Below are 70,695 nucleotides of genomic sequence, written 5' to 3'. Positions count from 1 at the left end.
TGGTATACAGACAGACAGCTGCTAAGTCTGTTCCGAAGCCTGCTAAGCTGCGTTAACTCCTAGCCCACCAGCTCACTAGGAAATCATCTTACCTCACTGACAACATGCCTGGCCATAGTTAGCCCTTTTGACTTTCAATTTATTCCAGCCATTTCCTAGACATTTCTCTCCCCAGTTTGGTGGCCTACATTTCACAGTCCAGGGGACTCTATTAGGAAAAGTCGCCAATTGCTACAAAGAGATTTATGGATGCCTGCCAGGTTTGACTACTGCAACATTTTTCTTTGGGAAAGGAGCACCACAGACCTCGCCAAAATGCTAATTCTGTGGAAAACAGCATTGTGAAGCATCATATATTCCAATAATTCTTTCTGAAACCTGCATCATATTTCTCTTGAGTCACGTTGATGTGTGCCCCTTTCTGTAATTAATTTTTAGTTGTTTTTATTTCTCCTTCACACTCGTTCTCACTTCCCATGTGCAATCACTGTAATGCACCTTTCGAGGCTGACCTCACATCTCCAGGAAGAAAACTCAGAGTTCAGTTGGCATTAACTTATTATATCCCTCCCACCTTCTACTGCTTATCATTATTGTAGCAATTGCTTTCTCTGGGTGCAGGCATCTGTTCAGCACTGCTAAAAGATAGCTAACTTGGCAACTGATTAACTCTTTCGCTTCTAAGCTACCACTTTGGATTCATTAAATAAAAGGCACAAACAAGAACCGTAGGCTCAAAACAGACCTCAAAAACTCAGTTTGTTAGTGCAGATAGTTCTTCAATTCTTAGTTCTTCTTTCTTTTGACCACAAATATTTAATTATCTGTTACAGAGGAGGTTGGTGCAATCTCAGAGCCATGTTGCAGGCAGAAATTCTTTTTGCTCATCATTGGTAAGAAAAGTACAACGGCTTACAAGAGAGATGATGCTGTGTTGCTTGAATGATCTACCTAGAGGCATAGGGAGAAGAGTGTTTGTAGTCTTCAGTGTCTTGGGGCTATAACTGAGAAGGAACAACAAAAGGTTCTTCAAGAATGCAATGCTAAGGGTACCAGTTTGGCAGCCCTTTGGGTTTAATATGTTTATTGAAGATTAATGAGAACGATGCAGGGCACAGATAGTATTTGTCCCCATCATGTTGATACATAACTTACCTACGTGAGCTACCAAGAGCCCTTCTGACCTGTGCACAGATGGATGCAGGTATGCTGGACTTCTGGACAAGATGAGGTGGAAAACCAGCCCTTCTTGCTTATGAACAGTATCCAGTGCCAATGGGATTGATTAATTGGTGATTCCAGCCTCCTCCAGGAACTAACTTAAAAGATGGCAGCAGTTTCTCTTGGTTATAGGTTGCTTCTGTTGTTTATTTCTGGGTTTTGAGTGGTCTTAAACTTCTTAAATGTAAATGCATTGGTAACTTACAATGATGGGGTTTGGTGTGATCACAGAATCATTAAGGTTGGAAAAGATCTCTAAGCTCATCTAGTCCAAGTATCCACCTACCACCAGTATTTCCCAACTATGTATGTTTGTGTCACATCTCCGCTTTTCTTGAACACCTCCAGGGATGGTCACCCCACCATGTCCCTGGGCAGCCTGTGTCAGCGCCCAACCACTCTTTTGGGTAAGTTTTTCCCGTTATCCAAACTGAACATCCTCTGGTGTAACTTGAGGCTACTCCCTCTCATCCTGTCACTAGTTATACGGGAGAAGAGGCCGACAATATGATGTTTAAAGCCACAGAGACTGAAGGTAGCAAAGAGTAAGTGAAGTATCTTGCTAAGTCGTAAGTCCCCATGCTCCGGACACGTTTGACGTCCCGTCGGTATCCGAATGGCATTTACTGGGTTCTGGCCTGGTCATTTGAGAGGAACCATCTTCCCTATTGCAATACGACGTCTCCAGCCAACAGGAGCCCCGAGCCGCGCCGCGCTCCCCACACGCGTGCTCGCAAGGGGCGGGCCGCTGCCGCCCGGGGCGGTGCCAGCGCGAGGCATGCGGCGTCCGCCTCTGCGCTGCAGGAGCGGCGCGGCTGTGGGGCCATGAGCCTGTGGGCGCCGAGCTTCTGCCCGCCTCCTCCTCCTTCTTCTCCTCCTCCTCGCCCGGCTGCCGCGGCGGGCCCAGACGGGCCCTTTGTTCCTTAGGGCAGCGACTCCCCACCCCGCTGGCCGACCGCTGTCGGCGCGACCGTTGTGCGCCGCGTGGCGTTGCGCGAGTCGGCAGCGGCGGGAGGAGGAGGAGGAGCAGCGGCCGCCGCGCAGGATGCGATGGGGAACTGCTGGGCGCAGGGCTGCTGCGGGCTGCTCCTCCGCAGGGAAGCGGGCCGGCTTCAGCGAGGCGGAGGGTAAGCAAGCAGCGCGGCTGCCCCTCAGCCCTCCCCGGGGCGGGGAGGTATTGGGCCCGCCCGGCTCCGCCCTCCTCCTCCGCGGCGGGAGCGCGGCTCGCCGGGGCCAGCCCGGGCAGGGCGAGGCGGGCGGCCCCGGCGGTACCCGCTGGGCTGGGCTGGGCTGGGTGCGGGGTTATCTGCCCCAGGGCGCTCCCCCATAGGGAAAAGCATAGACTGGGTTCCGGGACGCAGCTGCCGAAATGAGCGCCTTGCGGGAAAAGGGAGCAGGCGACGTCTTCGGGAGGATGACCTTGTGTTCCGTGAGCCCTGCTGTGGCCCTGGGCTGGCACGGGAGACGGCGGCACGGCAATGCAGATAAACTTTCCGATTTTGTGTCGGTGCGGAGCCTATGCTTTGTTTTCCAACCAGTGATTCGCAGGAAGGCCGCGTGCACACCCGGAAGGCTGCGCGCCCTGCCCGCCGCTCCCGCTCCTTCCTGCCGGTGTTCGGTAGTTCGGTGTCGCCTGCTTTTGGCCGATGAGGATGAACTCAAGTACTGCGAGGTCTTGCCGACCTGAGCGCCTTACACGTATCAGGCTGGAGGCCTGTAATTTCTGCCCGGCTCCGCGGGCTGATCAGCTTGTTCCGAAGGCCTCCTGGGAATCATTTCCCGAGGAATAGGGGTGAGAGAGGGGCTGGGCACTGGAGGATACCTGCTTGGCTTCTTGGTGCTCCCACTGAGAACGTGCAGATAGGTAAAGTGCTGTACCGTGTCACTGAAGTATCCATTTATTGTGCCGGAGTCTGAGAAAAACATAGCATAGGATCTTGCCTCACCCGTGGTTTTTGCTGGCTCTCTGATTATAGCTGTTCTGACATTCAGGGTTAGTGGTAGCAAGTCTTCTGCAAAGTGTTCTCATGCTTTGAACTGATGGTTTTGATTTTGAGGCTTGATGGATTTGTGTTGGTTTTCTTTGTGTTTGTTTCTCCTGCCCAGCTGCTGTTAACTGACCCTTTGGCACTGGATAGGAGGCAAAGTCCACAAAGGCACAATATTATCTTGGCCATAATAGCAATTCCTGGATATACCTTTCTCTTTTATCTTTCCCTGTGCTCTAAAATGATTATTACTTTTTTTTTCTTTTTCCTCTTACATTCTTTTATTTCATGCTCATTTGCAACACTTTGATTTTTTATTTGTGTGTGTGTGTGTTTTGTTTTGGTTTTTGAATGTTCATTGGTGCTTGCGGTGTCACCTCCTCCGGTGTTTAGTTTGGGCTCATGTCTGATTGAATTTATTAAGATCATTACACAGAATTGTTTTAGGGACTTGTTAGCTTCCTGTTGTGCTCAAACTTCTCATATGCACCAGTTGGTTTTCTGCATACTCATACTGAGGTTACCAGCTTTCTTGACAGTGCGTTTTGATGTCTTCCGCATAGTTATCAGTTTGCTGCCAGCTTGGTTTTCATAGTGGCTGGGAGGAATGTCAGTGTTCAGTGTTATGAGAAATGCCATTCTCTTAAGCTGGGGGTTGGATTGAGGAGATCTTTGAGGGTGTGTTCCTACAAACAAGAAGGTTGTTTGCTATGATGGCTTAGCTATTCTGATGTGCACATATTCCTTTTCTTTGTCTGAGGTCAGACTGTTCTTACCAGTGAAGTAAATATTACTGTCTGCTGTTGTAATGTTAAATGTATATTCCTTCAGGTCATGCCTGTAGTGAGAGGTTTTAGGAATAGTTGGAAAAATGGAATTGTAGTACAGAAAACAGACTTTTCTAGGTGGTGAAGTGAGCAACCTGTTTGGATTTCCTTTTGAATCCTGGAACTGGACTATTGTATACAGGAATAAGCTTACAAGAAAACAATCTGTGCTACCTCTTGTAGACAGGTGGCATATGTCTCAATAGACCTTTGTTTTCTGGATGTGCTGGCAGTACAGTATCGTATAGTATATAGTACAGAATAGTATCAGAGTGTTAAGCAGCCCAGGTATTTCCCATAAGTGTACGGTGGGAGGGACAGGGTATTAGACTAAAAATAAAACTGTAAAATGTGTGTTATGCATTTTTCTACGTTTGAAAGAGACAGACTTCTGCAGATCCAAATTCTGCTACCAAAATCTGCAGATCTGACTTCTTCTGGGGCAGCATGATGTAGCTTAACAAGTTAATGGTGATTATTGTAGTCAGATTTTTTTCTCCTCCAGAAATAGAACTTCATCATTCTTAGGCTCTAAGAAGTAAATTCTGAATTAAGCAGTAAACTATACAGTTTTTAGCAGGTGTTTTCAAGGCCTGCAAGATTCTAATTTGTGTTTGAATACTTGGGGATTTGTGTGATTTGTTGCAATGATTCTAGAGTTCACATTGTACACATATAGAAAGAAATGATATCTGAAGATCTTCAGTATAATACAGTTCACCTTTCTGTAAAAACAGAAACTTTCAATTGGAGACTTTTGTTTTGTTTTGGCATTAGGGAGTGTCCTTAGGCTTCTTCTGAAATAGTTTTACTTGAAGTATCTGCAGCCATAATTAGAAAGTAGGTCACTGCTGTTTTATCACTGTGCTCGACCGTAAGGGTTCTTAAAACTGTAAGGCTAAAAAGAATAAACAACCTAGAGACAGCATATGTTGTTTTTTTTCTTTTTCATTAGGATAGGGAGATATTATACAGCAAAATGTAGCAAAATCAAAACAATCCATTTTATCCAAAGTGTGGAGGGGATAAAAAAATCCAAACTCATGCTGCATTTTTAATGCACAAAATGTTAATGTTTAATAAAAATATTTTCTCATGCATTCAAAAATAAATAAATAAATAAAAAAGTAAAGGTGAACAAGGCCCGTAGATGTTAAGTGGATTAAAGTTGTTTTCTTCAATTTGTTTAGAACTTGAAGGTTGATTTAACAGTCTTTATAGGTCCAGTGGCCTACTGGCTGCCTGCTTGCAGCCACCAAACCTATGTGTTTCTCAAGTCTGTTTTAGAAAATAAGAGTTTAAATGAGAATAATAAAAGCTGTAGGCTTTTTAGTATTACTGTTTTATTTCAGTTGAAGCTGGTATGCATGGGGATGAAGTTAGTGTTTTCCATTTCTGTCTTCCATGACCTCAATCTCCGGTAGGTGCTCTGAGATTTCAGGGCCCAGACTCTTGTACACAACTAGGTCTTAGGTTATCGAGCCCTATTCAGCAAGGAATATATAGCAGGAAATGTAGATCATCCTTGAAATGTTACTACCATTGATACATTTGTAATTATGCATAGCAGGCTTGCACTGCGTTGTTTGATTTCCATTGGTTTACTGTTACATTCTTGGATCTAATCGGACTGCAGCTGGTCTGTTTGAAAAGTTGATCTTTTTTTATTAGCTTCTGTTGTTGTAAACTGGAACTGTGTTTTTGTTAAAGAATACAAGTTCCTAAAACAATTTTGTGTAATGGTCTTAGTAAATTCAATTCTTAATGTCATTGAATACTGCACGCTAAAATGTTTCACCTAAGGTAATTTCACTGTTATATCTTAAGTGCTCATAACACACGTCCGAGCTATAAAGAAGTTTCAGTGTATGAATTAAAATGCCCATTTTATCTCCTGATTTCATAGCAACAAGTCAACTGAAAGTGATTCTTTAGTGCCAGCTGTGCTTTGTGAGGTTACAGTTGTGTGTGCAAGGAAAGATTGACCAGGAGTCTGCACTGAAAAGGGCAGCCCAGGTTGTTGTGAGGTGTGTCCTGACTGATTTCCAAATGAAAATACAATGGGGATGAAATGTTACGATTAAAATAATCCAGGCTTTGGCTGGTATATTGCTTTTAGTAAAGTGGAAGTATGTGTTCATTGCAAGTACAGAACAATCTGTCATACAAGTATAGAAATGCTTGGGGCCCTGGATTTACTCCTGGTATTGATGAGCACTTGTAACTGGGAACTTTTCTTTTAAAAAGGTTAGGTGAAGTTGATGTTTTACTGAATCACCAGTGTGAATGTACTTTTGAGTGACAGCCAAACCTCTTTCCTTGGATAAAATTTATTCAGATAACTCCATACTGTATTGGTGTTGTCCTTTTTAGAAAGGACAACATTAAGATCATAAAGAATTAAGGAGGAGATTAATCCCCATATAAAATTACAGATTCCAGATAGCTATTTTTCTAGCTGAGGAGTATTGTCTTTACCCCAGAGAGGTGTTTTTTTTTTCTCAGGGGTTCTTAGTTATTCTTTTGATAATTTATAATGCTTCTTTGAATATGAGGGAAGAAGGTCAACCTTCTAGCTGTGTCAAGCTGTCAAAATGGGATGTATTATTTGACGCTGACATCATACGATTATGCTAGTAAAGAATTAAACTCCATGATGAGCAGTGGAGATATGGAAATTGTCTAGAGTAATGTTTTTCAAGAGAAGTGTATTAAAGAATGTGCCTAACGCTTGTTGATGGCAAGTTCAGCATGCTGATAAGTGGTGCCTCCCATTTGAGGGTGTTCGTGTTTTCTCCAGTTCTGTACAAGGTGTACTTCTGTCTCTATACTCTGGTAGCAATGGAGAGCACAGCTTAATAAGTAAACATAATTATATGAAGTTTATATATTTGTTTCATACTGAAAGTGTTTGAAAAGCTATTTAAAATTGTGTGGCATTTTCTTTTTACTGTGGTTGAAAAGAAGACTATTCTGTAGAGTAACACTAGACTTATTTTTCTAGGTCAAAGTACTTTAGAACATGTTCAACAGGAGAGCACTTCACTATAGAGGTGAGCATTTATACTTAAATCAGGTCAGATTCTGTTTTGTTTTGGGTTGATTTTGGAAGGTAGTTGTCTAATTCTTGTTTTGTGATGTTGTGGGTTTTTTGTTTGTTTTATTTTTCTGGAGTAAATAACTGGAAAGAGCTTAATTTTAGTGATACCTTTGATGCTTCTTGCAGTTCAGGTACACTGAAACATTCCACGTTATTCCAGACTGAACTGATGCTACACTGGATGGCAAGGTTGTGGTTCTTATGATACTTGGGAACATTAACACATAATCACACTTATTACTCTATTGTTTTTTAAGAGTCATCTGTTATCATCTGACATGAATTAACTCCAGTCACCTGATAGCCAGCGCTGGATAGTTCTAAAGTCTATTTCTTCCTTCATCACTTCTATGCTGGGATGCTATGCTGTTTTTGTTTTGTTTTTTTTTCCTGCTGGTGTTTGTGTGGAGTATTTTATTCTTGACTGCAGAATCACAAATCTGGTTCTTAACAACAACAACAAAAAAAGCTGAAACATAGATTTACAGTTAGATGCATATCAGCCCTTTCTTTTTGCACTAAAAAGATCATTTACAGCCACTGAATATCTCCCCTTTTCATAAAAGACAGTGTGAAGTTTATTTGTATAATTTGAGATTGTTAGAATAAGCTGGTTTACTTTTCAGGCCATAAGAAATACTTGGAAAAGTTCTAAACCTTTCTGAGATTCCCATTACTGAGAATACTAGTAATTAATCACTGCTTTGGTTTTGAGCTGTGTAAAGTGGAGGAGATCCATTTTTAGCACACAGCTTCCAGTTGTGTGAGAGCATTCCTGCATCAGCAGTATGATATGGGAAAGAAGGTTCTGTCCCTTCCTCAGGTTCTTAAACATATCCTACTTGTAGCAATTAGTCAGCAATTAGAACAGCCAGGAGTCTTACTGACATCCACATTTGATGTATTGATCTCATGTATGATTACTATCCTGAAAACTGTAGGAAGATTTTCCATTTGCTTTGTTTTGTGTGATAGTTCAACTTCAAGCCACTTTGAGTGCTGCATATGTTCTAGATTGCTTGGGGACTTCTTGGCTTCCTATCATAAAGCATTGCATTGCTTTTTTGGCCTTAAGTTTCTTGTGTGAAAAGCTGGGGCATGTGTTTTGTTTGCTTTTAGAATCCTGTGTAGAAAATAACCCCGTGTTTTCTGTAAATTAAATACAACTTCATGTACTTTATTTTTAATTTTTTAATTTTTTTTTTAAGAATCACAGTTGCCATGCAAGGGGGAAGTTAGTTCTGTACCTCTCACATTTTGTGTTTGTTAAACTGAATGTGTGCTTTGGTCTCTCTAATAGCCATACTAAGATAGAAGCTTGCAATAATTCTTCAAAAAGAAAATCCTTTTACAAAAAGCATTACAATTGCAGTATTATCACTGGAGCATTATTTTCACAAGGCTCATTAAATATGTGATTACATGTACTTCAAGTGTTCACTTACTTATTATCCTGGATTGTAAAGATTGTTTATGTTTTCTCTGCAGTTTGAGAACCTTGTGGAAAGTGATGAGGTAGGTGCATGGATCATAATGTGATGTGTGTCAGTACAATACACTCGCTTGAAATGATTGCAAAGCATCTGTCTCCTACTTGATGCTGCGTTGGTCTGCTCAGCCTGAAATTGCTGGAGTTATTTACTTAAGAGTGTTGCTTGCTCTGGGAATATCTAATGCTTTCTGAGAAATAGAAAACTGTAATAGGAAAAATCTGGCTGGGGGAATGTGGGAGGTAGCACTTTGTAAGTGTACAAATATTAGCAGGACAAAAACTAAAGAAAAAGCAAAAAAATCTTGAAAAAGAATTTGTTCCTGTTATAGGCCTTGTATGTGAACACTGTCTTGTGAACACTGTCTGAGTCTTAAATGGGCACAAATTGCTTTGCTGAGGGGCATTTTGGTAGCACTGAGATGTGACAGAACTGACTGAAGGATATGTAAAACCATAGAAGTTGGCCTTAAAACTGTAGTTTTAATGTAGGTTGATAACGGTGGGGAGAATGTATTTTCAGTACTTTGACTTGTATTTGGAAACATGATAACTAATAGTTTGATTCCTGATATACTGAAGTACGCTACTGGAATGTTTATTTCTGGTTGGAAGCACTTCTTATTTGTTTTACTTAGTCATCTATTTTGGTTGATTGCAAAGCAAATTATTTTAAAATTCCGAATTAAAGTAGTACATAAGGGGGTGTATTTTTCGTCCAGGTGTAAGAACTGACATATAGGGAGAAACTGATTTCATATCATGTGTCTTCTGTTCTCTTACACGTGATTGACTAATGGGATTTTCAAAAATTGAGGCAGCTTTTTTTTTTTTCCACTTCTCACAGGGGGAAAGCCCAGGAAGCAGTCACAGGTAAGTTGCTAAGACTCCAGGACCTCTCTCTCTCTACTCTCCTATTAAACTTTAAACAATTTTGTGGGGCTTTCCATGAAACCCTTTTTTTTTTCTTTGTAATTGGATATGCAGACAGAATATGTTAAACCTTAATGCTTAACCATGTTAAAACATTTGAAATGATGGCAAATATGTGAAGACAGAACATTGTGGGGTGTCTTTATTCTTGTTCCTCAGATCTGCCCTTTAAGTTACATGCCGTAACTTCCGTTAATTTTAGTTGAATGTGTTAGTATTTATGCAAGCTGTAGAAACTTATAGGTCTGCTGTACAGGAAATGTGTGAAAACATTGAACTGTTTCAGTTGCATAATTCTAGATGTTTTGTATTTCTTATGTTTGATAGTTCTCAGTGTAATTTGCTGTCAGGTGTCCCAGAAAAACGGTGTAGCAAACCTTACAACTACTATAATGCTGGTTTGTTATATACGTAAAAGTAGGCAACAAGTGGAAAAGGAACAAATCAGAATTAGGCAACCTGAATAAATGAGGGGAAAAAAAAAGGCAAGATTTACACAGCAGTGAAATTTTAACCACTTGATTCCAGTAATTCTGTTAGCAGATGTTTTGAGATTATACTTGTAGAGATAGAAAAAATGCTTTCTAAGTTGGGGACACCGTTGTTTCCTCTAAACTGGAACTTTGGAACTCTGCTCGGGAGGAACAGGCCTAATACACAGCTTGTTGAATTTGGATTAAAGGGACTGTCAAAAAAGGCTGTATGGATATGTTTAAATTACTTTTGCAACTTAGGGTTATCATGAGTAAACAATAATTAGTCTTTTTGTGTTTCTGTCTTGCTTTTAGACCTTTGACTGAGGAAGAAATTGCTGATTTGAAAGACAGGCATTATGACTCCATTGCTGAAAAGCAGAGAGCTGTTGATGTGAAACTTCAGTCAGAGGTAAGCGGTTAAAAGAACTGGGATGATGTGGGTGTCTTGTTGTTTTCTTGTTTGGGTTGCTTGCTTGTGTTGTTATCTTTTTGTTTTTAGGTAGTTAAAATCAACCATGAGCACGAGATTTCATTCATGTGAATGAAACAGTTGATTTTTGTATATCGCTTCTCGTTTTTTCAGTCAGTGCCAAGGAGTTCACTCTGCACCTAAGTTTGCATCACAAATTTTCTTCGTAATAACTTCAGAGCCAAATGGACAGCTGGCTCAAAAGAAAAGACTGTTCACATTTAACAGATCTTATGAGCTGAGATCTGTTAAATGTGAACATCCTTTAATCTGTATGAAAGGTAAAATGGGGAGTATATTTGATTTAGTTTTTCTTGTGCTCAGTTTTTTCTAAAGCTTTTCTTAAGGAAAGGACAATTTGTCAGTTTTACTTGAGTGTTTTGAAGCATTTAATGGAATATAATGTAGAATACAACATAGAAGTGGAGAATGATTTTTAAAAAAAGTAGTAATTAAATCTGCAGCCGGAGTTCTACATCTTTCACTGGACAGTTCATAATAGGATGCAGCCACACATTCACAGCGATTCACAAGTAATGATGTTTATTCAGTAAGATACTGTTTAGTTATCTGAATTTCTTGGGGTGTTTGTGGGCGGGAAGCTGTTAGATTTAGTTAATGGGGAAAAATGTTTTAACTTATAGTCAAATTTATTTTATCTTTGTTTTCTAGTACCTCTTCTTTTGATTTATTGAACTTATGATTTTATTCATAGGAAGATAGATAGGTTCTGCTTTTGTTAACCATTACTATTTTGTTCATATACAGTTAGCCTTACAAGAGGAGAAGTTAAGAATAGAAGAGGAGGCTTTATATGCTGCACAACGTGAAGCAGCCAGGGCAGCAAAGCAGAAAAAGCTCTTGGAGGTGAGGGGAAAAGGACCCCAATATATATCAGAGCTTCTCTTCTGTTTTTATGTGTGCAGATTTTCCTCATATCCTTTACATCACAGGAAATGTAATGACAAAATTGTTCCAGCTTGTAAATTCCAGTAGAGAAAGTATGATTTGAATCTGACTGGGAAAGATGAAAATCATTAGAATTGTTTGAAACAGCTTATTATTCTGAATATAGATGTTTTTTTAAATCTAGAATTGGCTTAACAGACTTCTTAACATTATATAGAAGTTACTGATCTTTAATGTGATCTGAAACAGTTTTCTAACTAAAAATCTTGAAGTTAAGCACTAATTATGACATCATTTAGGTTTAAGAAATGAACTTATACATTTATTTGCACTAAATTGTTCCCTGTCTCTGTGGCTTATGCTAACCATTAGTGTTCAAGTCATCTGAATTCACTGTTGACCCTGCTTTGAGCAGGAGGTTGGGTTTGGATGACCTTCTGAGGTCCCTTCCACCCTGAATTGTTTATGGTTTTGTGATTTGTATGTGTAGTAGCCAAACTCCAGTAACAAGTACTTAGCAGTGGTATTTATTTAATGTATCAGTGCCTGCCTTTAGATGTCTGTCTGGTAACTGGAGCTTGGTCAAGCAAAACAAAAGCTACGTCTAGATTTCCTGCATTTCAGAAAGCAGTTACTGTTTTGTGTCCTGATAGCATTTATTAATGATTGTTTTCATATTCCAGTTCAAAAACATGTATCAGTACACTTAATATTTTCTGCATCTTAAAATACGTATTAAAGGAGGTGTTCTCACAGAGACTTCATGTTGCCAGAAATGTGTATGTTTAACAGAACCTTTTTCAAAGCTTTCAGTATCTGTCTACATACAATGCTTCTGACTGAAGTTGTAGCATGTTCAAGGCAACTGCTGCTAGACATGTGATATTTGTTCAATCAGAAGTGAATTTGTAAGTGTTCAGAATTATAGTAATGGAAAAAGTCTGAAATCTGTAGAAGGTAAAGGCAAGATGTTTAAATCCAGTGTTTTGTCTATATTCCAAAGTGAATAGATTGAAAGTTACTATTTGAAGACTGATAGCGATGACTCAGTTTTCATCTAATATTTATATTACTAAATATAGCTCAGATCTCATTTTACATTTCTCTTTCTATCCTCTTGCCATTTAGGGTGGGTGGCTAATTCTTTCTGACGCTTTCCCTGTCCCTGTCTCATTTGTTTTTTTTTGTTCCTTCTATATAAAGTCAGGAAAAGTGACCTCTTTTGTGCTTGAGCCTTTAGTTCATCTTTGTAGATATTCTGTGTGAAAAATACTGCTTTACTCATCTCAGTATTTTTCACAGGCACCTCTTTTAGACAGAACCTGTGACAGAATGCATTTATGGAGATTTTTGTTCTTGTGAAATTAGTGCCATTTATTCCCTTCAAAAATAAAACCCATCCAAAATCCTGAAACATTTCTAAGGTAGTGGGGTTTTATATATATATATATAAATGAACTATGTGTGTGTGTATATATGTGTATGTGTGTGTGTGTATATATATATATATATATAATGAACTAAACTTAAACCTTTCTTTATCAGCTAGGAGTCATTTTTTTAATATATAATTGATGTCTTTGTTATTCATTGTCTAATAAATCAGAAAAAAAAATTCTTTTCAAAGAAAAGATGGCTTTGCTTTAAGTCTAATATTGCTTACTGATATTTCCCTGAATGTCAGGGTACTTTACAGCAGTGAATTTTAATATATGTGTGTGTTGATCCTGTATACTTGTATGTGACCCATCAAAATGGACAGATAATCTAAGTTACGTATTACATAGTTATATGCAACAACAGACTTTTAAAATTCATATATCAGTAATAGTTTTCTCTTTTTTATATACCAACTATGTTGGTGCCAAACTCATGGCCTTTTCTCCCTGTTCACTTAAATCTTCTGATCTTTAACCACCAATGTTAAATTCCTATTTCTTCTGCACTTCCCATTTCCTTACTGGTTTCAACCTGATTATTTTGATACTTACTTTAACACATGTGATAGAAGGTACCAACAAACAAAGCCATCGTCATCTTGGGATTGAAAATCATAGCTGTTCAAATATTTTGCAGGACTGTTAATCCACCTGAGAGTAACTGTTGGATGAAGTTTAAATCAAGTTTTTTTAATTGTCAACTTTACTTACACTCTGCTTTTCTTTGCAGGGGCAGATCCATTAAGGCTGAGAATAGGGTTTTTTTTTCAGAAAACATTGTAGCTAGTTAAGTCATATTTGTCTATGAAACTAGCTTGTTTTATTTTGTTTTGTTTTATTTTGTTTGTTATTGTTGTTGTTTTGATCCTAGGTTTTGCCATAGTCCATGTGAGTAATACTGTAATACTACTTGCTGATTTTCCTTTTGTTCCTTAGTTGTGGTCCACAGTTTTCATGATTATTTTTTCCAGGCAGGGGAATAAAAAAAAACTTGAGACAAAGTTATGTTCTTAAAATTCCAGAACTTAAGAAGCACTAGAACCCTACTTCTGTGGCATCTATTCTTCCTCTTACAATTACAAAATGAATGTGTTTATCAACTTGTATCTTGCATTTTTTCATTCTGTTTCCACCTAGTGATACCATGAAAGCTCAAAGACTCTAATATTACTTCTGGCCAAGCAAGGCAGTAAATCTGTAACTAAAATAAATGAAGCTTTTTGTGCTGATCCACGCAACTGAAGGAGAGAGCAGTATTGTTTTGTACAGGAGTAAAAACTCCTATAGGAAGACTTTTTAAATGGTTGGCTCATTTTTGCACAAAGCAAAATGAAAAGTAATCCAATTGTTAGTTATGCGTTGAAAATACCTAAAGAAGAGAGCACGGTACAGAAGAGACAAATGTAATCATCAGTCAAGTAGTGTTTGCATGTTTCGAGGTAAACTGATGGTTATTGATCATTGGTCATCAAAATAGAGAGGTACCTTTTATAAATGGAGAGATTTCTGAAGTTAAAAAAACAAAAAACTACTTGCATGTAATAGACTCTCAGTATCTTAATATTTGATCATTGTTTGAATGAAAGTCAGTCTTTCCTTTGGCTGTACTTGGACTGCTCCAAGAGCCAGGACAATCACCCTGTAGTGCTGCAGTTAAGGGAATGAGTTTTGAGTACATTTGAGAGACTGCATTCAGCATTTTCAACAATTTACTTCTTTCAATAGCAGCGTAGACAGCAGAGGATAACACAGAGAACACATGCTGTTAATAATGGAGACTATCAAAGGTAAGATATGAAGTGTTAGTAATAGCTGAACTGTGTTTTTACTCTAACGTATCTCTATCTTACAGAAGTTTTTCAAGACTTGTAAACTACATTAAGTCAGAATTCTTTTCACTTATTGCAGTTTTGTTCACACCAAGTACTTACTGAATTCAAACAGGTTCCTGTTAATCTGTGAACACTGAGGGTAGATTGCATTTGCTGTAAGTGTCACTGTAGTTACTAGACTGACTCATAAGAAATCAAACCTACTCTCAGCTAACGTCTACCTATCTATATATTGTATATCACAGGATCACAGCAATTTTTATATATATACATATGCATGCATATTTATGCACCTGTATATAAAATGCTTTTTTATATAACAAAAATATTTAGTTGTCAAATGCTTTATTAAGAACTGTTTGAAATGCCCTGTGAAAGTAGAAATTAATGTGATGGGAAATTGAATGGCTTATATATTCTGCTTATTTCTTGAATGTTGTTCCTTTAATTCTCCTCACAAGTTACAATGACATCTACTGTCAAAGGATGCTTGAATTTAGTAAAAGCTCTAAAAGCAAACTTTTTTTTTAATGGAAGAGAAGGAGGAATAGAAGGGATTTTGATTAGATACAGAGAATACAGTAAGAAAAGGAGCTGTGAAAAATGAGTTTTATTGGGTGAGTTGGAGCTAGTCACGTTTTGGAAATGATGTGCTGGTGTTAGAGCATTTGAATACATTAAAGTAAAAATAAGAAATTACAGAAGAATTATCCATAATGACAGAATGAGAGGGGGAAGGTTGTTTTTTTGACATAATTCGTGTTTAGCTGAAATTACAACTAAGAATTGAACAGAAGCTCAGGCTCAGGATGTGATCAAATGGAATGGAAAGCCATTCCATGATCATTTTGTAAAGATTTTAGTTAAGGATTTATGTGCTTTGTAGCTTAGAAGGGACCGTGAATAGTTTCTTTACACATTTTAAATGGGAGGTTGTTGTGTTTTAACATCTCTTTTATGGTGTTGTTAGAGGTTTATAAAACTAAAAATAAAACATACTCTGTTCTTACAGCTCTGTGACAGAGGAAGATTTTGATTCTTTCTTAAGAAATACGAAATTCCAGTATGAAGCTTTTCGAAGTAGCAGTAAGTCTTCCTTTTATAATGTATGTCTTTAAATGTTAAGTAACTCTGAGGAGCACAGACGTGATACTTTTTTTCCCCACATAGTTTATATATGTATTATTTTTGGAGAGAGAGGGGAAAAAAATAGAAAGCGAATTCTTTTCCTCTTTAATCTGTAGTGGTTTAAGGCCTCAAAAAATATAGGAAATGCAGTTTGAGCTACAGCCATTCCAGTTCTCATGTCCCTGCAAGTTCTGCAGGGACATGCTCTGTGCATGGGTTCTACATTACTAAGGCTTTACAACCACATGCATGGAGGCAACATCCATGCTGTGAGCTTCTTGTAAAACCCGAGTGATTTAAGGATGCAAATGTTTATGCACAGGATTTTTTTAAATTGTTTATTAGTGAAATAATTAGGTTAACTATTAGGTTAATAATAATTAAAGGTTAACTTCTTTTTCCAATTAAGTTTAACAGGATTTGGCTGCCTATATTTAAAAATCCCACTAGTAGTTTATGGGAGAATAAATTTATAAGCTGTTATATTCAGAAATCTAATGATGGTATGTGATAGTCACTAAGAAGTAAGTCTTTCTACAAAATCAACCTACAACTATCTGAATTCTTCCATAATTCAAATTGGACAGTGTGACTAAGTGTCATCCCATAATATCTTAGTGCTGTTGAGTGTTACTAAGCGACTCTTATGTACTCTTGGAAGTGATGGTTGAAACTCTTTTTTGAATGGGATTTAAAGGCCACAGTGTAGAATGGGAACTTTATTTGAAAAGTTGTTTTCCATGTTAAATCTCAAATTCAAGTGTTTATGGATAAATTTTTTTTTACGCAGGACTTTCATCTGATGCTACAGTGCTGACACCAAACACAGAGAGCAGCTGTGACTTAATGACCAAAACAAAATCAACAAGTGGAAATGATGACAGCACTTCATTAGATTTAGAGTGGGAAGATGAAGAAGGTAAATCTCATTTTTGAAAGGGAAGATGATTTAAAAGCTTACTTCTAATGACATTTCTCTCAATGTGTAATGATTAAACCCTACATAATTTTTAGTTAGAGAACTGCTTTTTTTATAGATGTGGTTGTCTGTCTAATAATGACTTATCTGAATCTTTTAGTCAATCTATCTTCTGTTAAATGGAACTGTAGGTTAAGCCCTTACCAAAACTAACTGTGAAGAAATGCTGCCCTCTTGTGAGCCAGTAGCAACAGAAACAGTTTGTTCTATATAGTTTTTTAACTATAGAAATTGATCAAGCATATTTCATTCAGGAAAGCATTGTGATAGGATTTTTTTCTTATGGTTGATTTGTGTTTGTTTTTTTAAAGATCACTTTTATGGTAACCTCTATGGTTCTACTGGAAACTTTCTTGGATCTGGATTCCATATGAGTATCCCAACTATCCTCATTGCTGCTGTTGTAGATCTTTCCTATTCTTTATAGGGAATATGCAAAAGCCCTTGTCTTTCTTTCAAAGTTATTCAAGATTTTGGGACAGTGCCTTTTGAAAAGTTCACTACAAATAAGCTAGGATTTGATTTAAGAATTCATAACTTTTTTTTATTGACAGTGTGTATAATTCAAATGTTTGGCACTATCAAGAGCACTAAAATGTCAAAACAGGCTTTTGAACTAGAAAGATTTAACTTTCTCCAATTATCACAGAAATGCACAACCTATTTTTTTTAGTGTGGTCAGAGGAACTGAAGTTAGAACAGTATCATGTATGTTGGTGTATACTGGATTTTACATTAAGAGGTACCAGCAGGTAGCACCAGCAGGCTTGCACTTTGACCAGTTAGTGACTTAGCCACAAGTATTCAATCTATTCTTGCACTTCTTAAAAGCTGAGAAGTGCCAAAAACTGCCAAAGTGCAGAAATATTGCATTTTTTTTCTAATTTCTACCAGCTTGTGTGCTACAAAGGGGAAGCATTATTAAGAGTTATTCATTGTGACAATTGTGCATCTCTTCCCATTCCCCTTAAATCTTGAGCAGAAGAGACATTAAGATAATCCATGTAACACGACTTGTTTTAGTGATTGCAAAGTAAGTGTGATCATTTGAAAGAAGTACTAGTCAATACCGCAGAGACTTTGAGTAGCCTTAACAAATTCTTTGTGGACTTGATCTAGCTGTAAGTGTATTAAAACCATCTCTCTGAATGGGGCCGACTGCTTGTTTATGACGAGCAATTTAGTTACTCTACTGTCTACTGGAAAAATCTACTGTAGGGACTGTACCACTCTGACAAGTGTCTTTGTGGCTGGGTTGAGTGACCTGAGGTACTACTTCATGGATTAGTCGTGCATTTCAAGTGTTAGCAGGGGCTACAGTAAAGGGTTGTACAGGGACTTCTCAGATAGTTGAGAGGAACCAGTATTTTGAAAGGGGTTTTCCTTTTAACTAGGAAAACTAAGAACAGGAAATAAATGATGTCATTCAGCTCTAAAGTTGCCAAATTAGGAGGATTCTTAGAGGAAAAGTATAGGTCCTGAACTAGGTGTGATTATGTTCTACTAAGGGTACAATGATTGTCTGCTTCTAATGGTAGTACTGATACAGGATTGTGAGTTGGAGCTGTTTGAGCACAGAGGCATAGTTTTTGACCTACAGTGTTATAGGACTACAAAGAATTTACACAGAAAGATGAAGGGTGTAAGGAAAATAAGGCAATAGGAACTGTCGTGGATTAAATATGGTTTTATTTTGGTAGGATAATTTTGCTTTTATTCTTTGACATCTTGTACAGCTAAAAGGTGAGGAACTTGTATTACTAATGAAGGACAAATTTACCTCCTAAACGTTTTTTTTAATTCCTGTGGTTTCCCCTCGCTCCCAAAACTTGTTCCATTTGCAACAAGTGAAACTTTATAATTAATTCATCAGCTGGCTACTCCAAATTTGAATGGTGAATTTATTTTGGAGTGTAAGAGAAATCCAGTGTCACATGGTATATAGTCTCTTCACCCTCCTCTCTAGTGACAGAGGATGATTTTGATACACCACAAAAGTCTGTAAGCACTGACAAAATAAATAGCAGCTCTGATGCACAATTTCCTGACCAATGTTTTGTTGTATTTTGTGTGAAATTAAGCATACCTTTCCAGTAAAAATGTATTCAAAATCTGTTTTTTAGCTTCTGTTTGAAATGTGATACTTCATCTGTTTGTTGATGAATTCTAAGAGTATTACAGGATTTCCCAGGTATATAGGTTTTCTGAAAATGGCACAGTTCCAGAGTCTTATTACTTTTATGTGCTCATAATGGAGTGCAGTAGGTTTCATATAGGAAGAAATGAATACTGTTTCTGAATTGTTTCACAGTATTTTCTGGCTTCCTCTGAAGTTTAGAAGCCAAGCTGGCTACAATGTGAAGAGCCACACCTTGGAGGGGAATGCGAAAAACTAAAAAAGCCCTGTGATACTTAGGAATGAATACCAGAGTCTGAATCTCTATGTGATTCTTGTTTCTTCTTGTAAGAGAAACATAAGGATACTTGCCTCAGTTTTGTCCTCATAAACATGTCTTAAATTGCAGGCATGAACAGAATGATTCCAATGAGAGAACGCTCGAAAACAGAAGAAGACATACTCCGGGCAGCACTGAGATTTAATAGCAAGAAGACAGGAAGTCATCCAGCTTCAGCCTCCGATGATTCCAATGGATTAGAGTGGGAGAATGACTTTGTTAGTGCTGAAATGGATGATAATGGCAATTCAGAATATGCTGGATTTGTAAATCCTGTGTTAGATTTGTCTACATCAGATGTAAGGACATCTGATTCTGATCTACAGGACAGGTAGTGAAACTGTGGCCCTTGTTTATGACCAAGTGTTTAAAAGTGAAATAGAATGTACAAAAACATATTGCTCTTTTATAACACTGTTCCCTTTTTCTTATAAATTGTTCAGCAAGGAATGGGAAAGACTTGCTATCTGAATTAATTCAGAATTAAGTGCAATTTTATCATCTACCTTTTAAACTTTTGTGAAAACTGGGATGATTCTATTGTGTATATGTCTGGATATCTGGATTTAATATAAAATTATCTGCACTAATTTAAGCTTCATAGCTTGGCATATCTATATTTTAACTAGCTTTTTTTCTGGATGATGTTTCTACTGATTTTTTTTTTTTTAAAGCTCATAATTGGCCTGAGACTTACCTGAGAAAGTCTTATATAATTTGTCTAATACTTGAATATAGAAAAATATTTTTAACAAACTGTCCTTATTTCCATTATGTGCTCTTTGATGTGGTGTTTAGCAATTTGGAGGGTGTAATTAGCCAGTTTTTAAAAAAAAATTCACATGGTGAATTGCAGTTTTCTGAGCCTGTCTTATATTCTTTCTAGCTTTGTGTGTTCCATTCACCATTTCCTTTACTTTTTTTAAATTATTATTATTTTATACTAAGCATACAACTAACTTCAATAAACATGGTATGAATCATCAGGTTAGGTAAAATATTGTCCTGTATAACAATGCCAGGCATAGTCAGTGTGTGCCTAGACAGGGGGGAAGTGTGCAACAATTATTTGTTTTAAACTGGAATAACCCATTATCTGCTGGGTAGCTGGACCAAAGTTTTGATTTCCACTCCCTTGTCACCCCATTCTCTTAAAGGTCAACATCAGCTACTACATGGTTCTTAAAACTCTTAAGTTCTGGATGACTTGTAATAGCCTAATGTGAACAATAGTGGGAAAGCAACATTCTCTGAGTGAACTGGGAGACCAAATTTCTCTACAAAATAGCATAGTTAAGTGCTCTAGCTTTCCTGTGCCTCTAAACTAAATGGCTAATACTGATAACACGGGCTGAAGTTTCAGCAGATGTTCAGTTATTGCAGATCTAGTGCATTGTGTGGCCTTGCCCTTGTTTTTAATATAATTTATTCTTTAAGGGTTGGGGGGGACGGACACAAGCAATCCTTACTGATGAGAACATGCAAAACAATTGTAAATCTCAAGCTTTTCCCAGTGTTTCAGTAAAGCCACTCTATTTTACTGTTACTTTGTCTAGCTGTCTGGTTTCTTTCCCCCTGAAGAAAAGAGAGTGGTGTCTAACTTCACCATTGTGCAATAAAAGCAGCATCCTGTTACATAGGAAAAGCTACATCACTGGGACAACTGAATTTGCTGGTATGAGTTGCAGAACTGTTTTAGGTTATCTGAGCCTGTGTGTGATGTTAGGATTGCTACAACGTGGTCCTCTTCTTGACAACTTAAAAAATCCTGCACACTTGGACTAAATATGTACATATCAACACTAGGATAAAAATCTTTTGTTGATAGCATTCCATTTCTTAATTTAAACTGTAGCTATGTTGTTGAAAATATTTTAATGTAATTATCTGCATTTGCAATGCCTGTAATATGCTTTAAAAATTTGTACACATCAAATGTATATTTTTGGTTTGGCATAGGCTACTACTGTATAACTTCTGATGTTTATTCATGTAATATATTCTTACTGTAATGAAGGCAACTTTCTCACCATGTAAATAACACTTTTTTTAACCTGCTGAAACTGTAACTTATCCTTTCCTGATTAGTGAATGTGAGATTGACTCGTCCTGACTATGCTTCAATGAAGTAAGCTGCATTCCTGCTTGTAGAATGAGCAGGCACATAGTAAAGAAAGAAGTCATATCTCCAACTGAAGGTCTGTACTGTGATGTGTGTGTTCTGTAGACATGGTTACTAGCATTCTGCTTTTCAGAGTTAAGTGAGTCAGAGTGACTTCAAAAATTACACTCAATGTTTATGGAAATGTAAGAAGTGGAAAGATGATGTATACAGCTTACATGAAATAACAGTACTGTAAAATACATATCTCTGTACAAACTTAAAACTTATTAAAATTTTCAGTCAATCTTACATATAAGTGTTTTCTGTTGTTCTTTTTGTGGCCACTATCTCATTGATTGAAAATGAATTGTTACCCAAAATTTTCTCTGCATCATGAAGGATTCTGTTTCACATTTAAAATTATTATGCATCAAGTAACTTAAGGTTTTAACAAAGCTGTGTCTTGAGCTACTGAATTCTGTACCCTCCTGTCTTTGGGACCTGCTGCTATGGAAAGGAAGCTCTAACAAGTCACAACAATAGAGGATCTAAGGAGTGTGGAGCCCTACTGTTAAAAAGAAGCAACTCTGCAGTGCCGTGCTTCAAAGTAAGGATATGCTTGTATAATGTGAACAACATCCCTGTTCTCTGTGTCTGTCCTAGCTAGTAATATCATTTGAGCTGACTTGCTGCCTGTGTCTGTATAGGGGCAATAGTGTATTTTTTAATTGGAAATGATTTACTACTAAGGAAAAATTTTATTAAGTTGTTCATCTTAAGTATATTTTATATAAGTTAAATAAGTATATATTTTTTAAAGTTGTGCTGTTATCAAATGTGAAATCTGTGTGATTGTCCCTGCAGTATTAGATTAAGTGTAGTGTGTCAGAGCAGTCTTCTGGTATTCTGTAATCGTGAACACTGTTAGCAGTACTAAGTGGGGAAAAAGAAATATGAAAAATAAATGAAAAAAAGAAAATAACAACCCTGTATTAATGCATATACTATTTCTGCCACTTATGTTAGTAATATGTGATTAATGGAAGCTTCTGAATTCCCACTGAATACCTGGGAGACATAAAATGAGTGTCTTCAGGATATCACCTGAATTCTGTGGAGGGGGAGTTGTATTATTTCTGCATGTCTTCAGCTGACAGCTTTATGTAGCCTCCTAGGTACTTTGCCAGCTTGCTTTGATATCATATTGGGGGTGTCTACCTTTCCTGCATTTCTCTTTTGCCTGAACTTGAACAGTGGACTTCAGCGTAGAGCTGAAAAATAGTAAGAAGTAAACATCGTGCTGTTGCTTATTTGTTTTGAATCCCCTTAATCCGAACTGTTCTGTCCAAAGCTCTTTCCATAAACTCATGTATGAACAGTAAATTTCATTCAAGTCAGTGGGATAAAATTGTCACTTGTGCAGTCACTTTTAAGATTCAGTCTTATTGCCTTAAAGTGATGATCTAGTTGGTGACCAATTAAACAATTTGCAAAGTACTGTTAGAATCACCTCAAACTGAGGGATCAAACTTCGGGGAGAGTGTATGCTGAGAACGATGTGGAGTTATCTAGCTGCCCTTTGTAAATGAAAATGGTCATTCTCACTATCTTTCTTTTACTTTATACCATCTCCTAAAATGAAACAGACCTGGCCACATTATCATAAAAACTGTTGTAGGCTATCAGAGTATATCTTGCTAATGAACGCAAACTTTATTAGTGTCTACAAACCATGTGTATTATGAAAATAGATTATAAATACTTTTTGTCCATTAATCTAAAAAAAAAAAAGTCACCTATTTTGCTGGACGTGTATCATGATCATGTTTAAAACTGGCTACTTTTCAGATTTTTCCTTATACAGCGCCTTTTGGTGTGCTATTGATTCTTTTCCCATAATGTTTCTTGATTTTATAGTGAGGTAACTAGAAATTATGCATCATTTGTCAAGCATAGCTACTTGTCTCCTAGTTAATGTGTTTTTCATCTTGTATGTTATCATTGTCTCCTCCCACAGTGTGGTACATGCAGAATTCACCAGTGTTTCCTTTTGCAATCACTTTGATAAGTTGAAGCTGCTGACTTTGGCATATTAATAAAGCATGGGTAATAATCTTTCATTTAAAAATGAGCATTAAATCTGCTCTTAGGTTACATGCAGTCATTTGAAGTAGCACAGCCACTTCCTAAACTGTGCAGCTGAATCTCCTTCGCTAAGCATTAATCTGAAGGAGTATGGCCAAACATAATTGGACAGGAGGGTTAAAAGTTAAAAGTTAACAGGAGGGTGAAAAGTTCATTGAAACAGTTTGCAAATTTTGTGCTGCATAACAGTGAGTGGAAATTGACATAGAAACGTATCCAAGATGGGGAGAAAAAAAAAGCATTCTGTCAAAATCCAGTCTCATCGTGCCTGCCTTTGATTTTATGCAAGACATCTTCATTTTAGATGTGAAGTTATATTTAATAATAGCTTGATGTAACAGTGTCATGAGAACTTCAAATTTCATGGAAGTTGTCTGTATTTATTGAGAATGTGCCTCTGATACTTTCTTTTGTTAGCAGACATGCATTAATAATTAGTGTGTGGTAGAGGCATTCATGAGGTGAGTTTGTGTCTGAAGCACAACTCATCTCTTCCAATATTTTTAGTTGACTGCTGCTACAGAATCAATGCATGTAATTTATCCACAGTACTGGTTTGTGTGTTTGTTTTCTGGGAAATTATAATATTCTTACTGTTCTGGGGAAGTCATAATAGAACAGAGCCTTGACATTCCTTAGGATCATCAGTGCTGTGAGAGACTGTGCTGGTTATTGACAGTGTAGCTCAAGAAGAAGGCACCTGTGCAATGGTTCCTCTGATTTTCACTTTTAATATGAGCATCTTTGTATTTTACAGGTATGTAAATACTAAATTTGAGACTGTTTTTAGTGGTGATACAAGTTTAGAATGGCTCCAGTGGAGGCTACTCAAGATACATACCAGAGGACTGTAACCAGTCTTCACAACTGCCTCTAAATGCCTTGTCTGGAGACCTTTGAATTCCACGGAAATGTTTGATAAACCAAGCTACAGGAAGGTAGGTGCTAAAACACTGGTACCTGGGCATCTAGTCTCATTGCTCGCACTCGGTAATGTACTTGATTTTACATTTTCCAAGCCTTCTGCATATGATATTATTCATTCATTTTCTATTCCTCAGGACAATATTTTCTCCTGGTTTCTGGAGACGTGCAATGGACTGTGCTACTCCAAACTTATGGCTAGCTGCACAACCCTTCTGTTCAGGGTGAATGCAAAACTTTGAGTTGCAGCACTGGCCCTCTGCAGAACAGACAGAAGAGTTTCCTGAGGTCAGTAGGTGGTAAGCACATCTGTTTATATATTGTGCTTGAAAAGTTGTGATTGGGGTTGTCTATTTTCTGTTGTTACCTACATGAAAAAAAAAACCAACATAAGCAGTGAATACAATCAGTGCTGTAGTCTGATGTCCTGTGTGGCAGGGCTGGTGAATAGGAGTTGTGTAACACTGCTTAGCAGTAGTACTAGCAACCTAGTTTTGAGGACCCAAGCAGTACAAAATAAGAGCTCTCATGTCACCATGCAACCATTTAAGAGTATTAATAAGAACAAAGCTGTTTCTTGGGAATGCAGAACACTCCCTCTTCCCGCAGACACTTGCCAAATTAATGAACTTAAGAAATGTCATGCGTTTCATATGAGAGGTACAAATAAAAACTACTAAGCATAAGAGCTTCTTGCAGACTGTTTTCATCTTGTTCCTTTTCTGAATGGTTTTTGTTTGTAACTTATTTGCCACTTTCTAATTAGAGAGTAGGAAGATTCAAATCGAAGCATATGGAAGCCAAGCAGCTGGTAGCTCAAGGAAACCTGCACTCAATAGCACCAGGTCTGGTGACCTGGTGATTCCTGCTGGGGTTGGTTTTGTTAAGCTGAGGTGCTGGGCACTTGATAGAGCATTGGTGCCGAGAGGTGACAGCTGAATTTTACGTTGTATGTTCACCCCTGACAGGAAGAAGTGAGTATTAGAAGCTAGTTCAACATGTAGAAAAATATGTCAATGAGATGTTTTTTGACAAGGATGAAACTAATCGACAAATGAAATCTCTACATAAACTTGTGTTTGGTCTCATTGCCTCTCCTACAAACTTCTCTCACTTGTGATTGTTTCCACTAACGTCAGATTATGTTGTGTAATTCAACTGTTTTACCTTCAGTTGTAATCCTGGTTTTCTCATATTGTCATATTTACTGTTGAAATGCATTCCTAGTGTTCGAGAAGTTAAACAATTGGCAACGCCTTAGATATAAGTGCAACCCTAGGACTCCTCAGGCAGATTGAGTCTGAGGACATGAGCAGTATGTAGCAGAGGTTTACTCTGTAATGGATTACCGAGCTTAGTGGTATAGATGGAAGCGTGCATGGCAGCAGAGTGTTCTGCTGAACATTTAGGATGATTTAGTCATTCAGTAGATGTTAATGCTTTAGAGTAAGATAGGTAACTCCTAAGAGTGCTCTGTTCTGAGCCTTTTCAGTGTGTCTTTCAAGCAGTCTAAAAAAAACTTGGCAAAAAGGAAGTGCTAATGGAATGCTGAGCACCAAACAAAAACTGAACTACAACAATATGAGAAAATAAAATTGTAAGAGAATAGAGTAGGTGGGGTGTGCAGAGAAAGGGAAGAGGGAGAAAACACACTGGAAGCATTTTATTTAACTCTGGAGCAACATCACTTTTAGAATATCGCTGGTGGATTGTCCTGGAAGTCATTTCATTCACATAAATCTTTTTTGCTTTATATCTATAGAAGACAACAAATCCTTACTGAACAACCAAATGCTTTATTACAAAACCTAGCTGGATCTTTACAGAACATAGTATGTTTATTTACATTCACAAAAACAGCTCTACTTAAAAATGTTAGAAAAGTCTGTGCAAAGTTAGTAAAAACATTAACTTCATGTTATGCTTACAGAGTGTTTCTAAGATGCAAAATCTGGGAAGCTACAACCTTGAAAATACTGTTCAGAATTTAATGTTAAAAGTAAAGCACAAAGTATAACAAATGCAGTGAGACATGATACCTTCCTTAGCTAATGGATGCTGGGGCTAAAACATTGTGCTTGCATAAAATATACCTTCTAGGCATGCTGTCACAGTTTTGAATTCAGTAAGCTGCCATGGACTTAAGTGGCCCTTAAATGTCTCTCACATGTTTATGTGATGAACAGAGAGTATGTATGCCCTGATAAACACAGTGTTAGATACACCATTTCTGTTCAACAAAGTAATGTCTTGGTGTGAGAAGCTGGAAAAATGTTTGGCTCAAAGCTTGTCCAGTGGCACCCATCCGAGAGTAATACATCAATTGATAGCATTTGGCCTTTTGCTGCCTTAATTTTCATCCAGGTACATATATGTGGTCAAACCATCTCCTCCAATAATTGGATCGAGCCACCTGGTGTGTCTGTATGAGAAATAGTGAGTCAGGGGTGTAATGTACAGCAGCGTGAACCACTGGGAGCAGTGGGTTGAGATGTCTGCCTTCAGCTTTTGAAGTTGTGTATGTTTCATATGTTCAAAAGCTCATCCAGCCTCCTCCTTGCTGCTAGCATGATTCATTTTCATCAATCTCTATGGGGCTTTTGCCCTGGGAAGGAGATAAAGAGGGGAAAATGCCTTTCTCAGGTATGGGTTGCAGCGATGGCAGACACCTTTCTTGTAAGATTGGCACTTTAGCCAAGTGTAAGTGGGTCTCAAAATAATCCATGGCCTCTCCTTCTTGAATCTCTGCTAAAACCTGGTAGTCCCCAAAACGAATGATGCACTTCCATGGCAGGTCAATTTTGTTCAAGTAACCCAGTTCTGTTTGGTCCACAGTCAGCTTTGTTTTCTTGCTCATGTTCTTTATCTCAAAACAAAATTCTGAGCTGTTAAGTTTTCTGTAGAACTGCAGTGAAAACTGGATCCGAGAAACACGAGTATCCACTAAGTTGTAATGGCAGACATTAGAATCACGGCCAAACTTGGCCATTTCATCTGCCCTGACCTGCTCTCGCTTACAGAAGTTCAAACAACGAAACATCATCTTGTCTTGTTGGCAGGGATGGTAAAATGTCATGTGAAGGCATGTTGCTGTTTCTTCAGTTTCGTCTTCTTCAAAAGAGGTCATGGTGAAACGAGTCTTCAAAAATACAGGAAATAGTAAAGTCACAGTATGAAATTGCTGAAGAAACAAATAAGTTGTCCTATCTGAAATTATTGCATAGTAGCTCTATGTAATTCCTAGCAAATAGATTGAATGTAAATCTAAGTAAAGCACGGAAAAAAAAAGAAGTGGGAGTTGACCACACCCTGTCTGTGATAACCATAATTTCCTGCCACTTTGAAAACTTTGTGGGGACTACAACCAAGTGACAGATTGCTCTGTACTAGCCCCTTCCCAGCAGTTAATCTGCCATCTGCTGCGAAGGATGTGTAGTGTGCCAGATCTCAGAAGAGTACACATGAGTGTAAATTGCTCGAACAATTAGTTCATCATGAGGATCTCACAGGTAGGCTTATCTCTGGAGAACACGTGGTGCTTTCTAAGCCCATACAGCCAGTCTTACTGTCACCTCAAAGGAGTGTTAGTAGCATAACCTGTGTCTGTGCATGCTCTTTTACAATGTATTCCTTTGACTAGACATCAGCCAACCTGTACAAATGCTGCACTGATATACTACTGAATAAAGTAGTATTTTCTCTCTCTAAAGAGTTTGCCTCTTTTATGAAACCAAATACAATGGTTAAGAAATGATTGTGGCAGTTTGTAAAATAAACACAATATCAGAATCTCAGAGACATAGGAGAAGAATTTTTACCCATTCTGGAAATTTTCCTGTTGCCTGCTGGAAAGTCCCAGCTCTCTACAGAAGTACCTGACTAGGTGCCAAAACAAATAAGTAAGCTTTTGGGGTTGGTTGGGTTTTTTGGTGGTTTTTTGTTTGTTTGTTTGGTTGGTTTGGTTTTTTTGGAAAAGCTTTTGAAATGCAGCACAGTTACTTGCTTATGAACTACATTCTGATTAAAAATCTGAGTTACCACGGTGCTTCCAAATATAAACCTATGAAGCATTTCAGGAACCATTGGGGTCTGGTCCTTTATAAGTGCAAACCCAGCATTTTCCTGCACTGGAACTTAGTCTGAAGAAGGAAAAGGTTCCCACTTCAAGTGCTTAGTCTAAGAACGAGTTCTGTTGCTATCCAGAGAAACTTGATGTTAAATAGGATTATTTGTAAGCTGCCATTTAACTGATGCTCTGATGTTCTTATTCCCACACCAGCTCCAAACTATCTCACCAGCTCTATTCTCTGAATCACGCTGGATAAATCTTATGATGTAAGCTGTTGTTTTATGGGTAGCTGAATCATCACTGTGTAATCTGACTTCTGATTTGTAAGGGTATACTATACCACTGTAAATACGTTCCAGGCACAACATGTGGTTTATCAGTATGCCATTGTCTACTGGAATCGCTTCCTTCCCAGAACTTTAGCACAATAACAGCAGCGGTTCTGACACAGAAGTGTAGCTACCACAGCTTGCTTAGCAAAGTAGGCTACAAAAGTGTTTCTGCCAAGCAGGTCAAGTAGGTCTCAAAACTCGCTTGAAAACCAACTCAAACATATGATTCATGCTTTTGACAAAGATATAAAGACACCATGGTAGCAGGTTACTCCTTTGACACCTGTGAGATATGCTTCCATGGCGTCAGCATCCATCCCTTGTTCCAGCCATAAGCCTCAGCCCCAAGGAGCTGGGCACAGCTCTGTGAGCAGGAGAGTGAACTGTTGCTTTCTGTGCTCTGTTCTACCCTTGGCACTGTTTTGCTCCGGTAAGAGGATGTGAAATGTTACATGAGGTCAGTTTTTGGTAACAGAAACCACATCATTTCACTGAGTTCACAAGTCAGTCTACAGAAACAGTTCTCTGCCTTAAGTCTTGGGCTGAGTTTGATGGCAGATTACTGCTGAAGGAGTTTATTAGATTGTATGGCACAGCAGAAAGATTTTGAAAGATACTATTCGGAGAAGGAAACTTACCATAGTTAAAAGCAAAGATTTATCCTGCAACCATAAGGTAGCCCTCTGTAGCGCTGTTGTCTGTGCTTTCATGTAAGTCAGTCAAGCTTTTACCTCTTTCCTTTCTCACGGTATCATCTCCTTCAGTGTACATCACTATCCCATTTTTAGAGACAGAAGAGTGACACTGAGAATTAAGAAAAAGGATGCCTAACCTGAGAAACTGTAGTACTCCAACTTGAGTGTTTTAACTGGTTGTTCAAGGGTCATAGGTCTACCTTCAAGCTGGAGTTCAGGGTGCACTGCCTGTTTGTTTCTGCAGACTAGAACATTGTTTCAGCATGCATACTAAGAAAAAAAATGTACGTTCATTTTGTGTTGTGCCTTTTGTTTTAAATAACCACTGATGTTAGAGTGCTGTGGAAGGTTTTCAAGGATGGTATTTAATCATAGCTACCCTTTCTGCCTCCAGGAACTCAGGCTGCAGTCACTAGCAAATATTCTAGCAGCAGCAAGGGACAAGGCAGGAGGCCAGAGGGCAGCAGGTTGCTTTAGAGCCTTCACTCATCCCTGGACAGGTTTGTCCTGTGTGGTTGGTGTCTCAGGTGCCTAATGCAGAAAATAGTCCATTATCACCAAACTAATATGTATTGCACAGGTGTGTACAGAAAGCAGCCATCTTCCAAGAGCTCTTAACTTTGGGGTGCACAGTGTCTGCAGCCTTAGTCTTGTCAAAACAATATTTGCTGTAGTTCCATGGGAATACACTGGAAGTGCAGCTCACTCTCAGTCCCACACAGATCACCTGAGCAGGATCTGTGCTGCCCCACAGCCTTCCAGCCACCAAACACAGCTACTGTGAGGAGAGGCACATCCCAAATTTTACATGCAATGCAGCCAGCATAGCTGCAAGATGCTGAAGGAAACCCAAGCTGAACCTATCGCCTGATGCACCCGCAGAGCTGCATGGCAGCGGTTACAGGCGGAAACCATGCTGGCCTTCATTAAGAAGACCTTCATTCTTCAGAAGAAGGAGGGGCACTTCACTTTGACCACTGCTCGGGGCCCTGGCAGGGGCCTGGCCCTTCCAGGCCTACCGAGCTTGCAGGTACCCTAGGCCTGAAATGGGAGCAGAGAGGGGAGGTGCCTGTGGCGGAGCTGCTCTGCACACGAGTGCTGGGGTTGTTTTTCCGAAAAGCACAGGGAACTCAGCTTTATCTGGGGTCATCTAATGTCCTCCAACCAGCAATCACGCCACTGATGAGATTTACATGTTCCAGGGTTTGCCTGTGGCTTTCTGAAAAATTAAGTAGTTTCAGTTTCATGCCTCTCCCCTCCAGGGCAACACTTTGAAGGATGACAACATTTAGTAACTACAAAGCATGTTTTAGACATAACCACTAACATTTTAAAATTAAGAATTTACAAGTATTCAGCTATTTTCTTGTGCTTTAAGCAATGCCTTTAGGAAAGACAGCACTCACTGCTGCTGGCTGCTGAGCCTGGCTGAGCAGATGGAAAAGCAAGCCCTTCCCTCCCTCCTTGTTTTCCCTACTAAGCAAGGTTCCTCCCACACCCAGAACGGTGGGCAGCACTCACAGTAAAAGGGTTTGAACTGTTCTTAGTCCCATGCAGCTCCACGTCCCTCTTACCTGTGTCCTTGTAGTGCTGTGGCCCAAAGGTGTTGTTCTCTGCAAGTACCAAGGCCAGGTAGGATGAGGCTGTGGGCAGCTTGATCTGGCAGGTGGCAGCCTGGTCCGTGGCAGGACTTGGAACTGGGTGATCTTTAATGTCCTCTCCAACCTAATCCACTCTGTGATTCTCTCATAAGTACGGTGAGCTTCAGCTCAAATAAACAGTTTCATTTGCAGTTTCCTTTGTTTACCCAATAAACAGGTAAATCACCTACAGCTTGATAAGTTATTTAGCAACAACCCTCCCATGATAGCTTTTATCTTCACCCAGTGTCTCTGCTGCGTGTGCCCTGCTGCCGTTCAGCTGGCTTTGAGAGCAGAGAAACAGAGGTCCCACCGCCGCTCACTTACCGAGTGCTGGGCAGCAGCAGGCTGGCTGTGCGTGCTGTGGCTTGCTGCATTCTGGAAAGCCTGGGATTGTGCAATGCTGCATGTGCTGCTTCTTGTAACCTCTGCCAGCCCCTCATTTCCGCATACAGCCTGTTTTACAGGAGCACGGCGCAGTGAGAGAGCTTTCCTGGTGAGGTTATTTCACTGTCGGGAGATACTGAGGTAAGTCCACTGCTTATTTTTGCCTAGAAGTAGTTAACTATATCTTTCCTGGTCGTTTATGAACCTAATACCATGCTACATGACTTCATCCAGGTACTGGCTGGGACTGGATTTTCTGCTCCTTTCTTTTTCAGCCCTGGCTGAAAAGCTGCCAGCTTCAGCAAAATGAGCTCAGCCTTCCCCTAAGAGTGAAAAATCCCCGGCACTTCCTGCAAAAATAGCTACATGGTTTACCAGAGTGCATAGCTGTGTTACATTAACTTTTTTTTTTCCTCCTCCAATTCCTTTAGTTAAAAGCAAAACTGCAAGTAGTTATGCAGCCAGGCAGCGTGGTGTGGCGGGACCAGAGCCAGCCCTTCTGCTTTGTGGTGCCCACACAATTGACTTCTCCCTTGGGTTTTTCCAGAACCTCTGCATCTCTCCCCGGAAATGCTTTCCTTTCTGATGGATGAATGTGAGGCTTGACCGCACAGCCAGTCCCTGGAGTGCAAGGATGATGGTGGATGTAGAAATGGATTGGAGCTCACCTCTCCTCCTGGGACAGCCTGCTTTCCCAACACCATGTTCATTGCCTGGCCAGTCATAAGGGAGGAGGAGTTCTCGAAAATCCCTGCTTGTTACATTAAGTGGATAGTTCCTCCTTGTGTGTGACCCACATGGCTTCTCTGTGTTGCTGCCAGTTAGCAACCCTAGCTGTCTGGGCTAATTAAGTGTAATGAGTAACTACGGGAGGCTGTAATACAGAGAAGTGTTGGGGTTGGTTGATGTGTTGTTTTTTCTACAGTTTTGGTCTGATCCCTGAGGTTTCAGGTAACTCCACATCCCAAACAAGCAAATTGGGAAAAAAGCAGTAGGAACTCTTGTATTACTTTCTGTCATGATCAGTTTGGGAGAAACTGAAATGCAAGCAGATATATCTCCTATTTTCATAGAATTGTAGAATCAGAGTCATTAAGGTTGGAAAAGACCTCTCAGATCATTTCATCCAGCTGTCCACCTAGCACCAATATTCCCCGTGAACACATGTCCATCTGTGCCACATTTACCTGTTTCTGGAGCACTTCCAGGTATGGTGACTCCACCATGCCTCTGGACAGCCTGTGCTAGTTCCTGACCTCTCTTTCTGCTGTGGAATTTTAAGAGATTTCATGTTCGTATGTTTTGGGTTGATGAGTGAAAGGACTCCTTTTGGCTACCAGCTCCTGCTAGCTCTTCCTGAGTGACTAAAAAGGAAACCTCTCTCCCCAACAAGTTTTGTGAAACTTCAGCAGAGTACCCCTACATGGGGGATTGTTTCTTTCCTTTGGTTGCTCTGGCAAGTGCAAGTGGCATGGCTGTTCACGATGGCCCTTCGGTACAGGCGAGGGGAGGGGTGGGTGTGCCAGCACATCGGTGTTGAGGGAGACAAAATCCCCGCGATGCACAGCACTGAAGGGGGGCCGGTAGGTGGCAATGTTTGACTAGGCACTGGGAAATGGTGTCTTCGTGGTGCAAGAGCTATCGGGCACCTGTAGTTAACAGTAATGATTCCAGCGGTAGCTTCCAGGAGTTTGTCTGGGAGAGGTGTAACAGAGCAACAGCCTGCAGCGGGGTTCTGCAATTAATTGTTGTGACTTCAGAGCAGCCGAGTGCCTCCTGTTCAAAGAGGAGAGAGTTACTCCACAAAAGCTTATTTATTTATAAGCTCCTTATTCCAAGTATAAAGCAGGACATTCAGCTGGAGCTCACTGTGAGAGCAAATGTGCACTAGAAAAAGTGGCTTTCACTGACACTTCAGATACCATTTCCAAGAACCACGAGGAAATTAGGAGGTATTCCAGAGGGATTTATTTGTTTGTGAACTCCACTGCAGTTCTTTGTTTATCAATAATTGGGATTCTGGCTTTGAGGTTTGTTATTGTTGTTGTTGTTGTTGTTTTGTGGCCATTTCCCTTCTTTTGTACTTGGAGGTGATTTATGTGTTGAAGTTTTGATCCCATACTTATAAGTCACTACACTTTCAGCTGGCACATACATTCTCATATTTGTAATTTTGTGGAATCTTGTTCAAACTAAAACGGTAAAATACATGGCATACAGCAAAAACTTTTCCTTCTGTAATTGTTCCAAGAAATCTGCGATCTGTGTATGATTCTGATATTTTCCCAGCTGCAGATAATCCCTCCTTACGCACCACCTAGAAACTCTTCATGATAACTCTTTTTGACCTTTTCAAATTCTCAAGCTAACGTGGTCAGGCCTTAAGAAAGCTTGCTAAAGAGACGTTTATTCTCTGTAGGTTGCGCAGCACGCAGCATGACACCCTGGCTTACCTTTGTGCAATAGGGGGCATGCCAGGAAGGGGAAGCCCATCTTTCATATCAAATCTCACACTGAGGAGCTAAACAAGAGAGGACTTTGTGCACTACAATCAACAAGTGATGAATTCCTAGTCTTTATAATCCTACTGTCCAACTCTGGGCATTAAGAGACATGATTCACTGCTGAACTGAAGAACTGAAATAATAGTTCAGGTTTCCTACAAAGGCTGCAGTCAAAGAAAGTATGTTCTCCCTTGATGTTAACCCCTGCATCTCAGCTTGATGTTCTCTGCTCTTTGCTGTTTCCTCTTCTAAATTAGAACTAAACTGTGGAAACCGCCTAAAGCTGGCCTTTCTCAAACCTGTCAGGTATCAGCTCTAGTCAAAGGCATCACAGTACAGTGGCAAGTATTTTAAAGACCATATTGGGAATTGATAAGATTCTATCAGTGATAAAATGTATTTTTGGCATTATCTGTTATCTTTCATGCTGAAGCAAATCCATTGGTGTGTAAAAACTGTGATAATTGAGCTAGACTCCAGTGAAGTGATTTCACTGAAAGCAGATGCTTCATGACTTCCTCCTAAATGCTAGCTGAGCATTCCTCTGCATTCACAACGGGAGTGGTGTGGTGTTGTTTCCTGGTATACAGTGACACTTCTAAATTTGATGGATGTCAACATTTTGGATGGAATACTATTTTGACAGCAAGGAGCTTAAATATTACCTTCACTGGGGCCAAGGTTTTACCACAGAGACTGGATCTACTCACTCTGATTGCACACTGTTTCAATGGAGATAAAAGACATCATGTGCAATGCAGACTAAACACAACCATTCTTTCCAGCTCCCTTCAAAAGCAGAGATTTAATATAGAAAGTTGTTTTGAAGAGTTAAAAATAAGCATTAAAATAAACTGTCTTTTGCTAATATATAGCAGAAACATAGTGCAGCGTTTCATGTTTTTCCTTTGAATTTGTATAGATGTTACAGATTACATATTCTGGACGGTGTGGCAAGAAACATACTATTCCATAATCACACTTTATAGCATTTGAGGGCACCCAATTGTAAGAAATGCAGCCCGTCTTGGAGGTACATGACCCCTTTATTTTTCTTTAAAGGTATGCATGATCCTGTCCAGAATTGCTCTGTATATGATGTCTTTGTGTTATGGAGTTCACTGGCACAATACAACACAACCCATTTTTCTCTGATGTAGGCTGTAATTGTAGTTTCTGGTCAATCAGTGTGGCATTGATCCATCTTCCATCTTCTTCCCACTCTGGGTTATTTTGGTAGACTCTACAAGTGAGCCACAGTAGCCTGTATTTCAGAAACCAGTCTGTGAGGGAGAGCATCCCTATAAGCCATCATGTGGTGTTTAGGAGTGAGATATTTGTATTATCTCAGGTGTATATGCTCCAGTTGCAAATTATTGTTGAGAGGTGGTAAAGGCAGCCTTGCACCTCTTCCTTCACTTGAGGCTAGGACAATACTGCCCCTTACAAAAAATCTTGGTGATGAAAAACAGTAGAATTTTGCAGCACAGTGAGCACTGGTGTAGGCATTTGTATATAGTTTTACAAGGGAACGCTGTTCAATAGGCTTCAAAGTGATTCAGTCATGGCACAACCGTGGCTGTGGCCACATGTAATATACCCTGTAGCTCTTTAAAGAGGATTAGCCTTAGATCAGGGACAGCATTCATTGCAGGATTTCATGTAAAGTAGAATATGCTAATGAAATGGTAATGTCTCCCGCAAACATTGCATAATATTGTAAACCCTCAAAATTGAGCATTGTGTCATCATACCTCTGCTGGAAGTCAAACTTTTATATTCCGTTTGTTGCTTGTAGGAAGAAGTGAAGTTTTTAGTATTGTCACAATTTCTCTATAGTAAATGAAGGTCTGGTTTGCAATCTTACGCATAAAGTTTAAAACAAACATTTGAAAGTAACTTTCCAAACACTGATGAATGCTTTGTAACAATGTCCTAGCTCTCCAGCAGAGAGAAAAACCACTGCATCCTAAAACAGCTCCATTTGGGTTTTCTGTAACAAGCATGGTCTTGGTTCAAACCCACTGCTCTACCCTGCCTGCCCTTCTGTTGCTCTAGATGGCACGTTTGGGCTTATATGTGTGTCAGAACGAGTCTTGCAGAGATGCAATATTTCTTGTAAGCACTTCTGAGCTGTTTCCTCTTTTAAAGGCAGTTTCTGTCTGTACATTAGCTTCCATTGGTGGTCCAGTAGTCCTGTTGTGGCTCTCCTCCTTCAGTTTTATGCCAGTTTTTTGAATTTATGAATATTTACATAGTACGTATGCTTAAACAAAACAAAACAAAACTTCAAGGGGACCAGAAATTCAAACTGTCGGTTTTGAGACATCGCAAGGGATTTTATTTGTAGGTCTCGAATACCTCTGAGAAATCTGTTCTTCTGTGAGCACTGGGCCTCCTTTGTAAGCCTCCATTGAGCTGCTGTGTGTTGAGGAGCCCTCTCCTACTGCATTAATGCACTATATGGTGCTTATTATGCCTGGATTTATCTTTGTATTTAGTGCCATGCAAGGATATGTGGCATCCTGGTAGGATTTGGCTCCAAAGCAGCAAATTCAAAATAGTGCCCCGTATGAAACACAGGGATATACCTTATGCACCCATACAGGCCATTTTGATTCTTTGATGACTTGAGGTGCCTCCTCCTCATGTGCTGTGGATTGGAGCCTGAGGAAAGCCTTTGGGAAGAAGATGCTTTTGGCTCCATTTCCAAAATGTCAGCTTTCCTTGCTTAATAGTTTTCACCCGGCATTACTCCACAGTTTAGGATTTTGTTGCTTCTGGATTTTATTTTATTAGTGATGGTGGCTTGTTTTATTTATCTATTTCTTACTTTGGTGTTTAGAAGGTTCTTTCTCTATAGACATAGAAGGTGGTGATACATATTCATGAAAGAGAAGTCCTCCTGGCCCCTGCTCGCACTGACAAAGACTCGGCTGTTTCACACAGCGAGCTGTGCAGAATTGTGTGGGGCCTGCCCCACCAGATTAGAGCAAACAGCAAGCTTATTCCTCCCGTCGTTAGGCCTCGCCTGCCTAACAATTTCCCCAATTGTCATTTTGACAAGGCTGTCATTAGATGATGGCTTCTTTTGGCCATTTTCAGATAAAGATAATTTCGTTAACTTCCATTTTATTTGACAACAAGTATTTTGTGAGAGAAAGGAAGTGCTTCAGTGGTTTATGGATTAAGGGTTTGTCACTTCAAAGGCACCTTTGATCTAAAAATATGTGCTGTACCAAATTCATTATGTCTTTCTTTCTTTCTTCTTCTTTTTTTTTTTTTCCTGACTTCTTAATTTATTGATCTGCCCCTCAATTATTCCCTTTTTTGGCATCCCTTAGCAGCATACAACAGAGCAGAGATGAGGCGAGAAAGCCCAAGTGGCACCTCTGGGAAGTCACTGTCGGGACAAATCAACAGGTGCTCTGCATGGGCATCGCTCTCTGGCCCCATGGCCCTGCCTACTCTGCACCTACTCTGTTGGGTGTTATGTCTGGTTATCAGCTGGGACAAGGGAACTCATGTGTGGCAGGGAGCAGATTCAGACCTGGCTACCTCATGGCAGCACCTGGCAGAGGTGGCTCTGCCATCAGGGTGAGCCTGTGCCAGTGGGGTTCATGCCTGGGTGTAGATTTTACTGTGGGGGACTGGGGTGTACTGGGAGGGTACGGGGCTGGGGATGAGCTCAGCTCCTCAATACTGAGGAGCTGTGGGAGGCACTGAGTGCACTTTGGATCCATCTCTGCATTGTGTGGATAAAACTGTAGTTCTATTTGTGTAAATCCATCACTGGAGCCCATTACTCTAGTCTCATGCAGGCTTAGCCAAGGCTGGGATTTGTCCCGTATCCATATTAATATCCTTTCTAATTACCTCAGTGCTTTCTGTTGTGCTGCCTCGCGTTGCACCCGGGCAGATAACCGTCCCCTTGCTGCTGGAGGCTGTTCTTGATCCCATTTCTAAACAGAAGCGCTTCTGCTCGGCACTGGCTGGGGTAGCTGTGCAGAGGCTGCCTTTTTTTTCCCCTTTTGCCTGCTAATTGGCTGAGACCACCAGAATTTGGAGGACACAGATGTCACTGATAGTTTGCCTAGGGAGCACATTCATGCCCATCTGTTGCAGTCTAGAAGGCTGTTCATATATCCACAAGGCCTTCATTTAATTCTTGTCAGAAAGTAATGTAAATCCAGTTTACCTCAGAGGTCACAGCCAAGATTTATGCCAATGAGCCCCCTGCAATTTACACACACTGTAGTTGTATAGGATGAAAAGAAAGCCTTTCATGTTGGTGCATATTAACAAGAAAGCTTGCCTTAGGAGAGGCTCTTTGATTGAGGCTCTTCCTTATTTTAATACAGCCAATGCCAGTCGGTATATGCAGCTTTACCAAAAGAAAACACCTCATCTTTAAGCCGGAGAAGTAAAATAAATAAATAATATGTACATCCCCTAGCAAATGAATTTTGTTGTTGTTTGGTCATCATCTCATCTCTCTCATGTGGCAAAGCCTCCGCATATTGGCAAGCAAAGTAAAAGCTCTAGGAAAGCACAAGTGTGTGTATACTGAAGCAGGAAACCAGATTTGCTTTCTGTAGAGGATAATATGAGCTCAGTTACTGAAACCTTTGATGTGAGACTAAATAATTTTAAGCAAGTTGTCCTTTTCTGCTTTTTCTTTTTCCTCAAGTTGTCAAACCTGACCACAAAGCTCAACCTATTATTTGGGGCACAGTTAATGGGGAAGGTTGCAGAAAACTCCTGCACAAATCCACAGGATGGAGAACAGCGGAGGGTGCCTTGGGCTTGTGTGCTCACTGCTATGTGCTGAAGGAAAAATAAATGTTTGGGCTCTCTCTTACTGACAGACAGTGACAGTTGCTTGGAAAGGCTGGCGTAGAAAAAATACTGCACAAGAATGGATCAGGGTGTGCAAACGGATTTCAGAGTTGGTACCTCTATGAGGATGATCTTTTCATGTGTATTAGTGGGATACTGAGGAGTGCTATTGGTAAAGCAAGCCATTCCTTCCTGGCAGACACATGAAGCTCAGCCAGACCTCCTCGCTGCAAGTACAGAGCACGTGAGTTTCCTTCTTTGCAACCTGACCAGTTTTGCTTTTGGCCAACACTTTCAAATGTTATAGGCATGATGATGAGAATCACTTGCAGTGTATCATAATGAATGGAGTGGTTTGGGATTAGGAGGGAGGAGAGCACGGCATGGCTGCCATCAAAATTAAAACGGGACTCATACTCTAAGTTCCAGCGAAGCACTCATAATAATTAAAATGTTTATTTGAAAGTCAAAACAGCCACAGTCATAAATAACTACCCGTTCCTTAACTGATTGTGTTGAGTCCCAACTGAGCACTCTGGGAATAAGGTTGATTTGCTCCCTGTTGGGATTAATCCATAAATGTAGCCTCCGTGTGGAACTCATCAGGTCTTTGCTTCCTCTTCATTAGTCTCCCTGGAATCGGATGGTAGCCTGAGCAAGATGGAAATTAGGATAATATATTTGCAGAGAGAAAAGGCCTGATGATCTCTAATTTGTGTTTCAGGACAGTAATGCCGTGGAAAATTTCCCAGATAATTTTGTCTAAGAAACAAATGATTGTTATGCTTGCTGTATTGAATGCATCAATTACATCCTCTCTTTCCTCGAGCTTCTGAAGCTAATTGTAATCTTCAACTGGCCCAACTGACTCCCAGGCTCTCTCCTGTCCACAGTATAGCATAAAAAATTCCTTTCTCTTGACAGATCTTTTGGTCTTCTAGCCCAAGGGCTCCGAAATGTCACACTATGGTTCGTTTCTTACTAAAGAGATCATTTCTCTGTGACCCACCCAGTCCCTCCCTCCCTCCATCCTCCACTCCCTCCCTCCCTCTTGTTCTGAGTCCCAGCTCCCATTAGAGGCAACTGCAGCAACACACTGCTGCTCTCTGTGAGACCTTTGTCCTTTTGGTCATCACACTTGATGTAAGAAGTTACTGTAACCCAAACTCCAACCAGAAATGGCACAGGTGTTTTTTTCCATCATTTCTGCTTTAAACTGCATCAATTGCCTGAATCTTCACTGCAATGTATAATAGTCTGTATCACAGAATTGCAGGGACTGGAAGGGACCTCTAGAGATTATCGAGTCCAACCCCCATATTTCAAAAGTGGCAGCCAAAGTTTTTTTGGTGGTGTGTCCTTAGAAAGCACTTTTGTCTAGACAGCTGTGCCATAATTTTTGGACCCACTTTTAGTTTTCAGCATGACCTCACCTCAGAGTGCTGCTTGTTGAGATGCATTGGCACTGACAGAAAGCTGACTAGTGGTTGTCACAGGGCTCACCAGAACTCTGTGCTGGTTCTGCTGCTCAGCTCCACTCTCAGGTCCTGCATTTGCCACACGCTGCCCGCAGGGTTGTTTTCAGCTCCCAGCTGCCACACAGTGCTGCAGCTGTTACTAAACACAGCTTACAGCATGCATCTGTGTAAAGGATGCTGATGCAGTTTAAAGTTCTCTGGTGCATTTTCAGCTGATTTTATGATGCAGCTCATTGCCCCTAGTGACAAGTCTCAAAAGGCTGTCTTCCTTCTGAGTGCTAGCGTGCAGTTTATTGCACTGGTCTGTGTGGTTCCACCACATTGTTGTTCCTGCTGCTGTAAATCGCTATTTATTACACTAAGTGCCCTCGCTGTTTATTTAGTTCTTTGGAAAAACCTACTTGAAGAGAAACCTCTCTCTTGCCGCCTTGCCTATATCCCTGTTACGGATCCAGCAGTTTCCCGGTGAGTTAAATCCCTGCAATCCCAGCAAGCCACGTGCTGCACTTCTACACTAATTTAAGCTTCCCCACTAAGCCCCCTCTGCTCTTTGTGCGGCTCGCACGCCATGCTGCTCACAAAGCCACAGGGCTCTCAGCCCCACAGCACAGCCCCACACGCTCGCCCAGGCTGCAGTCCTGTAAGGCTGGAGCAGGGCTGTGGCTGCAACACAGTCAAGTCAGAGGGTGCCTGTAAGCTGGGATGCTCTTAGCATTGTGCTGTTTTATTTTGTGAAGTGTCTCAACTTTAGCACACTGTTGCAGACCATCTGGTTATGAACATATCTGTGCTAGGGCTGTGAGGTGCTCTTGCTCGCTGTTAGCAGCCTCCTGCCTGCCTGGCTGTGTGTCTGAGACACAGCCGCACCACAGCTTCTGTAGAGGGCTCCCTGGGGGACAGGAGTTGGGAGAAATCAATTACACAAAGGAGTGGAGCCAGGGCCAGATGGCAGGGACGCTCCATCCCAACCTGGGAGGTACTCATGGGACAGCCGCACGCCCAGCCGCGCAGGGCTGTGTAATCAGATGAATCAATTAGCAGATGTCGGCATGGTGAGCAGAGCAAGGAACGCTAGCATAGGTGTGTGACAGTGATCATGGCAGAGGGGAACGCTTTTCTTTTCCCTGATGGATAACCAGCAACCAGCCCAGCTTTTCTAGACCCAGCAGGGTGGGAGGAGAGGGCTTGGCTTGCCCCACACACCTGCCTGGCTGTTGTCATCAAGCTCAGACATCTCTACATTGCAGGGCTGTCACTCTGCCAGAGCACCATGCTTCAGCTGTGCCTCCAACCCTGCCACTGGCTTCCCCTTGCTCTGTGTCCATGCCTGCCAGCTGGATTCCTCATCTGGGATGAGGGAGAAGCCCTAGGAGGGGCCCACAGCCCTACATGCTGCCACCACAGCTCTCAGCTACCCTTGCCCTGTGCTTGTGTGCTGCCTCCATGCCCACAGGTACCCTGTTTTCTAAAAACCCCTCTCTCAGGAAGGCATTTGCAATACAGAAGTAGTTGGAGAAAAAACAAGGTGGAACTTGAGGAGAGCAATGAAGGGAAGGGCAGACAGCAGAAATTCCACCCCAGTGTTTTCTTGAGGGATGGGAATTGAGCCTGACTGTGGCCTTTAATCTGTTTCAAGTACCCTCACCTGAATGCTATACCTTATTAGATTGCTGTTCCTGTTGAGTTAGTTTTCAACAGCTTTCTTGGCCAGCTGAGAGTCACAAACACAGCAGTGGTACCTCTGCCGCTCCTCAGAGCACTTGCCCATTGCTTGAGCACATGGTGGACACCCCACAAACACTGACACACCTGCAATTCCCCATGTTCTATGGCTGTCTGTGTGGAAGCCCTGCAGAAGTGGGGTGCAGTTGATATGTCCTGGCAGTGCATGTCTGAGTTTGGACCTAGGGCTCTGCACCTCATGCTTGCCCTCCCCATACTCTAGCTGCTCTTGGCGCCATGTCCTGCCCCAATTTGTTCTGTATGTCTCTCCATTTAATTTCTTCTCTTCCTGGTGTCCATCTGCAGTGCTAGGCACAGCCCCGCTGCCTAGCCCCTGCCTTGGGCTCTGTGGCGATGAGTGCCAGCCCTGCCTCACTCCACCTGCCTCCCTCTGCTTCTGCATGAGCGCATTGCTTCTGCCCTCTGCTTCCTGGGCCACTGGCATGCTCTGCCTAGTGCTGCCAGCTGGGATCCAGCCACCCCAAGCTGCAGCAGAGGAGAATTCAGCTGCTGAGATGCAGAGCCAGCTGTGCCTGGCTGCATGTGTTTCTGCCTTTCCCTTCCCAAAGCTTACAGCTTCACCAGCTTCATAAACATTTTCAGAGGCTGTTTCCAACCACATCACTTTGAATTATGGGAGGAGTTCATTAAGCAAGAAGAAAAAATAGAAGACATATTTCCACACATTTTGTTTCAGACAGCTCAGACAGAAAGCTTTTCCTTCTGCTCCACCACTGACTGTGCTGTAAGCACCCATCAGGCAGGCATCTGCATCTATTGCTCCGCCAGTGCTTACTGGTGCTGCTGGAAGGGGTGGCAGCCATCTCCCTGCTCTGTTCTGCAGGTCCCTCCACCTGGAAGGAGCCCTCTCTGCTGGAGCAGCCAAGAGGGAGCCATGTATGCCCACAGTGCAGTGGACACACTGCTGCAGGACTGCGAGCGCTCACTGGCCGCACTGCTGTCAACCAAGGCGGACATCCATGGGGAAGAGGAGCGGGAATACCAACGGCACCAAGGTGAGGCCCCAGGGCAGCAGGGCAGGCAGCCGCTCCTCGGCACTGCCCTATTTTTCTGCTCCTGGCAGATGAGAGCCAAGAGACGACTGGATTTCGGGGCAGTGAATGGGACGTGGGCTGTGGGCAGGCAGGGGAAAGCAGCCCACTTACTTTGTTGCGGTGAATTGCTGTCAGTTCTAATTTTAGGCTTCAGTAAACATGAGGCTGTAAGGAACAGTTTAGTTGGGGGAGAACAATGCCTGAAAGTTTGCTGATGCACATAAATTTCAGTTATTAAAAAAAAAAAAGAAAGAAAGAAAGAAAAAAAAAAAGAAAAAAAAGAAAAAAAAAAAAACAAAAAAGGATGCAACTTCTGAATAAGGGCACATATTTCCTCTCCTTTCAGCAGGGCAGGGGGAGGGCCCTCTCTGTTTGTCAGCTTCTCCTGATATATTAAAGAGCTCATTGCCTGAATCTTTATCTTGTGAAATGCGTGTGACCTCTGTAAGTGGTGTCCAAAGGAAAAACTTGCAGTACCCCCCTTGAAAGGAAAGCCCATGTCTGCTAATGGCTGGAATAAATAACCGGGAAGGGAAGCAGTAGTTAGGGAGGGCACTAGTAGAGGAGCTCTTCACTTGTTTCAGTGCCAGCACTGTGGGCTAGAAACATTTATTTCAGTGCTGTGGTGGTAAGAGAGGTTTTAAAAAATGAGTTACTAATTCCAATGGAAATGCAGGTGACACTAATCATGGAAGGGTGTCACGCACTCAGTTCAGCTTCCTCCAGACTCAGACTTCCAGAGGGCTCCACTATGTAACTGCCACAGCTTTTCTGCTTGATATGAAGAGCCACGTTTGCATCTCTAGGCTTGTGTGGGTCAAACCTGTTCTGTGCAGAGCAGGGAGGTTACATACTGCTGTCTGTTCTGCCAAAAAATAACTGCAGGGCAATGCAGTAAAGGACAAAATTGACATTTCTGGGGGAAATTATATGGGCATCAGCAAAAAACTGCATTTCCACACAGGTTCTATTTTGTATTACACATCTGTAGTGCCGTCCCTTTTCCAGTTTAGTGTCAATAATGCTTGGTGCTGCTTTGCATGGCTGGCTTGACCATCACATCAATGTGATCTTTAAAACCCTTTGTTTGCCCAGAGTGCGGGGCTGCTTCGAATATGTTTCTGCGCGCGCCTTGTTCTCACTGGGAGGTCAGCCTCCTTTTCTGAAGCACCTCGGCCTGGCTGTGCTGGAGGGTGGCGTGTAGATTTCTGCCAGGGATGCTGGAAGATTCTTCTCTTTTTGTTTTCTTTCTCTTTTTGTCCAACAAAAGGCTACTTTGTTTTCTCATCGCAAATTCTTTTAAGCTTGATTATCTCCCCTCAGAGTAGGCTCTTGAACTCCTAATCAGGTAGCGCTTTTTCCCTGCACCCTCCTCATCCCCTCTCTCCTATTAAATACTGCAGCGGACGAGAAGTAATCAGTTTAGTTCCAGCTAAGGTAAATCAGTGCCCTTATAACTGCTCGATTAGCTGCAGCATTTCAGGTGAGCTGCTGAAGGAAATGGGCGATCAGAGCCTGCAAGGAGCTCCCATCCTCCCCAGAACCTGTCCCTACAGTTCTGAGACCTGCATGCCCATTCTGGAATGGAAAAGCTAGTGGCCCTGTGGCTTCTGTAGCCCTCGGAGCCCTCTCTGATGGCACTTCTGTTATGGCAGTTGTATTTCAGCTTGTAGCTACAGGATTGTTCAGACCAACTCCCCAGCTACTTCATGTGCTTACAGTGGATGTTCCTACCTCACAGCATCAAATTAATATCATTAGCATGCTAATTGCATTTATTTCCAAGTCGTGACAATCAGACATCAGGGCAAGGCTCAAAGCTAGGCTTACACAAACGTCCAACGCCAAAGGCAGCTGGAGGCTTGTAGATCACCAGATCCTGCTGAAAACCTTGCTCTGGGCTCCTCTTGTCCAACCACAGGGACTGCTGGGGGTGCCTCCAAGAGTGAAACTTCACTATTAAAGGTGTTCTTTGTTATTTGGTGCATCAAGAAGGAGGGGCATTAAGGTTTAACCAAGGATGACACGGGAAACTGGAAGAATTGGGTAACAGCAATACCTGTACGATTCAGAGAGAATACCAACATCCCCATCATCCCACTGGTTGTTTTTGTACATTCTGAAACTGTCACTTTTCCTGTTTGGTGTTACTTAAGTAAGCTTAAACTTGAGTGGGAAGAGAAGATGATGGAGAAGGAGACAGAAAGGCTGTCTGTGTGAGCTTCCCATGATTGTTCCCCTAGATTCTCCCAAACATGGCAGTCCTGGGGGATCATACAGGGAAAGGTAATAGCAGTGTGTGCCATGACTGCCTCCAGGCACTTTTTGTCTTCTTTTGGGGCAGATTTTGGGAGGCTTGATCTTCAACTGCTGGCCTCCCCTTGGCCACCCTACATAGAGAGTCACACGCTACCTCAGTTTTCATGCCTGGTGAGGGGGCAGAGTGCCGCTGCTCCCGTCCAGTTTTGCTATGCCATCACAAAAGGAACCATGAGATGCAGGAGCTCTTCTCCTTCTGGCTTTGCCTCTTGGCCTCCTTTCTTTGCACTGGGAAGGGCTGGGCCTCTGAAGGCACAAAAAAAGACCAACAGGGCAGCACAGTTATGCTGTGATCTGGTGGGAAGTGTGTCCAGACCTGCAGCAGCAAATGAGAAAACTTGCATTGTAAAAGCTGATGTATTTTTTAAAGATGACTTTTTGGAAAACTGACCCTCAGTATCAGACTTCCCACTTTTGCATAGGAAAAATGTACTGATGAATGCACTGCAATATGAGCACAGAACAAAACTCTTGTGTAGTGCATTTTCTACCATTCTCCCTAAAGGATAGATTAAAAAATAGGTAGTAATACATTTATTTGCATTACCTCGTTAAAGCAATGATGGTCTCTGAGCAGGATTGTTTTCTGGGGATTAATGGCCAGAAGGGGTTAGATCTGCAGCTGATGAACACCATTGACCCCATCTGGTCAATAATCCTTGCTAATCCACTTTTATTGGCCAGAGAACCTGCCTGGCCTAGGGTTAGCACAGCACACAGGAGCTGCAGCTTCACTGCTGTTTGGAGAAAATTAAATGTGGGCTGCAGCTGAAAGCAAGGGACAGATTCATGCTCAGCTCCCACCAGCGGACCATCCCCAGTCAGATGGGCTGGAGACCTGGCTGGAGCAATGGCTTCATGGTACATGATGCTGGGAGCACAACCCAGGAGCTAGACTGCGCTCAGGACAATGAAGATCCTCAGCCATGTGGTCCAGCATGCAGGACCTCTGCCCCAGCAATCCTGACACACCAGGTCCTCAGTTCATCTGCATGATACACTGGCTCCAAAGAATGAGCTTCCAGCAGTGGCCAGTTCAGTGCATGAACCTTGCAGAGGGCTGTGTGTTTGAGACCTGCTGTGCATGGCAGGAAGTGTCAGTGCCCAAGCATGTGACTTGATTTCTTTCTGCTGTAGCAATGATCTCTCTCCTGTTTGGGGATGATGTAGCCTTCTTTGAGTTACTCAACATTTTTTGCTGACTGAGTAACAGAAAGCAATGACTTTTTTTCTCAGATGATGAGTTAAACGTTTTCAGTCACATCTGCCTGCTTTTCATTGCATCCCTTTAGATCTATGCCCAATTGCCAAGGTGTATCTCTGCTTTGTGCAGTGTGGGTGTTATGTATGGGGTCATGGCTACACCCACTGCACCCACCTTTACCAGCACTTTGTCCTTTCCAGCGTTGCTTCCCGATGACTTAAGGACTCTTCTGGAGGAGGCCAAAGAAATGAAGTGGCCCTTCGTGCCAGAGAAATGGCAGTACAAGCGAGACGTGGGCCCAGAGGACAAAACCAACCTGCAGGATACGATCAGCGCCAGGCTCCCCGACCTACTGGTATGAAGCTCAGCACAGCTGTTATGGGAAGCTTGGGGCACTTGGGGGCAGGGAGGTTTCCTCTTCTGAGAAGGTGAGGAGCTTCTTGTTTGTCATCTTTACTGCCTGCTTTTCTCATTCATCTTCACTTCTGTTTCCAGCAAGATGCATGTTTTGCCTATTACCTGAGATCTGGCATTGTAATAAAGCCAAAACATTCACCCATTGATTTTCCAGGAAATTGCTTGGCTGGGACCTGAGCTGGGCAAAGCCAAGCCAGGCACATTAAGAATGTATTAGGCTTCTATGTGAGTAAGAGGCACTGGTCTGAGTGAGGTGCTGCAGGATCCAGGTGGTGCTGGGGGGATCCCAACACATACACTGCACATTTTATCTTAAAGATCAGAAAGCAGGAAGGAACTGCCATTGCTTCTTGTTTTCTGATTTTACTGGGTTACCTGCTGCTAGCCCAAGGGACAGAACACCCCCAGCAGACCCTGAGCAAGGCCTGCAGGTGTTGTCTGGGGAGGATGATGGCTTTGAGCAGCGGTGAGGAGCTTCGAGAAACCAAGGGCTGTGCCCGCTGCACATCCCCTCACCAGCACATCCCAAATGGGATCCCAAATGGGCCGGGGGGTGGTGCTGCTCCCTGGGCATTTATTTTCTTTCTCTCTTTGGTGTGTGTGGCCTCGGACAGAAATTTATGGCAGAGGTTGACCTCCTTTACAATCCTCACTCAGCACTCCGGCTTCACAACGTTTGTCTGCTCTCTCCCAGGACAAACACCTGCAGTAAGCTCCCGGAGAGACCTGGATAGATGGGAGATTAATGCGGCAGTAATAGAGGGGCAGTGTTCTCAGCATTATGCCCTCTCCCCAGGTAGATGGATCCTTTCTGAGATGATACCAATTATTTATTGCTGAAACATCTGTTGATAACTGCAGCTGCCCTTGTTACACAAAGCATATCATGGGGTCATAGACCATAGGGACCTAAAATCCCGCCACATGCTCATTTCAGACTATTCACCAACACCCCCTGAAGTCCATTGGTGACCGTCGGCTTCAATGCTTCGTCGTGTGGTTGAAAATACTTTGTAAACATTGTGCTGCCTTTCCCCGTGTGCTTTGAAGTATTATTTCATCTTTGCTGGTAATTTATATTCCAGTGCTATTGTACCATGGGAAAAAGGGAAAACCTTTTTTGTTTTCCATTTAATTGTAGAAAGACTGACATTTTGACCTGTATTATTAGTATTAGTGAGGAAAAGGGATTTTTTCCCCTTCATTCATTACCCGCCCCCCCCCTCCCCACCTCTTTTTTTTTTTAAATAAAATTTCAAGGCAGAGCAAAGGCTGCTTCAGTTCTTTGAATAAAAAGCTGGGAGGGAAATGAGGCTGAAGAGAAGTGATTACAGTGCAATGAGGAAAGATAAAAGTCTGAGCAACTTTTTCTTCTTTTTTTTTTGGTATGAGGGACAGCACGATAATGTAAGTCCCCAAAGGAAAAAAAAAATATTTGAGTCTTTGTCAATTTAACGTTCATCAAAACCTTAATTTTTTTTCATTTCTGTTTATTTTAATTTGCCGTGCTCGGAATAAGCTCATAAACCGTAATTCATCACGTTTTGAAAGTGCTTTGAGATCCCTGAATGAAAGGCGCTTCATTACCATAACACACTGCGCGGCGCGGAGCTCTGGCCGCCCGCGCCCCGGCCGGGCCCTTGTATGCTGCGCTCACATCAGCTGAAAGGCTCCATGAGACCAGCGCAGGGAGTAAGCGGATTAGGCTTTGGCTTCAAGGGTTTTCCTTAGTGCTGCACTTTAAAAAGTGGGATGCCCGATGCTGGTGGCTGTGTGCTAGTTTGATGCATCAAGAAAGCAAAGCCACCCCAGGAGCATCCTTTTAGAGTGCTCTTCTTCACCTCTACTTGTGGGATCACCTCTGTGTGCTGGCCAAAGCCATAGGAAGACAAAAACAGCTTGTCGTTTCACAACAAACAAAAGCCAAATCAGAATTGTAATGGGACAAATGCGAACAAACAGGGGTAACTTCTCTAAAAAAATACCTGCTGCTGGGTGAAGGCTGAGGCTGCACTTCCTAAAGGGAGACTTGCAAATGTTGCCCTTCCTGCAGATCACCCACATATGGACAGATGGAAATTCCCCTGTGCTCAATGACCAGTCAACAGAGGGCAACATTCCCATGAGCTCACAGGCTTTGATCCTGCAAACCCTACTGTGAGCTTCATTGGAGGACAGCCCTACATGCAAGTACATCTCTTTTGGGATTGTTCATGAAATGTTTGACTTTATTTTCTCGTAAGGTTGGAGCCCATGTTCAAACCCTTTATAATGATGTGGAACATCACTTCATTTTTATCATACGCAGCAGTAGTTCCTGCATCCAGGTTCAGGCACTCAGCCATGAACCAGGACCTACTGCAATAGGTACCGTGCAAGAGCAAAAACAAAGCCTCAGCTTCAAAGATTTCATTTGCTTGTACAATGACACCGAGGACAATCATTCACAGTTAACGTTTAAATGCACTATTGAAATGACCTTCAATCACCTTCAGGTTAAAGGTGTCTATCAGGTTGCACATGTACCCAAGATTCTCCAAAAACAGGTTTCCTCCAGGCGGCTTTGCAGGAGGCTGTGCAGGCTGATCTCCACCCTGGCTGGGGGAGAGCAGATCCTGGCCGTGCTCGTGCAGAATCTCCTCACAGTTAATGTGACTGTGGAAAAGAATAGAGAATAAGCCCCTGCAGCCCTTGCCTGGGCCTTAGCTAATTACAAGCTGCTGGATTATCATTAGGATAATCATTCTGAGGGAAGTGTCTCGATACCCTTAGGGGTGTGTGTGGCGCTTGAGAGCTGCAGCCTTTGAAAAACAGCTGAAGAGCTGAGGATTTAGTTTTCTCCTCCCCATACCTGCTGGTGTGGTAACAGGAGAACTAAAGCCCTTAGGATCTTGGTGGTTCAAGCTGACCTTTTGCTACCTGCCTTTTTAAGAGCTCTTCTTGGGTGATCTGTGTCAAGTGGGGAGTGACAGATCCCAGAGCTGTGGCTGTGGGCTGAACTCAACTCACAAAGGGTTTGGTGGCATCCTGGCCCCCTTATGCTGTGCAGTTCCTGACACTTCGGGGCTTTTTGAGTGAGAAGTATCAGAAATCAGGCCCTGTCAACCCAGGAGGATGGCCACCATCTCGCATGTTGCTCATGCTTCCCAGCCAAGGCAGAAGCTTTAGCAGGACAGCTTAAGCACTGTGGTGCAGCAGGCCAGCCCTGGTCCTGTTAACACGCAATGCTGCAAAGCACTCATCTTCCACTGCACATGTGGGAAATCTGCAGCAGGATTTGTGTGGGCAGCTCTTGCAGAAAAATGTGGGCTGCGGTCCTGGTTATTGATTCGCTCTGCACATCGGCAGGATTTACTGTTCTCAGCTGATGCTTCTTGGAGCCTTTCTTCCTTGGAAAAGGCTTTGAGTTGTCTTAACTGGGGTGACTATGCTTTTTTTTCTCTCTTCCAGCTGCTTCTCAAATGGATTTTTACTTTGAGGGCACTGATTTAGGAAAGAGACACTTGGATCTGTAAACAGTGATAAGGGTATTGATGCTGCTTTATCAGGAGGGGTTTGTCACTGGCACATAGTTATTTTTAAGTATTAACATATCCCCTTTAACACAGTATTTTAATGTAATGCAAGGAAACACCAATAGTTTTTACTTAGCTTAAAGACTGAGAACAGCAGGGGTAAATCGGTGCCACAGAGTTCCTGTTACACCTACCCTTGGTAGTCAGTGAAAACTTTCCACTTCAGGGGTCCCTCAAATCCCTGCTGTCAGACAGAGAATGCCCACAGGAGCTCCAGCTCAGGAAGTTTTCTCAGTGCTTTAAAGGCTTTTCTTCAGTCCTTGCCCCAAAATGCTCCTCCTGAGAATGTGCAAAATCCATCATGGCAGTGTCCCCTGGTCCCACTGGCATGTGTTTTCCCATTGTCCCCTCAATCTGCGAGCAGCAGCTAAGGCAGGGGTGGTGCCTTTTCTTCTTGTCATGGTGAGGTATGGGTCTTTCTCCATCCTGCAGAGGATCTGGGACATGGTGCAGCCAGCTGGGCTCTCCAGGCACTGCTCTGCTGGAGCAAGTGTCAGTGGAGGAGGCAGTGCACTCAAGAGCCTGCCAGGAGCTGGGAACAGAATGAGGAACGTAGCCTCAGCTGTCAAAAAAAAAAAAAAAAAAGGTGGGGAAGGGGGCTGTTGGTAAAAGTGAGGGGTAGCTATTGCCCCCATAGTTTCTCACTTTATGAAGGATGATGTGTCAGCTTGTAAAAACTGACCCACTCTGTGGTGTTTTGAGTTGATAGTAATGGACCTAATGCTAGGCTCATTGAATTAACACCCAACTTTCCGTCACCTTCAGGATGAATAACATGAGCTAATTAGGAGCTTCAGTCGCTCAAGTCATTAAATTGGATTCTCTGCTGCTCTGAGCAGAGAGGAAAGTGTCTAGGAACCTCTCATTTCTTGCTCTGCAGCTATTTACTGTACAACTGGTCCATCCTGTGTTCAGACTTATCCATCTGCACATCACAGCCATGCTTTCTCCTGTCCGTCACAGAGGTGGTAGGAGGCTTAATTCATTGTTATTTGCAGAGTGTGCTCTGACTGCCAGCTGAAAAGCTGAGATTGATAGAGAAGTCCCGTGCAGTGACAGCAGCTTTGGTCTCTTGGAAATACAGGCTTTGCTAACAGTGCGTGGGGTAAAAGGGCGAGACTTCAGCCAAATCCATTGCTGTTTTGACTGTGTGTTTAATCTGACAGGGGACGAATGTAGGGGGAGAAAGAGACAGGCAATTTGTTAGGGTTCAGTGAAGTGCTAACTAGCAGTAGATCTTGAGGGAGAACCAAAGCACCTGGAAACGCCTGCTCTGTGCGTACAACTTGAGTTTTTCATGACTGCTCTTGTGTTTTTAGGATTTAAATCCTCAGCCTCAATTACAAATTAAGACTAAAAAAAGCTGAGACGAATGACTGTAGGCAAACACAGGAGCCCAGAGTGCCTGCAAAACTGTGTGTCCACTCCAAAAATGTTTTCAACCCTGAATGCATGCAGGGGTGTTTCTGCAACAGGGACCCTTTGGCACCTGCAGGCTGTGCGGGGACTTGCCTGTGGGATTGTTGTCTTATAAAGAAGGCAGAGAGAGTGGATTAAATCAATATTTCATTTATTTGGACTTGTAATTCCTCTTACATCAGCTGCCACATAAGATCTCCACAACTCCCTTCCCCTCCTCCCCACCCTCATTTACTATGCACCAATAATTTCCCTTTGACGCGATCTTGCCAGCTCCCGTGCCAGATGGCCCCAGTTCTGAGCTGCTCCCTCACGGGAGCAGCCCCATTGTCAATGCAGAGGAGGCATCACAGCTTTGAACCCAACACTGGGACCCAAACTTCGGCCCCGGCATGAGGAGGAGTTAACCCACTAATGCAGGAAACCATGCACACAGCACACCCTCCCACTCATCGCCATTAAGGACAAGCCCTTCACTAAAGGCTGCTTTGCATTTTCCCCCACGGTCCATGTATAGAAATCTCGTGCAAATTTAATTCTGTCACCACCTGATTCCACTTCCCAGGCGCGAGTTTCCCTTTGTGTCCTAAACTCAATTAGACACATGCATTGGGCATCACGGACACAGATGTTAAAACAAAGTGCGCACGTACCCCGCTCTTTCTTTTTCTCTTTTCCCCCTTCCAAGTAGATGCGGATGCAGTGAGAAAGAAAGCGAGTAAACCTGTTTATCGCATTTATCCCCGCTGAAGAACAATATGCCCGCAAGCGAGGAGCAGAGCTGGGCTGAGCAATTCCAGAGTGGTGCCATTTGGCAGTGGGTGAAAGGCATGGGTATGGATTTCTGGGTGTGCTGCCGCGAACGTAATTGCGAAGCTTGACACCGGACCGTGTCCCTGCGTGCCACACAGCGTGCGGCCCGGCCTTTCAGAAAAAAGTAGCCGAGTTTCTCCCCCTGGCTTGACTTTTCTACATTTTGTGTCCATTTGGTTTTGGAGAGGGACACAAGAGGTTTCGGCATTGAGCAGGGAGTTAAATTATGCAGCTGCAAGACTGCCAAGCCCTTCAGAATAGGATGCTTCGTTTAGATTTTCCACAATGCTATTGAAGTGCTTATTTTCCTCCTGAAGAGACACAAACAGATGCAAACTTCTGTAAACACTTTAGAAATGAATTCAGTGAGTTTGGCCTCTCAGCAGTGCTCAATAGCTGACAGAAAAATGTCTAATTAGTGCAAGTGGAAATAATAGGGCCACTTGGATTCCTTCCATCCTCCTCCAAGTCTACTTTTCCTAGGGACTCAAAGGCCCTTTTGTTTGGTAGGTCACCCTCTCTCAGGCTTTTGTGCTCCAATCTATTAAAGGAAGAAGAGGAGGAAAAAAAATAGATTAGGCGATGCTCTGTGCTTAAATATATGGCCTGTTCATGAGCACTTCGAATGGATAGTTTGCAGTGTCAGTTTACAGGTGCTTAGAGAGGGGGATTCCTCCATTGTTGACCAGCGCAAGTGGGCTGTGCGTGTGGAGCTCCAGGAATCCTTTTCAAGTGCCATCCTCTTAGAAAATCCAACTCAGGCTCAGGAAAAAAAAAAAAAAAAAAAGGGAAATTTGCACAAATCTGCCTCACTGAAGTGCAAACAAGCCAGAAAATGCTTGCAGCAGGCTGACACTGCAGCCCAGTGTTCATGCCATAGTCACAGGCTCATCTCCAGGTGGTTTGATATGGGCTTTCCCTACACCTCAGAGGGCTCTGTGCTTTAGAAACAAGTCTTACTCAGCCAAGCTGCTGCCATTCCTGCCCTCGATCAGATGGTGGTTTTGCTGCTAAAATCAAGAGTGAGTCTTGCTGTCAGGAGGTAGGTCTCTGAACTGAGAGCAGAAGTTCATCCAGGAAGGAGGTAGTGAGGGGGCTCAAGAAGCCCAGATAGAGTGATCAACAGCATCTCTGACAAGGAAGAAGGGAAGGAAACACATGCTGAAGACAAAAATGAGAGATAGTTATCCAACTCGGTGTTTTAGAGGGGATTTAGACAAAGCCAATCATCCCCTGACAATGCTGTGGGGCCTGTGCCACTGTGTTGCATTAACTCTGCCATTAGCAGATTTCCTGACTAACAAGAATGCTATGAGAAATAACATTCTTTTTATGAGGAGACTTCTTATGGTTGAAGGTGTTTCCTACTTTTTTCTCTTGTGATTTCTCCCATATCACAACACAGTACTTGAGCATTGCCAGCTCCCTGGCTTTGGAGCCAAGGGGGGCACCAGGAGGCTCTGAGGGCAGCCGCCATTAAGGCCAAGCAAGCCAGAGCTATGCCTAACACCCCTGAGACTCCATGGCCAAAGAGATGGGTCCTTTGTTATAGCTGACTGCTGAATTTTGAAAGAGGTGTGCTATCTACCACAGAAAGTGGTATTTAGTAGCCATCCATGTGGCCTTTTGCATCCCCAATGAGGCTGCATGCCTTCACATGGCTGTTTTGCTGAGCACCTGTCCTCTTAACAGCATGCTGCCTGAGGAGCTCTGGATGATTCCTTATGACAGCATGATGGCTGCTGGAATGTAGAGAAAGTTCTTGCAAACATAGAAATTATTAAAGATAATCTGCAAGGGGAAAGTATTGAACTCCTGCCCTGTTTGTTCATTTGTGATGTACAAAGGAGTGTTTGATCCTCCATCCAGCCTTAAAGCTGCATTGATGCTGGTTGTTTATAGCCAGGGTCTGGTCCTACAGACGGCCACATGGTCCCTAAGCGTCCCCCATTTCCTAGGGGACATGAAAGGTAAAAGGAAAAGTTGGGAGTCATATTCTTGAAAATGTAGTACTTACACAGAATGTAGTCCCATCTGAGACAAATGCTTTAGTGACCATTTCTAGTCTACCCAGACTCCCCTTTAAACTAATTTTTATTACTGCTACTAATCTGTTGGGTATAATTTAAATTCATTAACAGACTACCAAATTATATGGTTCCAAATGCTAAACACCAATAACAAAACAAAACAAAACAAAAAGACAAAAGAAAGAAACAAAAAAAAATTAAAACAACAACAAAAACTCAGGAATGACACATGCAGTCCAAAAGAAACCCAAAGAACAGAACCTTCCAAAGAGTGAAAATACATACAGAATTAGTGAAATTATAGGTTAGAGTAAATATCTAATTACTGCTACAAAGATTTAAATGCCTAGGAAGACTGAGGTTGTGAGTAGAAATTTTGAGTCGCCCATTCAATTGCTAGTTTTTGCTCCTTGAATTGTTTGCTAACTCCACTTGCTTACAAAACTGTGCAGTTGCCTTACAACAAATGACTAAGGAAATTCAATCTGTCTTAAAATGGCGTGTAGCAGCACTGCTAGGTGAAGTATTACCAAAGCTGAGTACTTTCTATAAACAGTTGGCAGAGCCCTTGCTATGTGAATTTCTTCAAGGCACTGGTGTTCTTTTCAGGTTTATTTGAAAGCCTCCATCATGGTCAAGGATTGTGTGACGGCAGCTGCTATTGTGTTCTTGATTGACCGGTTCCTGTACTGGATTGATGCCTCTAGCAAACTCCTGAAGATTGCCAAGGGCTTGCACAAGCTGCAGCCCACCACGCCGATCGGTCCTCAGGTGGTCATCCGCCAGGCTCGCCTTGCAGTCAACACAGGTACCAGCACCCGGGCAGCTGCCACTCCATTTTCTCAGCTCAGACCCAATTAGGAACTACTTGACTTTGAAGAAGATACTTTGTCCCTTTCTGGGACGACATGAGATGGTACCATCTTTTCAACTGCACAGCCCACTCCCAGCCCCCTTGGGCCCTCCCAGCTCCTCTCACTAGCACAAAGGGGCTGGTATAAAGGGTTTCAGAGCCAAAAGCAGTAGAGAAAATTGTGAAAGGGTGTGGAAAATACTAATTGGAGCTTTTGTTCCTTAACAAATATTCCCCGCTGGTTTCAAACAGGGATATCTGAATCGCTATACTTCTGACCAAGGGCCTTTAAAAAGTAAATTAGAGTCCTGGCATTTTCTCTGCACTGTCCCAGCTGCTTTTTTTTTTTTTTCCAGTGGGACCATTTGACTATGAAAACAGTGTGGTTTACATTCCCTCTAAGATAAATAGATTGATTTGTTTATATTTTAAATGTCCATCGTTCGTACAACACAGGCAACACCTGAAGGATTTTTAATGTATCATCTTCCCACTGGGAAGATGTGTTCCCACTTCTTCTGGGGCAAAGAAGATAAATCCAGACAAACCTGCTTTGAAAAAGACAATTAAGGGATATTTTAGTTGCATAAAATAATCAGGACCGTTAGCTCCCTGCATAACCACTTCTCTGCGCTGCTGCAGACTTCAAATTCTCCCATTGCTAGGTTGTCTGGGAACAGTCATACTCTGATCTACGGGCTAGTCCAGCCAGCGTTCATATCTCTTCACTTATTGGAGCAGCCTTCACGAATTCAGTTGGACAACTGTGACAAAAAGCAAGGTGCAACATGCATGTTGATCACATCAGACATTCAGACATTTCCACAGCCCATCAAGCTGCCTCAGATGACTCTGCTATGCAACAAAACCTCTGAACCATATGACAGGTGGCTGAAATGCAGGTTGACAACCTTCTGCTGAATGCTGCATCCTTTCATGCTCAGATTTCGGCTGTATCTTGTGATAGTAGGATGCTTCTTAAAAGCCAGATAGACTTGAGTCTACTTGGAGTCATAGTCCAACAATGCTGAGCTTGCGTGAGCAGCTGGATTGACTCTTGAAACAATGTACAGCCTTAACCTCTCTCCTGAAATAAAAGTAAAGCATTTTCCAGAAGCAGGTATCTAGTTAGGAGCATTTGTTTCATCAGCATTTATTTACAGTATTTCTTGGTGTATGCAGAATAGCTGGTGTCACAACAATTCCTGAGCATGAGGTAGCATTTAGCAGTACACAATTATCTGGGAAGTTTAGGCTAATTGTGAACACAATATCATCACTGAGGAGTACAGTTTGCTGGGGCTTTCACTAGTTAATATTTTTGTTCACACCACAAGATATGTTTTTATATTCATTTTTTTATGTTTTTATATTCATTTTTTTATGTTTTGATTTGTTTGTAATTAGGTAAACTTCTAAAAGCTGAATATATCCTAAGCAGCCTTATTAATGACAATGGAGCAACAGGTAAATATATATTTATTTTCTAATTCCATAATTACTATTTTGGTGGGACTTTTACCAATTTTAACAGTCACACAACTTTCAAATACAGACAATCTGACATCAGTAAAGACTCCCTATGTCACATTTTTTTTCATCATTATTCTTTGCAATCTCTTAACTGTCCCTTTGTGATCTCTTTACTGCACCATGGAAACTCAATGGACTCAATGATCTCCAGAGCTCCCTTTCAACCCCTATAATTGTGTCGTAATGTGAACTGAGAATATGTTTTGAAACTTACAGTCCATCTTTATATGTCTTCACTTGCAAGGAAAAATATTGTGGATTGACAGCCTTCCTACTAATTTCTCTGTAAAACACTGACCAATTTCAAGAAATCTACTGATCTAAAAAGCAAGGACAACCCACACCCCTAAGAAAACCAAACAGGCTGACTAATGCTTACCATGTACATTCACACTGATCTCGTGAACAGAATTAGCAGATGGAAATGCACTTATTTACCATATTTTGGAGTTAAGGAAAAGAGAGTGAGCCTGTACCTTACAGCACTCCTTTCTATCGCCAGGCAGACATGCAAACGATTAAAATGGGAATTTTCTTTAATATGTAGTGATACTTTTAGAAGCTATTTTTTTCACCTTCCTGTCAAATGACTGTACTGCTGGTAATACGACTTATTGCAGATCTGGAGGAGCATGTACTATTTCTAATGGTAAAAATTCACAAATTTGGACAGACATCCAAAAAGACTTTAATAATGTATTTGAGACAATATATTTTAGATTTTTAGACTTGCTATCCAATTCTTAGTCTTCAGAGTTTATTTAGTCACCACATTCATGTTCTTCAACAGCTATGAAACCTAAAAAAACTAGGAAGCCTACTCTGGTTTCTTTTGCTCTGTTTTTAATGTCAAACTGAGATTCTAATACAAGAGCGGCCCTCGTTCAAGAGAACCTTAAACAAAATAACTGCTATCACTGTTGAAGTGTTGGTTTCATTTTGTATTGTAATCAGGTATCAAAATAGATTCAATAATGAAAGACTCTGTGTAACTAATAATACCGTTTTAATGTGAAAGCCTTGATTTTAGTCTTTGCAATACTCTGATATCTGAAAATAAAATGTATTTTTTGCCAGTGGTTAAAAGTATTTTGTTCCACTGCATATATCAGTGACAATACAAATATGCCATGCCAATCCTTTTCCTTTTTAGTACAACTCAGTAATAATGTTTATATACAGTGATTTTCTGTTATTTCAAAGAAGAGAGGTACCTTTCACATTTTATGCTATTCTTATGCTCTGTACAGCTGTCACTTAAGCTACATGCTCACACAGCCATCTGCTTATATTCCATATTGCTCTGTCCCCTTGTCATCTCTCTGGTTGTAAGATCTGACTCAAACAAGATGGATTCAATGTAGAAATTCCTGGCAGTTTACTGGGATTTAGGTTGTCCTCTGAAGCCAAAAGTGGCAGCAGTGTTTTTCATCATCTATTGACATTTTCAAATCTTTTTCTCAGGTACCTGGCGATATGCTAAGGAAAGTGATAGGATCCTTGTTCAGTCAGTCTGCTTGCAAATCAGAGGGCAGATTCTGCAAAAGCTGGGTAAGGTTATGTTGTTTTGTTTTTCTATAAATAATTGTTCATGGTTTTTCACTATTTAAAATAATGCATTTGTTGTATGTCAGAATTTTAGCTTATATGAAACACCTGCCTGGTGCCTGTAATGCAGACACAGAAGATGAGGTACATACACAGCTGCTGGAAGAAGCAAGGACCTAGAGCCATGTACCAAGCAAGCACATTCTAGGAATTAACATTTTATTATTAATGTAGCTAAAAGTTACAGAACATCCTGAAATATCATTCCATTTTTCTGCTAATGTTTTTACCAAATTCACTGCTCCCAAAGGCATGCTATAGTTTAACACAGGTACATCGCAGCATTTTCCTCAGTAAATTCAAGAAGATGCCTAGCATTCAGCATGATGGACTTCTGCATCCAGGACTTGGTACTTGAGGCCATCAAGCTTGAATTTTATGCTCTTGCTGTGACCTTTTATCATCGGTGACTGCTTAGCTGAAGTTTTTTGAGAGCATATAATGTGTGTCTATATACAGACAAAAGCTAAAGGAAACTAATAAGTGTTTACTGTCACCAATGCAAAAAATGCCATGGTTCACTGAGGTAATATTGTTGCTATATGGATGGTTGGACTAGATGATCTTGGAGGCTTGGAAGTCTTTTCCAACCTTGGTGATTCTATGATATGGGTTTATAATGTTTTGAAGGCTCCCAAAACTAAGAAGTGTAAATTATACCTAGCCTGGTGAAGGCCACCCGTAAGCAGTAGCCTGTTTAGTAATTGCTTTTCTGTTTATTCCAGGGATGTGGTATGAGGCAGCAGAGTTAATTTGGTCTTCAGTTGTGGGATATTTCAAACTTCCTCAACCAGATAAAAAGGTAAGACCTCCTTTTCACTCTGGATAACCTTGCCAATCTAATAATTATTCTAAATTAGCATCTGTTTACTTCAGTCATGACTTTCAGAAATAGTGTTTCAATTATGCACCTCAGACACCATTAACATTCAGGGCAAATATTCTAGCTGAAGTACTGCACATCATTTATGCATGCACGCACAGGCTTATGGACCCCTTTTTTCCTACAGGGAAATGAAAACAATCATTTTCGTTAAGCAGGATCATCTGAAGTGAACCATTACACAGGATGTCACAGGTGCCTCTGACAAGGATTGACTAATTCCAGAATGCAGCGCTAGGTTTTTGTGGTTTTTTTTGTTGTTGTTTTTTTTGGGTTTTTTTGTTTTTTTTTAGGACTACAGCTAAATTTATTTGGACAGTGACTGACCTTTTTGATGGAGAGTTCACAAGCTGCCCTCTGCTAGCTATAGTGGGTGATGGATATCCTCTGGTCCTGTGGTACCTGAACACCTTCCAACAGCTAGCATATCTGTCTGTGAGGCATGGTCACACTAATCTTCCTACTGCCAATGAAGCAACAGTCACAAATGTGCCCACAGCTAAACAGGAATGTGAACCTAAGTCCTGTGAGTCCTGGGGCAATGCTTTAAAATTTTTTGTAATTGTACTCCAGTAGAGGATATACCACAAAAACAAACCACATCATCTCTCCTCTTCCTTGCCTTCACTGTCACCAACAGCACCTAGGAAAAATAGCAAAGGAAAATGCAATGTTGTTCAAGTTCCTGTTGAAACTCAGAATTAGTAGCAATTAGGATAGCTACTGCTCATGGAAACCCCTAAGTATCCACCAGGATGCACTTTCTGCAAGTTTAAATTGATAAAACCTCACCGCTCTGAAATGACTCCTCTGACTTCCTTAGCAATGCTTCTCTTTGGAACTTCGTTTTGTGTGTTTTTCCTGGTTTGTTGTACATACAACCTAAGTTACTGCAATCAAAAATTCATAACATAAGGAAAAAAAAAACCAAACAACAAACCACCATTAGTTTCCATTTATTTTTCAGGGAATTGCTACTTCCTTGGGTATTCTGGCAGATATATTTTCTTCCATGAATGAGAAGGATTATGCACGTTTTAAAACCAATTCTGAGATTAACCTGGTAAGACTTGGTTTGTTTTTTCTGTGTGCAGATTCTTCAGACAATTATATGTCAATGTCTCAGACTAACTCACAACTTGTTCATCCTCCAATTCCTCCTGTTAGCTGAGAGGGCTCATGAAAATTCAATTGTTCCCATTGGAAATGTTTATTAGCACATAGACAGAAAAATGCCTAGCTTCAGGGAAAAGAAAACAGCAAGAGTAACTATAGTGTGCATGCTTGTGTAGTAAACAGATAATTCACAGAGCCAAACCTGTTACATCTATGGCAAACTTAAGTTAAAGGCCTTCTTCAGAAATATACATGGTTGTTTGTCAGATTGTATGTCCTGTTCTAAGATTCAAAGGCATTAGAATCCTATAAATCCCAATAGATTCTGAAGGCTAAATCCCAATCTAGGGATAAATCCCAAGGCCTCCCTCCAATCTAATCGGGTTACATATCAGATAAATCCTTCTCTTTGAACAGAGATCAGTTAAGATGGAGCTTCCTCTCTCCTTTTTTTTTTTTTCTTTTTTTTCTTTTTTCCACCAGACCCTTCTCCAGGAGTCCAGTCATCGCTTATTATCAGCTGCTGAAGCCTGCAAATTCGCAGCAGTCTACAGCCAGTATACCCCACTGTTTGTGCTCACAGCTGTGGTGAGTATTAGTTTTCATTCTGGAAGAGTTGTGCGCATAAGAGAAGAGTCCAGGTTAATATATTTGGCTTTAATATAGCTTCCAAGCTTCATACTGTACAGTATTCTCCTATCTGATTTGCAGATGCTATATGTTATACTGGCCTCTGATCTGAAGCTAAGCAGATGGGCAGAAAGCAGTATCTATCCACAGAGCAAGGATGGGCTTTTTTTTTCTCCCACCTGGGAGTGTTGCCTCTCCTTTAACTCCAAATATATTTCAAAGGTGAAAAAGAAAGATTGTTTCCTCATGGAAACACAGCAGCAAGCAGTTAGAGCCACTATTTGCTTTCAATTGCAAGAAAGAAAGATATTTTTTCCTCCTCTTATTTGCGTGTGACAGAGATGCAAGTTTTTAATTCCTGGACTCCTCTTTTCTTCCCTCCCAGAACATCCGTGGAGTGTGTTTGCTGTCCTATAGTCACTCCAAGGACTGTCCCCCAGAAAGAAGGAAGTTCTACTTGTCTGAAGCCAAAGAATCCTTTGAGATTGGCCTCCTCACCAAGAATGATAACAGTCATGTCACCAGCAAGCAGGAGCTCCATAGTTTTATTAAGGCTGCTTTCTGCCTCACAACCGTGCATCGATGGCTTTATGGGGAGAGTGAGAAACTCCATGAGGTCAGTCAGCTTTGTAGAGAAGCCATGGCAAAACTGCATACCTACAGCACTCCAGTAACAGAAGAAGAGAAAGGAGTGCTTGCAGAAGAGATCATGTCTCTGATCACATCTGTTAAGAAACTCCTACAAGTGGAAAGCTTTCCTAATTCTGATGTTAGGTCTTATGTTCCAGACAGTTATAAAGGGGCAGTGGAAAAACCTGTCCTGCAAGGGGAAGCCAACTTTAAGAAAATCCTTGCCATGAATTCTCAGCATCATATGTCAGTGTGTGAAGTGTTTAAAAATCCTTGCAGAATTAACAAAAACACAGTGGGAGAAACCCACATGGGAGCTTGTATCACAACTTTAAAAACAGAAACCAAAAATACAGACACCATATGTACCACTGAAGACATAGTATACCAGAGGAAGGGTGCTGGAAAAATGTTTAGTACACCAAAAGCAGGAATTTTCTCAGAGTGCAGTGGACAAACAAGAAGCAAAAAGAGCAGATCTGACATGAGAAATATTTCCACTGAAAAAGGGTTTGAATCATTAGAAAGAGTAATAATTGATGAAAACGGTGTTCCCAACAGATCGCAAAACAGAAGTCAAACCACTTCTTTAGAGAATGATTGGTGCAAGCTGTCACTATCAAGTTACTCTTCCAGCTGGGAGGAACTAAACTGTAATAGCAGCAAAGAGTCACCCAGTGAAGGGCAGCCACAAGAAAAGGGCTCACTGGAGGAGCAATGTTGCACAACAGAAACAGACGAAAATGGTCAAGCTGCTTACTTGCTCTCATCGCCTCCTAGAACTCAGTATACTTCTCCTGGAAAGCTTCCTTACAGTTGTTTGAGGTCACCTCAGCCTTTCTTAGAGGTAGACACAGACCTAGCTAGAAGGCTTGGAGAGAAGGCTTCTCTTAGTGGAGCAGAGCTGAAGGAGGGAGAGAACTCTTCGGGAGGAAAAGCAGAGATGAATAACACAGACGTAGAGAACAACATGGTCCCTTCCCTCACCGCCCCTTCCTCTTATCCTGCCCGAACGGAGGAGTGTTCTTCCTCCTCCTGGGTGGAGCTGGAGACTTGGATGACGGCCGCAGGCTGCAGCACCACGGACAGCTCCAGGGCGGGCCACCGCCTCTCCGAGACGGCCGCGGGCGCAGCAACCCCAGCGACCCCGCCCCAAAACAGCTGTGTAGGGCGGGACCGGGCGGGAGAAACCCTAGACAGCACGGAGCACCCCTCGTCCGACGTCAGACATCCCGCGATTAGCGCTGATGCTGCAGGAACTACAGGCAATGAGCCAAAACCGGCCAGCAGCTCCTCCGCGCGTGAGTGGCTGAGGATGCCCCCAGCCACAGGCAGGGACAGATCTCTCAAAGTTCTTGATGTTGACCCCCAGGCAGAAACTGTAGATGGCACTGAATTTGATTTCATCAGTACTGGAGAGTTAGCAAACAGTTACCCCAAAGTGACTGCCCCAGAGCTTCAGGTGGCTCCAGGTGCACCCACAGCTTTGCCTTTGCGTGGAAATACATCCATAGCAAAACACTTCGATTGTGCCACTACTGAAGAAGAGGAAAAGCCTGAGAGCAGCAAGAGAGCATTCAGTTCATCTCTGAGTTCATGGCACAGTTCATCTCAGATGCACAGCAGATCCCCTGAAGGTCCATTTCTAAACCCAAGGGGGAACGGTCTTGTCTTCACACTTGGCAGAACCAAGGAGGAAATCCTTGATGCTCGGATTCTGAGGGATGATGATTATGTGCAGCTTCTAGCAGGAGTAGAACATAACTGGCTTGTCCAGAGACTGATGCCTACTGGAATTTTTAAGTCTAAACAGCTTCATAAAGCATACTGTAAGTTTCCCCACAGCAACAGGCATTTTCAAGCAATGCTACTTCCATAAGCAAACAGCTTTTACTCAGGCTTTTTAATCTCATAATTTAGTCACCACCTTCTAGCGTTTTATTTGTTGTTGCACAAAACCTCTTAGTTTAAGCAAGAGAAGGCCACTCTCTTGAACCATTTTCTCCTATTCCTTCTTACTCACTTGCACATTACTGGCAGCTTAACAGAAATGGGCTCCATCTCCACAACCACTCAATCCCTCCTGCTTAATCCCTTCATGCAATAAGTATCTAAGGTCACTTGGTGCCTTGTGCCAGTTCATCTAGTCCTTTCTACCCCTTTTCCTGAGCCCATTTAGGTTACACATTTCATCCTGCAAACTATGCATTGGGACAGTGACTATTAAGTCAATCATAAATAACACAATTTATTTTCTATATCTTAATTTGCAGACTCTTATTGAATATACTAAGAAGCACAGAAGTTAGGAGCAACATCTCTGTAGGGTGCCTAATTAAGTTTACTAAGTACAACCTGCTGGGGGCTCATCCCATCATGTTCCAAATCTGTTAAGAAATCTTTTTTCCTTTATGTAAAACACCCAACTCTGTACCTAAATACCTCTTAGCATATATTCAATTGCCTGGTACTTCGCCTGGATATCTCGTCTCCTCTGTGATGGTATATCATCCCTCAGCACAGGCTTACGACAGTCCTGAACTGTTAAGTCTACCTGCAGTGTTTTCTTTTTGTAGCTGCTCTTCTTTTGAAATACTCAAAGAAATCAGGCCTCTGGACAGGCCAGGAGACATCTGTGTTCATTGGGGACTACCTGAATGTGGCAAAAGAAGGCAAACAGAGGAATGCATTTTGGATACACTTCCTGCACCAAGAGGAAAGTTTGGGAAGGTATTGATCAAACAAGTGTTCATTAGTGCTATTTCTGTGTAAATATGAATGAAAACTCTCTGGTAAGACTAATGTTATACCTGTGATTCAGCTAGTACACTGCCTTGTCATGCAGAAATTTTTGTAAGGCATTTACAGAAAATAGAATGAGGTTTTTATTTGGACAAGCTCACAAATCATAGTCACAAGGGGAGAAGATTATTTTTTCTTTATTCTGTTTCAATCCAGTTTACACTGAGTTAGTCTTTGATTTCCTGTAGCAAGAATGCTTTATTGCTTTTCTAAATTTATTGAGTACTTTGTCAACCTTTACTACACTAATTCACTTCATCATTCCATCTAACTTCCTAACTTTGAATTTTTGGGACGAAAAGGTTACTTTACTGTAGTCTTCTAACAGTCATGTTAGCGTCCATTTGCTCATGACAACTCTTAGGCCTGACTACCTTCATCCATGCTGGAACAAACTCACATAGACTTTAATGAGCTTAAATATCACTTTATTTGACTCCTAGATTTGCATTAGGGAATTCCTACCTCTGCCATTCCCTAGCACCTTAACAGAACATTCTTAGTTTGAAATTAATTTGTTCCATAAAATAATTTTACCCAAAATAACAGTGAATAACCTCACATAGATTCCAGATCCTGTTGTTTCATAAAACAAGATCTCCTAATCCTATTCATGGGTAGACAATACAGCATTTTATGTTGCTGAAGAGGGTGCAAGCATAGAATGGTATTAGTACCTCAGACACAGATCAGACGGTTTGCTCACCTTCACCTTCCTGTGAAGACACCAGCATTTGTTCTATTCATAGGCCAAGAAAGACAGCTTCACACCTGCTCCAGTATGAAAGAAGGAAAGCTGAATATGATGCAGGGCCTGAGTCAGTTAGGAGAAGTTACCCTAGCTAACAGACAGTTACACTACCAAGTACACAGCTCCCAGCCTAGAACTGCAACAAGACAAGACCTTTCTTATCACGGAGTGAAGAAGCAACAATAGCTATAGGCAGAGAAGTTCTTCAGTTGTTTAACTTTAGCAGTGGATACATGCAATGAACGCATTTGTTCTGAAAGCTGGGTTAAAAATCACCTATTTGCTTCAATTAAGTCTTGACATGAGGGCAGCTCTACTTGCTGCTAATCACAGACTTTAGGTTGTTAGTAGAAGTAGATTAAGAATTCTTACATGTTAAGAACAGTATTTTAAAGGTTGACTTTGAACATTTCATTGTTATGAAATGCTTATCTTAGGTTCAGGTTAATCCTAACAGTATTTTACTGTAGGAGCAGGGAAAAGCCCCACACCTTGAATCACTGCAGTTTCAGATGTATCACCAACAGCTGGTTGCCACACTCTGCTTTGCGAAGTTTGTGTCCCACAAGTAGGGCTTCCCAAGTACAGTCTGCTGCAAAGATTTTTCTGCTTGTTTAGGTATGTTGGGAAAGAATATAAAGAAGAAAAGGGACTCCTTCATCATTTCAGTGATGTGGAACGACAAATGACTGCCCAATACTATGTGACAGAATTCAACAAAAGGCTGTACGAGCAAAAGGTCCCTACCCAAATCTTTTATATCCCATCTGCAGTACTTCTGGTAAGAGCTATCTTCAAACAGTACCAGCGAACTATGGGAAAAAGGTTGTAAGGCAGGTTTTTTCCTTTTTTTTTTTCTTTCTTTTTTTTTTTTAATAGTTGGGCCACCTGTAGATAACATATTCTAAATCATGTCAGCGTACCTGGCAGATGCACTCAATCATTTCAGCACAGAAGGTATTTCTGCACAGAGATAAAAGTTCAAAAAGATGCTGGTAACAAAAAAAAAAAAAATGCTGTGTCCTGGTGGAAGCCAGAAATTCACTTCTGTATGAAGCTCTGGAGTCATCCTATTTTTCAGATTATTCTAACAGTATGTCAACATCTGCAGGGCGCAGAGCTGAATTCAGTTTCATTATCAGTATGTATATGATAGTATGATATACAAGTTACTGTTTCCACTAGCTATTCTGGCATTAGATCTATGCCACTGCTAGTAAGGCTTAATGACAACCTGGAATCAGGTTGCTAGTGTCTGCACAGAGAAATTACTGGGGGCAAGAAAAACCAAAAACACTAATAAAATCCACCACTATTTATTTGTATGTTGAAGAAGGACCAGAAAGAGGAAGTTTTTCCAAATATTTTCAGCTTTCTAGCTTATTCTTCAGATATAGACCCCTGAAAGAAGTTTTCCATCTGCTGGACAAGTTAGATATTTGTAGAATTTATGCTCACTTTGTCCTGCCTGGTTGGCTTTGTATTGGATCTGGTAACACCACTGCTCTAGATAAATGCTCAGCAGCCTGTGTTTTGAATCAGCAGTGGGTTACTATGGGGACTCTTTCCATCCATCTTACAGTAGATAGTTCTAGGAGGGAAAAACAGAAAATCAGATAGAGGATTTTTAGCATCCCTGTTTTTATATGTCTCTGCTTGAGTAACTATCATTGAAATTCTCTTTTCAGATTCTGGAAGACAGAACAATAAAAGGATGTGTGAGTGTGGAGCCTTACATCCTTGGGGAGTTTGTGAAGCTGTCCAATAACACAAAGGTAGTAAAGAACGAGTACAAAGCCACAGAGTATGGCCTGGCCTATGGCCATTTCTCCTATGAATTTTCCAATGGAACAGAAGTTGTTGTTGACCTGCAAGGTTTGTATTGCAGTGAACTTCATTTATTGCATATCCCTTCACGTTGCAGAATATGCTATATGGGGACATACCCTCTTTAAACAACATAAAGTGATAGAGGTATGTGTAGGTTTGTTTTTGCCTTTAGCAGTGGTCTTGTTGCCTGCTGTGTCACAGTAGGAGTAGGAAAATTACTTGCGCCCTGATGTGCCACAGCTTTGTGCACCCAATTAGAGTAGAGCCAGTCTGCAAGGACATGTCCTGACAAAGCATCTAAAGGAAAATCACTAAAAAAGACAGTGGATTTTGTCATGCTTCCTCCTTCTCATAATTGGCAGGCCAAAAAAAATCTCTGTTCAACTAATGAAGAGCTGAGTTCTTTGCTTAAACGCCAAGCGTATGACCTTCCAAATTCAACCGTTAACACACAGGTATTTCTAGGATACTCATATGCAATTTAAATACTCATTATGTACCTCTTAGGGTTTTATTCTGCTCTCACTGACAAGTGTAAACTGAGAATAACTGAACTGCCATTATCAGAGGATCTGCTGTGCCATGCAGCCAGTACTGAGTGTGACGGTGCCAAGGCTGTGCTGCTCAATACCAAAATGTATCTTTCCTTTGCAGGCTGGGTGACGGGTAATGGGAAAGGCCTCATCTACCTCACAGACCCGCAAATTCATTCTCTGAATAGCAAAGATGTTTCACGCTCTAACTTTGGGAAGAGAGGGATTTATTACTTCTTCAACAATCAACATGTGGAATGCAATGAAATCTGCCGTTGCCTTTCTTTAACAAGACCCTCAGTAGAGACACCAGTGTAGACACTCACACAAGAGAGACAAACAGAGCATGGCCCTTAAGTAGGGCAGTATCTTATCATGCGCACAACTAGGAATATTTTGTCTTTATGAGATCAGGGCCCCTGAAAATAACACCTATGCAAGCACCTGCACCAGTTCGAGAAGGGTAACATCTGCCCATGTTACTATCTTGAGTACCATCTGAAACATTTGTTCTTACAACTGTCTGTGAGACTTAATAGAAGAATATAACAGAAATAAGGAAACAGCCTCCAGAATTCAGCAGAGATGTACTGCAAGACTGTACAAACCTCTAACCTAACAGACCCAGTTAGGGCAACAGACACCATCTGCTCTTTGTAAATGAAGTACGAAGCAGAGTGAGATGGAGACTTGCGCTTCTGTCGCCTGTAAAATTCACGGAAAGTTGTATAAGTGCTTCAAGGAACAAATGGTAATGTTTGGGGCTGATTAAAGAAACAAAAACATAATCTCTTTCAGAGGAGTATTGCAATGCTATAACAGCACTGGCCAGCCTGTGGCGTGCATGCTGGCCATGTGTTCCAACAGCGTGTGCGGGGTTAGAGGTACACAGTGCATCTCAGAAGCACATGCTGGGAGCAGTCCCCTTCCAGCCTTGTGAATGCTGGCTGAGCAGCTGAAATCCCACTTCTTTTTCCCACACAGGCTGGTAAGCTGAGTCCAACTCAGTGGCAGCATCAGATAATGCATGCACATGGTGTCACGGTGCCTCTCGATTTTGTGGGCCTTTCTTAGTTGAGAAAACACCCAGAGGAAAGGGAGCAGGAGCTCATGACACCATGTGCTGCACCAAGTTAAGCAGGCTGGAGCTTTTGGTTGAGGAATAAAGAAAAGTCATTATCTGAACGAGGAAGCCAAAAGGTGCTCAGAGAAAGACCAAGAAAAGGTGTGTGTATCCCCCTTGGAATAACAGGACTGGAGATAGCACCTGCAGCTTCTCGGCAACCTGCCTCTGGGCAAAATCAAACACGATGAGACCTTGGATTTACTCTTCCAAGATCATGCCAATCTGCACAGTGTGTGTGCACAGTCACCCATGAGCTATGGGGGTCCCCATGGGACAATTGGTGCACAGCCTTCCTGCCATGTGTGGTGCTGAAAGCTGCGCTCACTGTCATGCTCTCCTTCTCGCTGAGCCCCAAGGGTCTCTGCCCTGGAATCACTCCTCTCAAGGGATTTGTGTGGAGAGAAAGGGAACACAGCATTAAACTCCCACAGAAAGATGGGTCCCAGCACCACGGTGTTAGCTTTAACAAAGCCATCAGCTTTTATTTCTGCAACCGGCAGAGATTTTTAGGCTTTTGTTGTTGCTTTATAGCAATGCCATTGTTTTCGAGGGGATGTTTGCGCCGAGTTGTTTGGAAAGATGCCCTATCACCACGCTGAACAATTAGAGCTAGGTGTAAAGAGGGAGAAGCAAGAGAAAAAAAAATTAAATCTCTTTATTATGGTGCATAAACCTTCAGTGCTGGGGAGCTGGGCAGCTGCACAGGAAGAAAAATGCATTCAAAAATATAATGCTAGTGTGAATAATCCTTTCTCGAATGCTGCTCGCAGACTGCTCCAGCTTTGTCAGGTGAACTTGAACTGGGCCATCAGATTTGCTGCCGTTCCCATTGCACACTGTCTATCACCCCGGGGCATTCACCATCTTGACTGTTGTTAAAAGGGAGCAAACAATCCATCATTGAGCCCGGGAGTCACTTGCTCATAGAAAAGTAAAATCGGCATGTGACGGTACACTCAGCCCCAGTGTCTCGCAGATTAAAGTGATACATGGAAGTTCACGTGTTACCGGGAAGATTAAGCCAGTTATCTTGTTCTGCAGCCAACAAAGGGCTGCCTTGTCTGCAGTGGGGGGTGCGCTGCCTTTAACCAAGTGACAGAAACTGCAAACGTGGCTTCGTGCTACCACAAAAAAGGCCTCTGGACTGCCATGGGGAAACAAAGATGGGCGAGATTTTGGGAATGAGTCGGTGGCAGAAATGGTGTATTAAAGCCTTTTCCTTCTCAGCAGAGGCACTTAGAAGCAAAAGAAACCCTCCTGAACAATCCCTGCAGAACAAAGTGTCCACATGCACTGCCCACAGGCAGCCCCATGACCCCCAAAAAGCAGTGCCTTTTCCAGTCTGCTGCCTGCTTGACCAAAAAAAATGTATTTAGATACGCTTTTGTATGAATGCATACATGGGGAATTTTAATATTGGAGTACTTCCCAACATAGTAGTATTAGCATTTAGCAGCTGGTTTCTTTTGTTGTTTGATGTAAG

At 41.8% G+C, this 70,695-nt stretch overlaps 3 protein-coding genes across 6 annotated transcripts; 2 read left to right on the top strand and 1 right to left on the bottom strand.

The window, feature by feature from the left end:
• Positions 1–2,238: 2,238 nt before the first annotated feature.
• Positions 2,239–22,192, top strand: AP1AR (adaptor related protein complex 1 associated regulatory protein). Of its 3 annotated transcripts, none has more exons than XM_065736884.1 (10): positions 2,239–2,348; positions 7,041–7,089; positions 8,625–8,651; positions 9,473–9,498; positions 10,347–10,443; positions 11,272–11,370; positions 14,580–14,638; positions 15,696–15,769; positions 16,602–16,730; positions 19,316–22,192. In XM_065736884.1, exons 1-10 carry the CDS (start codon positions 2,272–2,274, stop codon positions 19,579–19,581), a joined length of 903 nt encoding a protein of 300 aa, XP_065592956.1. In that variant the 5' UTR covers positions 2,239–2,271; the 3' UTR covers positions 19,582–22,192. The 3 variants fall into 3 exon arrangements, with proteins under 3 accessions (XP_065592956.1, XP_065592954.1, XP_065592953.1); XM_065736882.1 differs by having other exon boundaries at positions 14,577–14,638; XM_065736881.1 differs by lacking the exons at positions 2,239–2,348; positions 7,041–7,089 and adding an exon at positions 2,575–2,728 and having other exon boundaries at positions 14,577–14,638.
• Positions 22,193–26,072: 3,880 nt separating this feature from the next.
• Positions 26,073–31,541, bottom strand: TIFA (TRAF interacting protein with forkhead associated domain). Of its 2 annotated transcripts, none has more exons than XM_065736111.1 (2): positions 31,483–31,541; positions 26,073–27,558 (listed from the first exon to the last, which is right to left on the bottom strand). In XM_065736111.1, the coding sequence occupies exon 2, from the start codon at positions 27,544–27,546 to the stop codon at positions 26,983–26,985; it is 564 nt and encodes a 187-aa protein (XP_065592183.1). In that variant the 5' UTR covers positions 27,547–27,558; positions 31,483–31,541; the 3' UTR covers positions 26,073–26,982. The 2 variants fall into 2 exon arrangements, with proteins under 2 accessions (XP_065592183.1, XP_065592182.1); XM_065736110.1 differs by lacking the exon at positions 31,483–31,541 and adding an exon at positions 31,090–31,119.
• Positions 31,542–42,933: 11,392 nt separating this feature from the next.
• Positions 42,934–68,549, top strand: ALPK1 (alpha kinase 1). The gene is made up of 13 exons (XM_065736856.1): positions 42,934–43,101; positions 46,864–47,018; positions 55,527–55,725; positions 57,178–57,237; positions 58,768–58,854; positions 59,637–59,713; positions 60,762–60,857; positions 61,394–61,498; positions 61,926–63,999; positions 64,747–64,900; positions 66,342–66,504; positions 67,412–67,598; positions 68,208–68,549. Exons 1-13 carry the CDS (start codon positions 42,981–42,983, stop codon positions 68,402–68,404), a joined length of 3,675 nt encoding a protein of 1,224 aa, XP_065592928.1. The 5' UTR covers positions 42,934–42,980; the 3' UTR covers positions 68,405–68,549.
• Positions 68,550–70,695: the final 2,146 nt, after the last annotated feature.

The sequence above is a fragment of the Cyrtonyx montezumae genome, unplaced genomic scaffold (assembly GCF_038088225.1).
Source record: "Cyrtonyx montezumae isolate F1298 unplaced genomic scaffold, pur_monq_1.0 scaffold_2, whole genome shotgun sequence".
Taxonomy (NCBI): Eukaryota; Metazoa; Chordata; class Aves; order Galliformes; family Odontophoridae; genus Cyrtonyx; species Cyrtonyx montezumae.
This window is presented reverse-complemented; position numbering and strand designations above follow the sequence as displayed.

Coding starts and splice junctions, on each gene's coding strand:
- AP1AR (XM_065736881.1), top strand. CDS start 2,591: ATGAGCGCCTTGCGGGAAAAGGGAGCAGGCGACGTCTTCGGGAGGATG. Junction 9,499..10,346: donor AGCCCAGGAAGCAGTCACAG/GTAAGTTGCTAA, acceptor TCTTGCTTTTAG/ACCTTTGACTGAGGAAGAAA. Junction 14,639..15,695: donor AATAATGGAGACTATCAAAG/GTAAGATATGAA, acceptor CTGTTCTTACAG/CTCTGTGACAGAGGAAGATT.
- TIFA (XM_065736111.1), bottom strand. CDS start 27,546: ATGACCTCTTTTGAAGAAGACGAAACTGAAGAAACAGCAACATGCCTT.
- ALPK1 (XM_065736856.1), top strand. CDS start 42,981: ATGTATGCCCACAGTGCAGTGGACACACTGCTGCAGGACTGCGAGCGC. Junction 58,855..59,636: donor GCAGATTCTGCAAAAGCTGG/GTAAGGTTATGT, acceptor TGTTTATTCCAG/GGATGTGGTATGAGGCAGCA. Junction 59,714..60,761: donor TTCCTCAACCAGATAAAAAG/GTAAGACCTCCT, acceptor TTTATTTTTCAG/GGAATTGCTACTTCCTTGGG.